General features: G+C 42.4%; 1 protein-coding gene across 5 annotated transcripts; it reads left to right on the top strand.

Annotated features, from left to right (window-relative positions):
- The first annotated feature begins 32584 nt into the window (after positions 1–32584).
- LOC147635897 (15-cis-phytoene desaturase, chloroplastic/chromoplastic-like) lies at positions 32585–70958 on the top strand. Of its 5 annotated transcripts, XR_015266454.1 has the most exons (15): positions 32587–33007; positions 33822–33954; positions 34178–34266; positions 43320–43377; positions 43515–43670; positions 43846–43994; positions 68751–68870; positions 68996–69209; positions 69294–69396; positions 69556–69603; positions 69729–69774; positions 69876–70063; positions 70190–70352; positions 70521–70793; positions 70897–70958. XR_015266454.1 is itself a non-coding variant. In XM_086801302.1 (14 exons), the coding sequence occupies exons 1-14, from the start codon at positions 32828–32830 to the stop codon at positions 70452–70454; spliced, it is 1653 nt and encodes a 550-aa protein (XP_086657428.1). In that variant the 5' UTR covers positions 32585–32827; the 3' UTR covers positions 70455–70917. The 5 variants fall into 5 exon arrangements, 4 of the variants coding, with proteins under 4 accessions (XP_086657428.1, XP_086657427.1, XP_086657429.1 ...); XM_086801302.1 differs by having other exon boundaries at positions 32585–33007; positions 70449–70917; XM_086801301.1 differs by having other exon boundaries at positions 70521–70917.
- Positions 70959–72089: the final 1131 nt, after the last annotated feature.

The raw sequence follows: 72089 nt of genomic DNA, 5'->3' as shown, positions 1-72089 counted from the left end.
CTTAGGCTAAGGTCCTTTTTACCTATTTTCAATTTATTCTAATTGCACATTGGAAAGTTCTTTTTAAATTTCTATTTCAGGGGAAATCATTTTAATAAGAAGGGATATTTTTCCATTCAAAGATATCTAGAAACTGAATTATCTCTCTCTAGAACATTTTCTCTCTCTAGGCCAAAACAGAGAAAACAAGATCTGTTATTATTCTGAAAAGGGGATTGATTACAAGGAGAGAAACTAGACATCTTGAGGGGCTGGGGGAGGAATCTTACATCCTACCCCACTTAAAAAATGCGAGATGTCCTCATCTCGCAGGTGGAGTATGATCTCTTTCATCTTCTTCAATCACTTCCAGCGTTACTGCCTTGGAAGTAATGCATTGGAAGTGGACGGCCGATTTGAGAACAACTCTCTTTGACTGCCTTGGAAGTGGGCGGCCAATTTGGGAACAACTCTCTTTGACTGCCATGGAAGTGGATGGACGATTTGGGAACAACTCTCTTTGACTTCATCTATTCTGAGGCAGAGGTCTTGCATTACTTTGAAACTGTAGGTTGGTTAGAGGATCTATCTCTGGGATTTCCTTGATTTTGGTGGATAGAAACCTGATTACTCTGGAAGGAAGGAGCTGGAGTTTCGAATCTTGATCCCTGATTTCTCTGCCTTGAAAACCTTGATCCAAAAGGAGTTGGACAATCCATACTACGATGTTCAAATCCTTGATAGTTATAGCATTTCACTCCCTTGTTCAAGAGTAGAACTTTTGAAGTTGAATTCTAGGGGATTGAGTTTTGGAAAAAGGACATTTCTTCCATTTTGAAACTTCGCATATCGTGGGCTTGACCCTGATATCTCTTAGGTGGTGGAAGGTTGGAATCACCTTCAGGAACTAAAAGCCTTTTGAAAGGTGATGGTGCTGGCTTTGGTGGGACCTTAACATCAAAGGCCTTGGAGAAATTCTTTGCCATCCGCACTGCTTCGGCCATGGAAACTGGCTTGGCGTTCTTCACCAAAATATTCAAAGTTTCATTTAGTCCCCGAATGAACCTGGTCATCAGTTGTTCTTCATTCAACGGTGGCGAGTATTTGAGGAGGAGAGCAAACGCTTGGTGATATACTTCAATAGTTCTGCTCCCCTGGGTTAACTCTAAGAATTCGTTCATTTTTGTTTCTAAAAAGCCGGGAGGACAAAACCTCGTCCTTAGGTAAATTTTGAGATCATTCCATATCTGGATATTCCGATCCAGACGGTTTGTCTCGCAGTGGTTTCTCCATGCCACTCTGGCTGTTTCTACTATCTTCAGCCTTGCAAGAGCCATTTTGCTCTTTTCATTGTACCCGATGATATCAAAGTACTCTTCCATTGCTTTGATCCACTCTCCACAGCCTTGCCCAAGTTTTTCCCTTCACCCTTGAAAGGCCCAGGCTGCGAACTATGAAGAGTTTTACGAACATCCAAGTCAAGCTCTTCCTCATCGAGTTGGGGGTTATCATTTCTACTACGACAACCTCGATCCATGTTCCTATCAATACGAAAAATCTTGTTAAGTCCCTTTATTTATGATTCAAATCCAATTTTTGATTCATCTGATTCTGGGGTTCTTTAGATAGGTTGGCTCCCCACAGAATCGTGGGATAAAGATACTCGCATTATCAAATAACAATTCATTCAGAACATATCAATTCATATCTTTAACACAATAATGGTCTATTAGACCAAAATTTCCATCTGAACAATACTCCATGGGGGATTTCAATTTTATAGATTTTTAATTTGTCATGCCTGAACTTGATCCACTCGATCAAGAGTTAGTAGTAGTAATCTATCAGCTAATCTCATAGTGATTTGCTGAAGTCATTATCGTCATTCTAGTTATGAACATCAACACAGGGACTCGTCCCATTCATCCTCATTGTGGTTTTGCTCAGTTTATCGCTTTTCAACCAAAAATTCAGGAATCATCATTTTTCGATCAGAATCCAATTCAACTCATCAGTTCTCAATCAGAATTTTAAAATCATATCAACCACATTCGAATTCATCATCTGGATAGCATTTTAGCTTATAATTTCAAGATCTTAGATTTACTCGTATATACTTCTAGTAAAGAGCTGGAGTTATACCCTCGGTATATACGGGTAGTCACGGTCCTTGGAAAGGTAAATACCATCATGTCTAGGTCTCAAGCAAGTCATAGATCCCATATAATTGCAGTTTTTCCATCTGAAGACCCAATTATCAATTTATGAATTTCAGTCTGAATAACAATTTGTATGAATTTTATCACACAATTACAACCTTTTACTACTTCTTCATAAATTTGTGACATTTTTGGCTTCTTGGTTGATCCACATTAGCCAAATTTGCTCTAATACCAACTGTGAGGTCTTGTTCCCACTGCGCAACGAATTCAGGGGTGCTAGCAGAAGTAGCACTTCTTGCATGGGGCAGGGTCCCACACTCGAGGCCTCACGGATATTCGAATAGAGTCTAATCCATCGGTTCTTCCAAAACCGAACCCGAAAAAACTTTCCTTGCTCAAAAAGCACGGGCGATTCATCCAGGATAACTTTTCTCTACTAACGTAGTCAAAAGCCTTAACGAACAGAACTAATCTGACCAAACCCATAAGTCCCATAGTCAAATCAAGGAAAAGATTGCACTTGGATCATAGAGACCAACGCTTTTTTCCTCACTACTAAGAGGCACAGTCGATTCTTTTCCTCCATAGAACAATTTTTGTTGGGGATTTACTTCATCTATGGTACCATAACAGAATTGAGTCTCAAGTTAGGGATCCATCAGTCCAGCCTAGCCCCATGGCAACCACTGTAGTGATGGGATACAATTAGGAATTTGGTTAGGTTTTGTCCCAGGTACCAGCGAAAAGATTTCCCAGGCCCCCTAACTGGATATTCATGCAAACTTAAAACTAGTCTAGTCACACCACTTACACACCCAATATGAAATTGCCTTTTTCACAGAATCAGCTATCCTTAAAAACAGTCATTTAATGAAACCATTAAGTCACTGATCGTAATCCTCAAAATCTTCGGTTAAATCCTTATTTCCAATCATTCCTTCATCGGTGTACCTATGGCATCATTGGCAAAACCAGAACGCTCACCACCTGTCCACTCAGGGGCCTTTTCGATAGTTCCTAGCTCATAGTAATAACCGGCAATATATTCACATATCAAAATGAAAACTCCGTTGAAGATCAACAAGATCAACCAACAGATCCATATAAAAGGGCCATGGACTCATCCGTTGAGGACCAGCAAGGTCAATCAACCAGATCCATACCCGAAATCATAAAACAACTCTTACTCCTTGTTCCAATATCTTCCACGACGCACGTGTGGGTATCATCGACAACCCCCGAGAGCCCGAGCACCGTATGGTCATCACCCTCTAGGATCCTTCACAGGTGACCTAGCGCTTCACTCATAGGCCGCTTCCTTGGTCCCTCATCCACTGTACTAGAAGCTCACCATTTTAATTGCACCAAGGCTGGTCAAGTCGGCCGACCTTGCTATGCGAGACGTCCTCCATTGACTTGTTGTTGTTGCAACTTAATTGATTAGGTCGACCTCATTCACAAGACGGTCAAAATGCTTCCCCAACATTCTTGACATAAAACATTCATTTAAAAACAGGTCATAAATACAGTTTCTATAACGAACTCTCATCTTTCCACATTGTTCCACATCAACCACATTATTTAATTCCACAACCATTTCACAAGTATTCCTATTCTCATCCAATCACATCATTTTCATCTCATCACATCTTTCCTCAATTTATCCTCATCAAATCTGCAATAACCGGAATCTTATTCTAAGAATTGATTGTGGAAGAGTAGAGAATTCACAAGAATTGATTCAACCATAAAAACCATTGCTTTGCAAGCTTCAACTAAATCAAATCAATTGAAATTTAAACACTTAACAAAATTAAAATACTTAGCTCAATAGACCATATTGGGTGCAATCTTCCCCCCTCTTATGCGTGGCCTCTCCCCACACAAGAGTATTTCTTTATTAGCTTTCTTTTCCACCAAAATTAGGCCATAGCTCCCAAAATATACAAGATGTGCTTTTTAGAGAGCACGGCACTCTTCTTTAACAAAAATAGAGTGTCAAATATTGGGACTAGGGTAAAGCCATAGGCTTTAATAAATTCCACATAATAAATGTATCGTTCCTAAAGTTCAAAATGGAAAAATCATTTGCTAAGGTTGCAAGCTACTATGCTTGCCAAAAAATGAAATGTGATGAACCAAGACATTTCTTTCGAAGTAAACTCTTCAATTCCCATAGTCTTCATCACCTGAAAATATAAGCCCAATTAATTATTAAATTAATCCCACAAATATTAAACAGGCACAAATCATCAGGCACAAATCATCACCAACTCATGACTACCAGGCGTAAGTACCCCAGGAATCACCCTGCCATACAAACCTAACTGAAATAATCATAGGTGGCCTCAAACATACGTCATATACCACACGTATTAATATTTATAGTGGTATCACCCACGATATTAACCTAGCCGGCATGACGCAAGAGTAACCTAGGCGTCCCCAAATTACTCAAGAGTGGATAAATAATATTTTTCTAGAGGACTTAAAATATATTCTCATGACATCCCTCTTGCTTGAGTTTGCAATTGTCCTCAATTGCAAATTTGCTGGGTTTGAAAAGAATGAAGAATTTCAGGGTAAACTCAAAAAAATTTCTCAGGCATCCATTTAGCATCTTCTTGAGGATGATTCTTGAAAGTCAAAAGATACTTGAAGTATTGATTACCTGTTCTTGTTGTTGTTATCTCTTGGTCAATGATAGCATCAGGAACTAGTACTTCTTCCTCTCCTTCAATAAGAGGTGGTTCCTCATATGTTGTGTGAGTAGGAAGTGTTCCTCGAAAAGGTTTCAAGAGATGGATATGAAAAGAATTGTGGATATTCCAATTAGATGGAAGCTCTAGTCTATAGGCCACATCATTAATCTTTTGAAGGATTTTAAATGGCCCATAATATCTAGGCGCTAGCTTCACTGCAGGGAATTTTTCCACACTCTTTAATCGACGTTTTTCAATTCTCAAAAGTACATAATCACCTTCTTGAAATGAAAAATCTTTGCGCTTCCTATTTGCTTGAGATGTATACTTCTCTTGAGCTCTTGCAATACAATCACGCACTTCAGATAAAATGCGATCAAAGTCTCTAACATATTGGTCGGCAGCTTCAATCTTATGAGAGAGTCTAGTAGCCGGAATAGGCAAAGCTCTACCATAGATGATCTCAAATGGTGCTCGACCAGTAGCAGTATGAGGAGTATTATTATAAGCAAATTGGAGTAGGTGTATGTACTTATCCCATGCACTAGGTTGCTGGGGAAACATAGGCTCTAAGCATATCTAAGATAGTGCTATTTGTAACTTCGGTTTGTCCATTCGATTCCGGATGGAAAGCCATGGAAAAATCTAACTTAGTGCCTAAGTTTGAGAAAAGAGCAACCCAAAAGTGACTACAAAATTTAGAATCTCTATCAGAAACTATCACTTTGGGTAGTCCATGTGATGAACAAAAATTTGCTTAACAAATATGTTCGCGGCTTGCTAAGAAGTTAGTGTCTTTTTACGTGGAATGAAATAGGCTTGCTTACTAAATCTGTCACTATTGTCCAAATCATGTCATGGTGACTGGAAGTAGTAGGAAAGCCAGTAATGAAGTCCATAGACACTTGTTCCCATGGTCTATCAGGAATAGGTAGAGGAATAAGCAATCCTAAAGCTTTGCCTTTGTAGCTTTTAATTGCTTGGCAAATGTTACATTCAGCTACAAATTTAGCTACATCATTCTTCAAATGAGGCCAATAGAATTCTCGAGAAACTACTTGAAGTGTTGTGGAAACTCCTCTATGTCCCACAAATGGTGGTTGGTGCATCTCTTCCAAGACAAGTTATCTATAAGGTTGAGTAACACACAATCTTTTCTCGAAGAAAAGATAGCCATCATTATGAGAATAACTTCCTTGAGGTGTCCAATTGTTTTCACGCAATTTGATCCATATTTCAGAAAAATCTGGATAAACTTCGTAAGTTTCTTTCATAAGTACAAATGGTTCACTTTCAATAATGGAAATGTTGTTGATTAAATTCAATTTTTATGGGAATAACACTTTTGAAATAAAAATAAATTTCTTTATGTATCTTTCTATGCATAAAATCAAAATTAATGAGAATAACTCTTTTGAAATAAAAATAAATTCCTTTATTCATCTTTCTATGCATAAAATCCAAATTAATGAGAATAACTCTTTTGAAATAAAAATAAATTCCTTTATGCATCTTTCTATGCATAAAATCAAAATTTATGAGAATAAGTCTTTTGAAATAAAAGAAATAAATCTTTTATGCATCTTTCTATGCATAAATTCATTTTTAATGGGAATAACATCTTTGAAATAAAAATAAATCTTTTAGAATGCACAAATGGAAGGAATTACTCTTTTAGAATAACCTAATGATAAACTTTAGTTCCACAAAAGTTAAGAATTTTTTGCCATAACCTCCTTTGTATGGCTGACCATTTCTCAATTTTAACATTCAATTTATGACTTGAATTAATCCAATTTGAATTCTAATATCTCTAATCTACTCCATTTTCTAAAAATTAAGAGAGTAAACAATGAAAAGAGTTTAATCAATCATTTAATTAAACTTTCTAGGATTAAGAAGGACTGAATTGTAAAGAAGAGAAGGGGGTGGCCTTTCCATCAAGGCATAGCATCAGATTATAATTCAAACATTTTCAAAGCATAAAATTTAAGAAAATCGTAGATTTAAAATTCACAATAAGTAAGAATTAAGCTTACATGGAGTTTGTAAGCTTTCCTTTGGCTTGAGGAATTGAGGGTTCTACTCTTGTTTGCACAACAAGAGTGGCCACCAGTTCTTTTGGAGAGAATTTAGCCAAAAATAATTGAATTATCAAGTGAATTCAATGTATTTGACTCTTAGGAGGAGTAGAGTAACAGTGCATAAACAATTGAATTATCGAGTGAATTCAATGTATTTGACTCTCGCGAGAAGTAGAGTAACAGTGCATAAACACTATTAACCTTTTACAAGGGGGGAGGCTTCTATTTATAGGAGAAAGTGAGCCTCTAACCAAGCAAACTAATTCTAGAATTTTCCAGATCAGTTTGGTCACTTTTTGACCATTTTTAGGTCAGTTTAGCTTCTTTTTTGGAGCTAGTTGAAAGAGAAGAGAGGAGAGATAAAAATATCTCATTATTTGTGAGTTTAAAACTCATCTACACATGTGACAAAGGTGCCTCCTTCATGAGGGAAATTCCCCACACTCAAGTGTCAAAAATGCATCATTTCCTCTAAATATCTCTTTTTTTAAAACTAATAAACCTTGTCCTTAGTCAACTCTTCATCTTATGTGAGTATTTACTCATTTTGGTGAATTTTTCTTTTATTCTTCAATTTATCTCCTCCCTACATTTGGATTAATCTTATTGGTCCATAGGAACCTTAATCCAAAATTTTCAGAAAATCTAGACCCTCAGGTGTCTAAGGTCCTTTTTACCTATTTTTAACTTATTCCAATTGCACATTGGAAAGTTATTTTTGAATTTGTGTTTCAGGGGAAATCATTTTAATAAGAAGGGATATTTTTCCATCTAAAGATATCTAGAAACTAAATTATCTCTCTCTAGAATATTTTCTCTCTCTAAGCCAAAACAGAGAAAACAAGATCTGTTATTATTCTGAAAAGGGGATTGATTACAGGGAGAGAAACTAGATATCTTGAGAGAGACTCAATTCTATTATGGTATAATAGATGAAGTAAATCCCAGATAAAAATTGTTCTATGGAGGAAAAAAATCAACGGGTGTGTCTCTTAATGAGAAAAAAAGTGTTGGTCTCTACGATCCAAGTGTAATCTTTTCCTTGATCTGACTATGGGACTTACGGGTTTGGTCAGATCAGTTCTGTTAGTTAAGGCTTTTGACTACGTTAGAGAAAAGTTATCCTCGAGTAATCGCCCGTGCTTTCCGGGCAAGGGAAGTTTTTTCGGGTTCGATTTTGGAAGAACCGATGGATTAGTCTCTGTCCAGATACCCCGTGCAAGAAGTGTGACTTTCGCTGCTAGCACCCCTGAATTCGTTGCGCGGTGGAAACATAGACCTCACAGTTGGTATCAGAGAAAATTTGGCTAATGTGGATCAACCAAGAAACCAAAAATGTTAGAAATTTATGAAGAAGCAGTAAAAGGTTGTAATTGTGTGATAAAATTCATACAAATTGTTATTCAGACTGAATTCATAAATTGATAAAATTGGGTCTTGAGATGCAAGTACTGCAGTTATATGGAATCCTTGACTTGCTTGAGGCCTAGGCATGATAGTATTTACCTTATAGTTCCAAGGACCGTGACTACCTGTATATACCGAGGGTATAACTGTAGCTCTTTACTGGCAGTATATACGAGTAAATCTAAGATCTTGAAATATAAGCTAAAATGCTATCCAGATGATGAATTCAAATGTGGTTGATATGATTTTAAAATTTTGATTTGAAAACTGATGAGTTGAATTGGATTTTGATTGAAAAATGATGATTCCTGAATTTTTGGTTAAAAAGCGATAAGCTGAGCAAAACCACAATGAGGATGAATGGGACGAGTCCATGTGTTGATGTTCGTAACTAGAATGATGATAATGACCTCAGCAAATCACTACGAGATTAGTGGATTGTGCTGTGATGACAGATTGCTATTGCTAACTCTTGACCCAGTGGATCAAGTTAAAGGATGACAAATTAAAAATCTATAAAATTGAAATCCCCCATGGAGTATTGTTCAGATGGAAATTTTGGTCTAATAGACCATTATTGTATTAAAGATATGAATGATATGTTCTAAATGAATTGTTATCTGATAATGCGAGTATCTTTATCCCACGATTCTATGGGGAGCCAACCTATCTAAAGAACCCCAGAATCAGATGAATCAAAAATCAGTTTTGAATCATAAATAAAGGGACTTAACAAGATTTTTCGTATTGATAGGAACATGGATCGAGGTCGTCGTAGTAGAAATGATAACCCCCAACTCGACAAGGAAGAGCTTGACTTGGATGTCCATAAAACTCTTCTTAGTTCTTAGCCTGGGCCTTTCAAGGGTAAAGGGGAAAACTTGGGAGAGGCTGTGGAGAAGTGGATCGAAGCAATGGAAGAGTACTTTGATGTCATCGGGTACAAGGAGAAGAGCAAAATGGCTCTTGCAACGCTGAAGATAGTAGAAACAGCTAGAGTGGCATGGAGAAACCACTCGGAATACCCAAACATGGAATGATCTCAAAATTTACCTAAGGACGAGGTTCTGTCCTCCCGGCTTTTTGGAAACAAAGATGAACAAATTCTTAGAGCTAACCCAGGGAAGCAGAACTATTGAAGTATATCACAAAGCGTTCGCTCCCCTCCTCAAATACTCGCCACCGCTGAATGAAGAACAGTTGATGGCCAGGTTCATTCGGAGACTGAACGAACCTTTGAATATTTTGGTGAAGAACGCCAAGCCAGTTTCCATGGCCAAAGCAGTGCGGATGGTGAAGGATTTCTCCAAGGCCTTTGTTGATGTCAAGGTCCCACCAAAGCCATCACCATCACCTTTCAAAAGGTTTTTAGTTCCTGAAGGTGATTCCAACCTTCCACTGCCTAAGAGATATCAAGGTCAAGCCCAGGATATGCGAAGTTTCAAAATGGAAGAAATGTCTTTTTCTCGAAACTCAATCCCTTGGAATTCAACTTCAGAAGTTCCACCCTTGAACAAGGGAGTAAAATGCTATAACTATATCAAGGATTTGGACATCGCAGTATGGATTGTCCAACTCCTTTTCGATCAAGTTTTTCAAGGCAAAAAAATCAGGGATCAAGATTACAGACTCCAGCTCCTTCCTTCCATAGTAATCAGGTTTCTATTCGCCAAAATCAGGGAGATCCCAGAGATAGACCCTCTAACCAACCCACAGTTTCAAACCAAAGTAATGCAAGACCTCTGCTTCAGAATAGGGGAAGTCAAAGAGAGTTGTTCCCAAATCGGCCGTCCACTTCTAAGGCAGTAACACTGGAAGTGATCGAAGAAGAAGAAGATGATGAAAGAGATCATACTCCACCTGCGAGATGAAAGAGATCATACTCCACCTGTGAGATGAAAGAGATCATACTCCACCTGCTGCGAGATGAGGACATCTCGTGTTTTTTAAGTGGGGTAGGATGTAAGATTCCTCCCCTAGCCCCTCAAGATGTCCATTTTCTCTCCCTGTATAATCAATCCCCTTTTTAGAATAATAACAGATCTTGTTTTCTCTGTTTTGGCCTAGAGAGAGAGAGAAAATGTTCTAGAGAGAGATAATTCAGTGTCTAGATATCTTTGGATGGAAAAATATCCCTTCTTATTAAAATTATTTTCCCTGAAATAGAAATTTAAAAAGAACTTTCCAATGTGCAATTGGAATAAATTGAAAATAGGTAAAAAGAACCTTAGCCTGAGGGTCCAGATTTTCTGAAAATTTTGGATTAAGGTTCCTATGGACCAATAAGATTAATCCAAATGTAGGGAGAAGAAAGGAAAGCTTACAAACTCCATGTAAGCTTAATTCTTACTTATTGTGAATTTTATATCTATGGTTTTCTTAAATTTTTTACTTTGAAAATATTTGAATTATAATCTGATGCTATACCTTGATGGAAAGGCCACCCCCTTCTCTTCTTTATAATTTAGCCCTTTTTAATCCTAGAAAGTTTAATTAAATGATTGATTAAACTCTTTTCATTGTTTACTCTCTTAATTTTTAGAAAATGGAGTAGATTAGAGATATTAGAAATTAAATTGGATTAATTCAAGTCATAAATTGAATGTTAAAATTGAAAAATGGTCAACCATACAAAGGAGGTTATGGTAAAATTTTAAATTTTGTGGAACTAAAGTTTATCATTAGGTTATTCTAAAAGAGTAATTCCTTCCGTTTGTGTATTCTAAAAGATTTATTTTTATTTTAAAAGTGTTATTCCCATTAAAATTGAATTTATGCATAGAAAAATACATAAAAGATTTATTTTTCTTATTTCAAAAGATTTATTCTCATTAATTTTGATTTTATGCATAGAAAGATGCATAAAGGAAATTATTTTTATTTCAAAAGAGTTAATCTCATTAATTTTGATTTTATGCATAGAAAGATGCATAAAGGAATTTATTTTTATTTCAAAAGCGTTATTCTCATTAAATTCGATTTTATGCACAGAAAGATGCATAAAGGAATTTATTTTTATTTCAAAAGTGTTATTCTCATTAATTTTGATTTTATGCATAGAAAGATGCATAAAGAAATTTATTTTTATTTCAAAAGTGTTATTGCCATGAAAATCGAATTTATGCATAAGAAGATGCATAAAGGAATTTATTTTTATTCCAAAAGTGTTAATTTCATTAAAATTGGTTTTATGCATAGAAAGATGCATAAAGGATTTATTTTTATTTTAAAAGTGTTATTTTTCTTAAAAATTAAATTTATGCATAAATAGATGCATAAAAGGATTTTGTTAAAAGTGTTATTCCCACTGAAGTTGATTTTTATGCATAAATGGATGCGTAAAGATCTTTATATCAAAAATTAGAATTCTCTTAAATTCTATGTTTAAACGAATGTGATGAGAATAGATGTGATGAGAATCCGATAGATGGGAATGGATGGATGGATGGATGTGATATGAATAGAGTGAATGAGTATGTGAAAGAATGGATGTGGATGTATGTGAAAGAATGGATGTGGATGTATGTGAAAGAACGGATATAGATGTGTATGTGAAAGAATGTGATGTGACATGACATAAATATCTGTGGATGTGAAGTGATAGATATGAATGTATGGATAGATATGAGTAGTCGTACATGTGAACGATTGGATTGATCTGGATGAATGAGATGAGATGTGTATGAATGAGATATGATGTGGATAGAAGTGATGTCATATAATGGTGATGAGAATGAATGTGATGGATATGAATGAACGTGATTGTGATGATTATAAATGAAAGTCATGTGATGATTATAAATGAAAGTCATGTGATGTGATGTGAATCGGGATAGATGTGAATGAATGAGAAGTGAGCTAAAATGAATGGATGAGTTGTAAGCAAATGTGATGTGGTCTGAATAGATGAGATGTGAATGAATGTTATGTGATGAGATGTGGATATGTGTAGATGCGAGTGGATGACATGTGGATGAATGAATGTGATGTGATGAGATGTGGATATGAATGAATGTGATGTGATGAGATGTGGATATGGGTAGATGTGAGTGGATAAGATGTGGATATGGGTAGATGCGAGTGGATGAGATTTGATGAGGAATTGAGGAAAGATGTGATGAGATAAAAATGATGTGATTTGATGAGGATAAATTGAGGAAAGATGTGATGAGATGAAAATGATGTGATTGGATGAGAATAGGAATACTTGTGAAATGGTTGTGGAATTAAAAAATGTGGTTGATGTGGAACAATGTGGAAAGACGAGAGTTTGTTATAGAAACTGTATTTATGACCTGTTTTTAAATGAATGTTTTATGTTAAGAATGTTAGGGAAGCATTTTTACCGTCTTGTGAATGAGGTCATGGAGACCTAATCAATTAAGTTGCAACAATTGACAGAGAGTCAATGAAGGACATCTTTCATAGCAAGGTCGGCCATGGTCTTGATAACCAGCCTCGGTGAAAATGGTGAGCTTTCGGTACGGTGGATGAGGGACCAAGGAAGCGGCCTATGAGTGAAGCGCTAGGTCACATGCGAAGGATCCTAGAGGGTACTGACCATACAGTGCTTGGGCTCTGGGGGGTCACTGACGATACCCACACATGCGTCATGGAAGATATTGGAACAAGGAGTAAGAGTTGTTTTCTGAATTATTCGGGTATGGATCTGGTTGATTGACCTTGCTGGTCCTCAACGGCGGATGAGTCCATGGCCCTTTTATATGGATCCGTTGGTTGATCTTGCTAATCTTCAACGAAGTTTCCATTTTGATATGTGAATATATTGTCGGTTACTTCTATGAGCTAGGAACTATTAAAAAGGCCCCTAAGTGGACAGGTGGTGAGCTTCTGGTTTTGCCAATGATGCCATAGGTACACCGATGAAGGAATGATTGGTAATAAGGATTTAACCGGAGATTTTGAGGATTATGATCAGTGACTCAATGGTTTCATTAAATGATTATTTTTAAAGATAGCTAATTTTGTGAAAAAGGCAATTTCATATTGGGTGTGTAAGTGGTGTGACTAGTTTTAAGTTTGCATGAATATCCGGTTAGGGGACCTGGGAACTTATTTCCCTGGTATCCGAGACAAAACCTAACCAAATTCCTAATTGGATTCCATCACTATAGTGGTTGGGTGGTTGGCTAACCCATGGGACTAGATGGGGTTAGGCTGGACTGATGGATCCCTAACTTGAGACTCAATTCTATTATGGTACGATAGATAAAGTAAATCCCAGACAAAAATTGTTCTATGGAGGGAAAGAATCAACGGCTATGCCTCTTAATGAGAAGAAAAGCGTTGGTCTCTATGATCCAAGTGCAATCTTTTCCCTGATCTGACTATGGGACTTATAGGTTCGGTCAGTTTGGCTAATGTGGATCAACCAAGAAGCCAAAAATGTCAGACATTTATGAACAAGCAGTAAAAGGTTGTAATTGTGTGATAAAATTCATACAAACTATTATTCAGACTGAAATTCATAAATTTATAATTGGGTTTTCAGATGGAGGTACTGCAATTATATGGAATCCGTGACTTGCTTGAGGCCTAGACATGATAGTATTTACGTTATAGTTCCAAGGATAGTTTGACTACCCGTATATACCGAGGGTATAATTGCAGCTCTTTATTGGTAGTGTATACGAGTAAATCTAAGATCTTGAAATTATAAGCTAAAATGCTATCCAAATGATGAATTCAAATGATTTTAAATTTTTGATTGAATCTGATTGAAAACTGATGAGTTGAATTGTATTTTGATTAAAAAACGATGATTCTTGAATTTTTGGTTGAAAAGCGATAAACTAAGCAAAACCACAATGAGGATTAATGGGACGAGTCCCTATGTGTTGATATTTGTAACTAGAATGACGATAATGACTTCAGCAAATCACTATGAGATTAGTGGATTGTGCTGACAGATTACTACTATCAACTCTTGACCCAGTGGATCAAGTTCAGGGATGACAAATTAAAAATCTATAAAATTGAAATCCCCCATGGAGTATTGTTCAGATGGAAATTTTGGTCTAATAGACCATTATTATGTTAAAGCTATGAATGATATATTTTGAATGAATTGTTATCTGATAATGCGAGTATCTTTATCCCATGATTCTATGGAGAGCCAACTTATCTAAAGAACCCCAGAATCAGATGAATCAAAAATTGGATTTGAATCATAAATAAAGGGACTTAATAAGATTTTTCGTATTGATAGGAACATGGATCGAGGTCGTCGTGGTAGAAATGATAACCCCCAACTCGATGAGGAAGAGCTTGACATGGATGTTGGTAAAACTCTTCATAGTTCACAGCCTGGGCCTTTCAAGGGTGAAGGGGAAAACTTGGGCGAGGCTATGGAGAAGTGGATCGAAGCAATGAAAGAGTACTTTGATGTCACCGGGTACAATGAGAAGAGCAAGATGGCTCTTGCAAGGTTCAAGATAGTAAAAACAGCCAGTGGCATGGAGAGACAAACCGTCTGGATCGGAATACCCAGACATAGAATGATCTCAAAATTTACCTAAGGACGAGGTTCTATCCTCCCGGATTTTTGGTTGGAAACAAAGATGAACAAATTCTTAGAGCTAACCTAGGGGAGCACAACTATTGAAGTATATCACCAAGCATTTGCTCTCCTCCTCAAATACTCTCCACTGCTTAACAAAGAACAGCTGATGGCCAGGTTCATTCGGGGACTGAACCTTTGGTGAAGAACGTTAAGCCAGTTTCCATGGCCGAAGTAATGCGGATGGCGAAGGATTTCTCCAAGGCCTTTAATATCAAGGTCCCACCAAAGCCAGCACCATCATCTTTCAAAAGGTTTTTAGTTCCAAAAGGTGATTCCAACCTTCCACCACCTAAGAGATATCAGGGTCAAGCCCAGGATATGGGAAGTTTTAAAATAGAAGAAATGTCCTTTTTTCGAAACTCAATCCCCTAGAATTTAACTTCAGAAGTTCCACCCTTGAACAAGGGAGTGAAATGCTATAACTATCAAGGATTTGGACATCGCAGTATGGATTGTCCAACTCCTTTTGGATCAAGGTTTTTAGGGCGGCAGAGAAATCAGGGATCAAGATTCCAGACTCCAACTCCTTCCTTCCAGAGTAATCAGGTTTCTATCTGCCAAAATCAGGGAAATCCCAGAGATAGACCCTCTAACCAACCCGCAGTTTCAAACCAACTCTAATTCATTCTAAATTAGAAATGGATTATCCTAATAATTTGGGAAAAGAGAAATGTTGAAATTAGTTTAATCTAGTGGGATAATCATAGTTATGTTTAATTTTATTATGGTTAAAATTATGATTTAAATTCATAGTTTGATTTTCAGCATAAAAGAGGAACTACTATCATATTTTCATTACAAGCTTTTATTATTTTAGGAAAAAAATTGAGAATTATCAGTAATTGCAACGAAGCTATGGTAAAATTTTTAAAAAATAATACATATCTTATTTTTATGCATAATGCTAAAAGAGGACTTCCTACCATATTCTAGGATTGGACATCCTATGCAAAAAGAATTATTTTCATCATATTCATGAGAAGTAATTTTTTTGTAATTATGCATAATTAATTGATGAGAAAAGAGTCAATTTTGGTAAATTTATATTTATACAAAAAGAGGAATTCCCATGATATTTGAGATCCAAGTAATTAAATGGTAAAAGAGGAATTTTGGGTAAATTTATTTTTATACAAAAAGAGGATTTTCCATGATATTTGAGATCCAAGTAATTAAATGGTAAAAGATGAATTTTTGGTAAATTTATTTTTATACAAAAAGAGGAATTTTCATGATATTTGAGATCCAAGTAATTAAATGGTAAAAGAGGAATTTTTTGCATAATTCAAATTATGAGTATTTATCAAAAGTGAAATTTTGAGTATTATTAACTTTATTAGAAAATATGGGTAGAATTGATTTTTGTAAATCCCATGAATCTTTTACTCGAAAAGAAGAATATTGAATATATTTTAATTGAGAATTTTGAGAAAGAATATGAAAATATCCATCAAGAAAACTTGGATAATTCTTATTCAGAAAAGGGAATCTGGAATCCTTGGGAGGATCGAGGATCCAATGAGTAAAGGAAAGTTTAGAATTACTTCTCATTAATGAAGCTTGGATAATTCTTATTCAGAAAAGGGAATCTGGAATCCCTGGGAGGATCGAGGATCCAATGAGAAAACTTGGATAATTCTTATTCAGAAAAAGAGAATCTAGAATCCCTGGGAGGATCGAGGATCCAATGAGTAAACGAAAGTTTAGAATTAGTTCTCATTAATGAAGCTTAAGGAATGAAAATACAATATGTAAATGAATGTGATGGGATGTAAATGGATGCGTTGTGATTAGATGAGATGTGAATGTGATAAGAGGAGATGTGAATGTGATGTGATAAGATGTGAATGTGATGTGAGGAGATATGAGTGGATGTGATTAGATGTGGATGAGATGTGATGTGATTTAAATGGATGTGGATGTGAATGTGATGAGATGTGAATGAGATGTGATGATATGTGAATGGGTGTGATGTGATGTAAATGGATGAGATGTGAAGTGATAGATGCGAATGTGAATGAATGAATGGATGTGGATAGATGTGAATGTGAATGAATGAATAGATGTGAATAAATGAATGGATGTGGATAGATGTGAATGAATGAATGGATGTGGATAGATGTGAATGTGAATGAATGGATGGATGTGGATAGATATGAATGTGAATGAATGGATGGATGTGGATGAATGTGATGAGATGTGAATGGATGTGATGAGATGTGGATGTGATGTAATGTGGATGGAATGAATGTGATGTGATATGGATGGAATGAATGTGATGTGATAAGGATAGATGTGGATGGAATGTATGTGATGTGATATGGATGAAATGAATGTGATTTGATAAGGATAGATGTGGATGGAATGTATGTGATGTGATGTGGATGCAATGAATGTGATGGATGTGAATGGGAATGATGGGATGTGAATGGGATGTGAATGGGTGTTATGAGATGTGAATAGGTGTGATGGATGTGAATGGATGCGATGAGATGTGAATGGATGTGAATGTGATGTGATGATATCTTAATGGATGTGGTGAGATGCGGTGAGATGTGAATGTGACGTAATGAGATGGGAATGGATGTGATGTGGATCTGGATAGATGTGAATGGATGTGATGTGGATCTGGGTAGATGTGAATGGATGCGATGTGATGTGAATAGGATATGATGAGATGTAAATGGATGTGAATGTGATATGATGAGATGTAAATGGATGTGAATGTGATGTGATGAGATGTGATGTGGATGGATGTGATGTGATGAGATGTGATGTGATGTGGATGGATGTGATGTGGATGAATGTGATGTGATAAGATGTGGATTTGAATGAATATAAATGAATATAAATGAATATAAATGGATGTGATGTAATGTGAATGGATGGATGAGATGTAAGATGGATGAATGTGATGTGATGTGGATCTAGGTAGATGTGAATGGATGAGATGTGATGTGATGTGGATTGGGGTAGATGTGAATGGATGAGATGTGATGTGATGTGAATGGATGTGATGTGATGTGATGTGGATATGGGTAGATGTGAATGGATGAGATGTGATGAGGATAGATGTGGATAGATGTGACGAGATGTAATATGATGTGATTGGATGAGAATGGATGAAGATGATGGGAATACATATGACTGGATGTGGAATAAGTAATGTGAATTGATGTAGAAGAATGTGGAATAATGAGAAATGATGTGGAACAATGTGGAAAGATGAGAAATTGTTAGAAAACTGTATTTATGAAACCTATTTTTAAATGATTGTTTTATGTCAAGAATGCTGGGGAAGCATTTTGACCATCTTGTGAGTGAATGAGGTCGTGGAGACGTAAGTGATAAAGTTGCAACAGCTAACGGAGAGTCAATGAAGCACATCTCGCATAGCAAGGTCGGTCGAAGTCTTGTTGACCAGCCTCGGTTCGATTTAAATGGTGAGCACTGAGGGATTAGTCTCTTGTTCAGATATCCATGGGTGAGGCCCCGAGTGAGAGGCTCTGCCCTGTGCAAGAAGTGCTACTTCTGCTGCTAGTATCCCAGAATTCGTTACGCGGAGGGGGCAGGGATCTTTCATTGGGGACAAGTTTTAGACTAGTTAGGCCCACTTTTTTGATCTAGTTTGGAAGATGAGAGAGGAGAGATGAAATATCTCATTTTTTTGAATTAAAAAATGGGGAAATGATGAGGATTCTAGGTGCCTCCTTCATGAGCTCCACTCACCGTCCTGAGGTGTCAAAATTCCCATTTTTATGCTATTAAGTACCAGTACTAGTCAACTCTTCATCTTATATGAGAATTTACTAATTTTGGTAATTTTTCTTTTATTCTTGTATTTTTCTTATTCAAACACTTGGATTAACCCCATTCGCCCATTAGAACACTCTTTGGACCTTAATCCATAATTTTCTAAAAACAAGTACCCCTAGGCTAAGGTGTCCAGTGCACATATTCAATTAATTTCTAATACATATTGGAAAACTCTTTTTAAACTTCTGTTTCAAGGGAATTCATCTTAAATTTAAAGGATAGCTTTGTATCCAAAATAATCTCAAAACTCTATTACCTCTCTCTAGAATATTTTCTCTCTCTAAGCCAAAAACAAGAAAAAACAATGCCTTCTTGCATTCTGAAAAAGGGGATGATCACAGGGGACTGAAAGGAGAACTTATATATCTTTAGGAGCTGAGGAGGAATCTTACAACGTGGGCTGGTCTAGTAGCAGTGCCAGCTGCATTTGTTCCTCCGGTTCAGGCTCCTTGAGAGGTCTTTTGAGAACCTGTGTGAGAAGGTATGGGTTAGATATCTTCGATTGGTGGGCCTTCAAATGGTTCACCAATAGATAGAATGCCCAATCTTCTTCTTTCTCTTCATGTACTTTTGCTATTCTATTGAGACCCACGTTGTTATCTCTGTCTACTGGCTTTATCTGCATTATTAAAGACATGGCCTTGTAGGCCTTCTCTGTAGCCTCATCTTGGATATTCTCGTACTCTACTCCATTCCAATTATAGGAAGGATTCTTCAGCAAAGGCATCTTGTCAATGTTGTGTTGGTGGGTCCTGATTGCGGCCAAAAGTTACAAAGCTTCTCTTATAGGTCCTCTGTGATGATGAGTTCTTCTGTACTGTCGTCTACCTTGGTGATTCTCCCTCTTTTGGTCCCCTTATCATAGGTCTTTAGGTACTCCGCGTAGAGTTCTGTGTCGATAGTGCAGGGGAGTATCTGTGCCATCCTTTCGAGACCGACTTTGTCTAATTTTGCCTTAACTTCAGCCTCTTCTAGTATCTGTAAGACACTCTGGGTTGTGGTACTAGAGGGCTACCTTTCCATGGGCTATGTGAGCTTTCTTCTGGATGATGGTCCCATGGAAAGGTTGGGCATAAGGACCCAAGTAGTTCAGCTTTGGTCGCTGTGTTCCCTGTCTTTTTTGGCTAGCTGGGCATCCAATGGCACTGCTTGCTTGAGTTGTAGATGGGTTCTCGTGGGCTTTGGACACCGAGGCCCACATCTCGAAGGACTAGTCAAGAATCATTGAAGAGATGGCAAGCTCGGAAGATGCACACAGAAGCGAATGCAAACGATCACTCCATGCACATGATGCGAAAGGATGAAAAAAGGAAAAAAAATCGATTTTATAACACAGCCCATTGATGAACAGGGCAGCTATCTTAATGAAGAATGCCATGTGGCACTGCACGATTGGTTGCTAAAAAACACAGCCCATTGATGAACAGGGCAGCTATCTTAATGAAGAATGCCATGTGGCACTGCACGATTGGTTGCTAAAAAACACAGCCCATTGATGAACAGGGCAGCTATCTTAATGAAGAATGCCATGTGGCACTGCACGATTGGTTGCTAAAAAATTACCATTTCATGGCGTGAACTGTGAGGTCCCCCGCCCGCTCCGAGGCTCCTGCCGCCGCCGGCGGCGGCGGAAGCGGCGTCAGCCTCCTGCACACGGGGTGGGTCCACACACTCGGGGCCTCACCCGCGGATGTTTGGGATGAGAGGCATAGCCGATGATTCCCTCCCACATAGAATAAGATCTTCTCAGGATTTAAAACTAAATAAATCGTATCTAGTTGTTTCTCAGGAATCCTCCGATCCAGCCTACCCCTCCGGCCCATGGGTTAGCCAACCACCCGACCACTGAATTGGTGGGATTCCTTTATAAAGATTTGGTTGGGTTTTTGCTCGGGTACCAAGGAAAAGAGTTCCCAGGTCCCCTAGCCAGCGATTCATGCAAAAATCAAGGTAGGCATACCATGTACACACCCAATATGAACTTGCCATTTATAACAGATTTGACTGGCTTTAAAAACAATCCTTCAATAGAAGTCATAATATTTCTAATCATCATTTTCCAAAATTTCAAGTCCACTGTATTACAAAAATGTATCCTCTGAACTCTTCGTTTTGTTGAAGACCAGCTCTGGCCAACCAACGAGATCCAGTATCAAAATTTGGTTCCCAAAAATCTTTCCTTTTCGTCCATCTGAAATATTCCTCGACGTACGCATGGGTGTCCTAGCAACCGCGAGCTCGTGCATCGCGCCTGGTCAGAACCCTCTAGGATCCTCCTTAGGTGTCCTAGCACTTCACTCAGGGACCGCTTCATTGGTCCTCACCCATCGTACCAGAAGCGTACTATTTTAACCGTACCGAGGCTGGTCAAGACCTTGGTAGGCTTTGCCGCCGCCCGCGAGCAACGTCCCTTGACGACTAAAAACAGAGGTTCCAATGCAAGTAAAATTCCAGTTTGAGATCGGTTCCGAAAATCCTTTTTCCATAATTCCTATTTTCAATAATGAGGATCCTTGACGAGGGACAAGGAGGCAACACGCATGGAGACAGTTTGCTCCGAGATGCCATATGTTGATGGCGATGTTCATAAAGCTCTAGCATCTTTGTCAAGACACCATGATTGGTATCTTGGCTCCCGTGGATGTTGCATCATCATGTTGCAGTGTTCTCTCTTTTCCTTGTTATGCTTTGTTATCTTATGTCATTGGAGCTCTGGGATCCTGTGTGGATAAAAGGAGTGGTAGTCGATGTTGAGGATCCATAGGTATTGAGTCGAAGAAGAAGTTTGGGTAGGATTGATTAGACATGAAGCACAGTTATTCGGGTGCAGTAGGGGTGATTAAGAAGATCTAGGCGATGGGTTGTACCATGGACCAAGCTTGCACCCACCATGTCCCCCCATCCAGAGAGATAGACCTGGATGGTTGTCATCCAATGATGAAGCTTTATGTGGTGTGTGCGCATAGGACAGAGTTAAGTGAGATTTGAGGGTGTTGTGCATGGGCGAGGAAAAAAGGTGTGCCTGTGGTCCTAATCACCTAGATCCTAATCTCCTAAAGACTCCTTTTTTTTAAATACGTGTTTATTGGTCAGCACCCCTAAAAAGGGTTTTGTACTGAGTGGCCCATGTGGCTAGAGTTGTTAGCTTACCTTTGAGTTTATCTTTAAGTGGTTGGATAAGGTCAGCCATGTGTAGCACTGCCCCTTGGTTTGGTGATGAAGTCGAGGGGGCGGGGTGGACCTTCATGGATGAGGCTTTGTGGGTTGAAAGGTTTGGGCAAAATGAGCTTTAGAGTGCCCCATGGGTTGGGTGTGGGAAAGTCTAGAGGATTTTGTCTAGGAGGAGGAGAGTTGCCTGCCCATTAATCGCCAAACCATCTTTGTCGATTGGATCGGTGGGCGAACTACTGAGGGGTATGCCTTGGGAGCCAAATGATGGAATTGCCATCATGGAAGCCTTGGGCTTCTAAGAGACATTTAGGCACCCAACGCTGCCGAGTGATGAAGTTATGTGGTTGTTTGTCGACAACGCTTTGCGCTATGAGGTGGTTTTGTCGACGCGCAGAGGAGAGGCTTTTGATTGTGGCTTGGGAAGCCACGGCGGGTGTGTGTTGCCTTCATGGAAGCCTTGTGCTTGGAGCACACTGGTAGCCACCTGGCGTTGTTGGCTTCACTATGCTTGGGGTTGCCAAACTCATGGTTGTGGGATCTTTTATCGCGGCTTTTGGGGGAGTTGCAGTGGGGAATGAGCATAGGCAGCATGCTTGGGTAGCCATAGGTGAGTGGTGCCTTCATAGTAACAGGTGGTCATGGACTAGCCAGCGTTGAAGCTTTGTCTTCGGGTTGGTGGTTGTTGGCTTAGTTAGCTTTTTGTGCTTGGGTTTTAGAGATGGCCATCTGGGGATCCATAGTTTTGTGTAGTCATCGTAGAATCCCTGAGCGACTAGAAGATTCTTGGGAACCCACCATTGATTGTCAAGATATGAGATCGGGGATCTTGCAATGTGGGTGGTCAAGGATGTAGAGTTGTCATTGGTGGGTGGTGTTGAGAGTGGCCGATTGATTGGTTTTGGTGAGGCATATGTGGTGGGGGAATAGGGGAGACTGTTGGTGATGAGGAGGGGGCATGAGGTGGAAGGGCAGTTAAGGGTGCGGGTGTGTGGATGATTTCCTCTTGGGGACACAAGAGGACAGTGGCCTTTTTGCCATTGATTTCCATGGTGGCTGTTTCATCATGCCAATTGATTTGGCACTGAGTGGTATCAATCCACTCTTTTCCAATGATAATCCAGCCTTGGAGTGCACCTACATCTATGACATGAAATCTGCATTCCAACTGGTTATTTCCAATAGAAATTTTAAGAATGAAAGACCCAACACTTATTAAATGGATTTCATGTGAAATTTGAAAATAAGTGTTTTCTTTTGTTAGTGTGGGTTTTCCAAGAGCTTTCCACGCCTCCAAGAATATGAGACCAAAGGAGATATGTGGGCTTGCCACCATTGTAGACCATTCTTGGTCAGAAGTCCAATCCGTATTCGTGGTGGGTTGAGTTTTGGTGGTAGTTCAGGGGTAGTGGAAGCAGTTGGTGGGGGTAGAGGATCACAATCGATGCACTCCCCATCCCAGAGGATTATTGTTACCTTGCCTTGGGGAAGCTTGAGGGTAGCTATGTTGTCAACGGAGTTGATTATACTTGTAGCGTTTTGGACTGCTTCTTTTGTCTCACCTGTGTGGTGGGAACCACATAGAACTTACAAGCCAATGAGTTAGAGACAGTATGTACAATTTATGTAAAGGACCCAAGACTTTGTAATTATGTGTTGTCCACTAGGTGATTGAACTTTGGCATGTGCAGTTTTAAGAGAGGGTTTTCCCAGAGAGACCCATGTTTCCCATGGCAAAAGATTATGGCTAGCTATGTCACAAGGCATGTTTTTTGTGCATGTTTCTACCAAAGGGGAAATATATCCAAACCCAAAGGGTGGTTGTTTTATGTTGTGAAGCTACACTTACACTCAATTTGTTAAGTGAGGCAATGGCTTTGTAGGGTTCATGAAGGGTCTGGCCATTTGGGAGCACAAATTGTGTGTCGAGTTTGCAACCTGGGAGGGTGTCAAGTGTAGCAAGGATTTTAAGCCAATCGTGGTTTCCTTCATCACTATTGCAAAGTGAACGTCCATGGCACCCGCACGTCATCAAGGGCTTGATGACAAGCATCGCAAATCAAGAGATCATTACTCATGGTGGTGGTCACAGAGTCTTCAGCAAAGGGAGAGTTGGCCATGGGATGTGAGTGCTAGGTATATAAATACCTTAAGCGTTTGAGACTGTTTGCGGAGGTAGACATGATGCACGTCCCAATCATGGAGTAGTCGGGTTTGTCTCATGAAGGGTCGACCTAAGATGGCATCGTAGGCAGCATTACGAAAGTCCATGACCACAAATGTGAGGTGGAATGTCATGTCACAGACTTTGACCATGAGGTCATTTACTAGGCCCAGGGGTTTTTTAGAGTTCCTGTCCCCGCACAAGCTTGATCACCAATTTGGTGGGATCAAGGTGTGGTTGGCTTTAGTTTTCCCAACATGTTTGTGTGAGGATGCTTATACCAGCACCTCCATCCAGGATGCCTTTGACCACATGTCCGTATAAGAAATGGGCAATGCTGTGTTTGTGTCATCACCTTCACAGTATTGTTCCAGTGCATTGACATGAATTGTTGGTGCACCTTTGGGTTATGGGTGGTGGTGATGGAGTAAGTTTGGATGATGGGGCTTAGATTCATTTAAGGAATCTGAGGGAGCTTCCTTCTCCACATAAGCTTGTAGTTTGTGTTCTATCCAATCCCAAAGGTCATTCCATAAATTTGGACTACCTTTTAACAAGGTTCCTATGGGCATGTGGGTTTGGGAGGAAAGGAAGGTAGAGAGGCCGGGCCAGGTCATGTTGATGAGTAGGGGCTTCTTGAGGGGCGGGGCCTTGATCATAGGGTAGACCAGCAATAGTATATGGAAGTTCAATTTGGTCCTTATTTGGCAGGTATGGAGGTCGAGAGGTGGTTGCAGTGGGATGATAAAATACCTCAGCAAAGTTGGTGTGTGGACCTTGTGAGTCTCGGTCAGACTCTGTGTCAGTGTTCGCATCGAGTTGTTCTATATGTGAATAGGGGATTTGGGCTTGGCCATTTGTGGAGTAGGCATTGGAGGATGAGGAGGCACAGGAGAGGCACAGGAGAGGCACAGGAGAGGGACAAAATCGGTGTTTGTTAACATCATGTTGGCGAATGAATCGTCCTCGGCCTTGAGCATTTGTTGGGGCTCCTGTCTACCTGGTGTGAAAGTTCAGGTTCAATGGGGGATGGTGTGCACTCAGGTACGAGGTCAAACGTTACGAAAACGGGTGGCGGTTCAAGTTGAGCATGGTATTGCTTTACCAGTGCTTGGGCCTCCTGAAGACGTTTCTTCTCAAGGATGGCATTGGGATATGTGGCCAGCCGTTTTTCCTGTTTGGTGAGTTTTTGGTGGGCTGAATGGGGGAGTGGTAGTCTGGCACGATCATCGCTCCTCCCGGAGGAGGATGATGTGGTCTTTCTTGAGCCCGTGCGGATGCTAACCCAATCATCACCATGGCCAACGTGCTTAGAGCGTTGTTTCTTTTGGGATGTGGCCTTCTTTAGCTTGGCATGTAACTGTGTGACGACAAACAATGGGACAGTGGGTATCTTCCCATGTTGAATGCTCAACATGTTGAGGGATGACATGCCTTCGACTGTGGAATGAGAAACTGATTGGAAAGGGCAATACCTATAGTAATGGTAAATTCCACAGTCCAGACATTGTGGTTGCATTGGAAGACGTTCCTTTTGAGGGCAGTCCACTACTCTATGGGGTTCATGGTAGAGGAAACACAGAAGAGGTGGTTCCCTGCAGGGGCACCTATAGTGTGTGCACAAGTGGTTTAGGGTCCATGTGAGGCATCCACAAAGGGAGATGAGGTGTTAGGTGCCTTAGGGGGGGAGGAGGGCCAAGCGCATGGGCTCCATAGGTTTAGCAATGGACCTAGTTGGAATCTTTCCATGAGCAATAGGGTGTGCCTTGATGAGAGGCAACAGTTGGGATGGAAAGATTGGTATTGGAGAAGGTCGTGATGGCGTGTTGTGTGAGTAGTTAGTTTGGGGTGGTGCCACTAGTAAGGCTTGGGGCCTAGGAGGAGAGGAAGGTAACGTTACAAATGAGCTTTGGGTTGTTATTGGCGTGGTGGCCAATTGCACGGAATTGCTTTCTCGTATGTTATCATCAAGAAAGATCGTACGACCCTTGGATCGCATGGAGTTTGAGTAGGCCATCAACATACAGCTCGGTTGACAACTCCAACAAGCCCCCATCAGTAGGGTTATAGATTGAATGGACATCCATGTCCTTCGGCCTTATCTGCACGCCAATTACAACACATGGAAGCACCACCATCCCCATCAATAAACGAGGCAGTTACGAGAAACCTCCCTCCACTGCTCGCCCCATCACCTTCGAAATCATGGGTGAGTAGCCTACTTGGTGCACTGGCCTTTTCTTCTCAAGCCATACATCTGGGAGCAATATTGCAAGGCACCATGCCACTTGATGATCAACCTTGCCTACTTGCCCATCAACCACGACGCTGGGCTTGGGACCTCTTCTAGAAGGAGAAAACCACGAACCTCAAGCTTCAATACAACTTTCCGTGGTTCACCCCACCAACGTCCTAAAGCCCCATACACAGAGGCCCACTATGCTGTCAAAGATACATGCCTTCATTGGACAGATATGAGTAGGTTCTTGATCCAACAATTGTGGCCACGATCCGCTTCTTCCACTTAATTATCACCCTTATGGACGCCTTCTTGGATTGGAACCAGGGTAGCCAAGGTCCTCACCTTCGACCTCAACAAAGGCCCAATCTTGAAGGAGTTGTTCGGCTACTACGAGTGCATCTAATGGATGCCTGCCTGGCAGTCGAAGATATGATGGAAACCACCTTTTGGACCAGCTACAAGGTCTTCCATTGATCCCCCCCACATCCCAAGTCATGGTACGACTGCATCCGCACCTAGCATCTGCACCTACTCCATCTACTACCCGCTAAGTACCCTTGCTAGCTCCGAGGATGGATCTGAATTAGGGAGGGGATTATGTTAACCACACTTGTTAACATCATTTTTCAAGCATGGTTACGCTTCTTGTAATTCATTATTATGTAGCCACGCTAAGCGCTTCATGAAAAAGATATATGGGATGATCGAGCTTACGACTTGTGTAATGCCGGCAGGAAAAAGCCTAGATGTACATAGAGTTAGGAAATAAGTTTTGGGCCCCCAATTGTTAAATGGGTGGTCGACCATTGTAAAAAGTAAGCTCATGTATATAAGTGACTTATGAAATATGAAAAGGGACAATCCCATTATCACAATTGAGTTTTTTCCTCTCTCTCTCTCTCTCTCTCTCTCTCTCTCTCTCTCTCTCTCTCTCTCTCTCGGCTATGGTGGTAACCTTGTGTTTGTGGACTGCATGCTTGCTTGATTGTGGTGTGTGCATCTAGGTGATGATTCTTGTTCGTCTTCTTCTTGAGATCACTCTTACACACACAAAGGCATTGAGTAGAGTAAGATCTTTCCATAGCTCCCTTCCTCTTTGCTCTCTACCTAGCTTGTGGAAGCTCCATTTCAGTGACACAAGTGAAGGTGGAGTGAGCCCCTAGCGAGGAGTTAACCCTCATTAAGGTTGGCTAAGTGCTAGTCTCTCCGAACTGACCCTTGCATGGTCTTCCTTCTTTTCTTCTCTCCCTCTCTCATGCAAGGTAGCATGTTGATTTGGTTAACATCTAGTCATCCTTGCCAAAGCTAGTTGCACTTATTTCTCATTTTACAGACCTAACCTCTTCATAGAAATAGACATTAGCATCCTACCTAAACTCTACTGAGTGTATAACGAACATGATGCAGAAGGTGGTGGCAGTCTAGAAGTTTGTTGAGTTGGTATGTAGAGAGTTAGAGAAGTTGCTAACATTGGGAGGGAAATATCTAGGAGCAGGCTTACTCTTAACAAGGATTATCTACTCAAGGTTAACAAGGATTAACAAGGATTATCTACTCTAGGAGCAGGCCTACTCTTAACAAGGATTATCTACTCTTAACAAGGATTAGAGAAGTTGCTAACATTGGGAGGGAAATATCTAGGAGCAGGCCTACTCTTAACAAGGATTATCTACGCAAGGTTAGAGGCACTACAACAATAGCCCACTCCAATGGAAAGACCCTATGAGATGAAAACCTCAACATAGGCAACACAAGGGAGAAGAGAAGCGGCTCCCCCCATGAGCAAAGAAGGCCTGAGAAGAAGGAGAAGAGCAAGGAATAGCCGAAAATACTCCAAGGTCAAGGGGCAAGAGGAAGAAGCTCATCCTCCAAGGTGTGAACTTGAGCATGATATTTGAATCAGAGATAGACACAGAGAGAATCCCATCTCCGTGACCGCAACCACACAAGATAAGGGCAAGGGAAAGGAGATAAAAGGCCTTACTAATAGTGCCACACATGCAAAACTCCTATACAAGGGTAGCCCACAAGCATAACATAAGGGTAGGGAGCAAAAAGAGTGCAAGAAAGGCCACAACCCATGTGACTATCCCCCCCCCAATGCTAAAATGCTTGTGGATTTTATTATCAGGGGAATGCTGGGGCCAGCAGGTGTGGTAGCTCTGTAAGAGCCAGGCTTTGCGGCCTAGTTATCCTAGCTCCACCATGCCCAGGCAAAAAAGATGGCAGATGTAAAAAGGCAAATCTTAGTTTTGGAAGAGCAAGTTAAAGCACATATTGTAGAAGCTGTAAACTCTAAAGATGCTCTCATGGCCATAATCAAGGACAAGGACATGGAAAGAATGCACTCAGAGGAAAGATTACATTTTGCTATTAATATATATAGGGTGATGACCCAACTTATGGCCAACCAAGCCACATTGATAAAAAAAGATAAGGCACTTGGCACTCTAGGTAGAGAGGGATAAGGCCTTGTAGAATGTCCAAAAGTAATAAGCCAAAGTCAGTTGCCTAAAGGCCAACATGCACCCAACCAATACCTTGTATGTAGTTGAGCTCACAAAAAAAGATGATGCCATCATAAGCTTGCAACAAGGACTAGCCAAGGAAGCTGTACTAATAACCGCAAGACCAAACTCCATAGGATTGGCCGGCAGGTAGATAAGGAATAGTTGATCCAAAAGGTGGCTATTCATTTTCCAAATCTAGTGTTGTAAGCACCACCACAACCCTCCATAATACCTCCACTTGACTTTACAAGTTGTGTCCCTAATGTTTATTTATCAAGGATATTCCCTCAACCAATCCTTAGATCTAGTGATGTTCACATAACTTTATGGGAAAGTGCCGATAGACTGCATGAATTTTGTAAATATGATGATATTCCAAGGGAATATTTGCCTTGAATACCCTGCAGACATTTACAATTAGCACATCCATCCCATGGTATCAAATTATTGTGCATGGTGTTTCATCCTGAAGAACCCTTATATAGAGGCTGGTGCAAAATAACCATTTTTGAATACTGGTCAATTTGTAGAGCTAGTTGTCATAAATGATGCGATGCTCGACCATGTAGAGACATGGATCCAAGATGAGGGTTTGGCTAACATGAAAGCTAACCCATTGGTGGCCCGCCACCTATGACACAATTAGCATGGTGATTCTCTACCACTGTGTTGTGGCTTAGATAAGCAGCCAACATAATGTTTTTTTACCACTTTATAGGTGGCTTTTCCCATCGACCTTCAAAAAGCTTCCAACAATAGAGGAATGGATGTGTAGGCTAACCATCTAATTCATAGCTTCTTATTAGGACACCAAGGATGTGGCCATCCAAGCTTTAATAAAGTTCCTCTACACGATCAAAATTTTCTTGTAAGATTTCGAGGAAGAGAAGGGAGTCATGTAGTGGCACAAGTATGATGACTCTCATGTGCACGGCCTTGCCTTTGACCTTAATCTCGGGCCTACACTATATTGAATATATGGCCTTTTTTCAAGGATCCAATTTTTGGAGGCTATTGTATGCAAGCCTTTGAGTAGTTGTTTTCTTCCAAATTCATCCTCTTAGGCTACAATTTTGTCTTCACCCGTAAAGGTAAGCCTCTCCAACAACTAAAAGGAATGCAACACTTCCATGAGATGTGGTCGGTGGAGATGAAATAAAGATCCTCACATCAATATACCCATCTTTCTCAGCTTTTGAGGACATAAGCAAGTCTAGGCATGGGGGTTGTTAATACACCTAAAATCTTCACCTCTAGCCTCAATTATATTCACATTATGTATAGGTTGTGGGCCATTGATGTTGTATTGAAGCCAACCAAAGCACAAACCTTGTATATATAGGTAGAGATAGGAATGGGGCACCCACTTAAGTTAGGTAGCTAGGCAAAGCCTTCTTGTATATATACAACTCGTGATAATGTGAAAGGGAGAATTCTATCATTTTTCAAGTAGAAAGCTTTCTTCTTCTCTTGAGCTCTTGCCTTCTTTCTTGCTTGATTGTAGTGTGCATGATTGTGTGTGTTGATGGTGTGTATGGAGTGTGTATACTTGCTTGCTTGAGTGAGAGAGTGATTGAGCATGATTGTAGAAGAGGGTGGTTTAAGCTTCCTAGCTTAACCATTGCCTTTGGGAAGCATTGCTTAGTTGATTAGAGAGAAGAGGAAGGGCTTAAACAAGAGGGATTGACACTCGACTTGGCTTCTTTAGCCTCTTCAAAGGAACTTGAGTAATCCAGGATAAGTGGTCTAACCACCATTAGCACCATGATTAGAGAGTAGAGGAAAGGCTTAAATAAGAGAGATTGACACCCCTATTGGCTTCTTTAGCCTCTTCAAAGGGACTTCCATGATCCAATTTAAGTGGTATAACCATTAACACTATGATTCCTTGCTTGAGAGTAACAAGGTTCTTAACATGAACATGACTCCATAAGGTCTTAACACTATGATTCCTTGCTTGAGAGTAACAAGGTTCTTAACACTATGTTTCACTTCAATTATGTTGAGAATGGAAAGGGAAATAGGGAGGGGGGTTGCCATAGGTATCATCATAGTAGCACCAAACCCTAGGACACCAAAAGCCTAAAGGACATGGACAATTTACATATGAGGACGATTAATAACGACGAGAGATCCAATTTCACTCCTCCAGATGCTCAATCAGTTTTGTAAGGCTTTTGGAAATGTAGAGGATCAAGTCGGTGAGTGTGCTTTTGGCTTAACCTTGGATGGAAAAGCTAGTTGTGGGCAGTGATTTCAACCTTTGTAACCTAATGATAAGGCCACATTTTGTCTAGGTCGCATTCATAGTTGGTTTGCGCCCAGTGGAACTAGGGAGTCCCACCAATCAATTATATATTGTCAAACAACATAATGGAAGATCCATCATAGACTATATTATAAGGGTTAGGTACCTTTATTTATAAGAGGCTAATATGACACTTCCTCAAAGGGAAGAATCTTCATGGCTTTCTTTATGCCCAAAAGCATACCTCATTTGTGAGGGAGCATTATGTCCAAAAACGTACCCCATTCAATAAAAAATTAATGGACGTCATGTTAGAAGAATAGTATGAATGGATGTCACCCGTCAGGTCCTCATCGTGTGGTTGAGTGTCCCATTAAGAATAGACTTATTGACACTCAACCAAGTCCAACCCCTTTAAACCCATTGTGCAATGGTTGCGAAATTGACCACACGCACAAAGACATCCCACCATGAGAGATAGTACATCCAACTAGGTGCAAGATTTGAACACAATGATGAGCCTTAACTTTCAAAGTGTGCGATGCAAACCATTCCCTTAACACAATCACTGGGATGTAGGCAAGGAGAAGGGTACACCGAGTGGCAAAAGCATCTACTTAAAAAAAAACCCCAACCTCTAAACCATTCCCTTAATGTAGCCACGAGGCTGTAGGCAAGGATAAGGGTAATCGAGTAGCAAAAGCATCTACTTTAAGGAATCCCCAAGGTCTAGAGAAAGTAAGGTCCAGTAGAAATTCACTCAAACAAAAGCCCTTCATAAAAAAGCTGAAGATGTAAGGCCAATGTTAAAAACAAGTGATGAAGGGTGCAACCATTTGGGCATTAAGGGGGAGCATGTAACCTTAGGAAATTATATAAAGGGTGTTAAATCAAATGTCACATGAGTAGATGGGTTAAATGGGTCATAAGCCATGATATATGTGGGTAAGAAGATAGCATCAAAAGAAGATAGCATCAAAAGAAGGCACCTAGAACAAGTGGTTTAGTAGGTGCATAAAAGTCACAATGAGTATCAAATAAGCCTTGAATCAAGGGAAGTGGAAGCTACAATAATGGAAACCATATTAAGTCTAGATTAGGCAATGTATTAAGCGAAGCAAGGTGCTAACGATGATGCACTCCAACCTATTTTAAAGGTGCCTAATCTAATGAAAAAATGTGTGCATTGGATCCAATATCTTGCGTTGTTATTATCTTGTCATTAGCTCGAACCCTCAAAGTAAACCTTTGGAGGTGGAAAGTACATCCAACGAGTGGAAGAATATTGGTAGAAGATGACATGAAAGAGTATTTCTCTTAGAAGGCTCGGAGAGAACTCCATGAATATTTTGGCCGCAATGGAATATGGATGTCCTTCCCAAGTGGCCAGCAGGCCCTGACTTAAGTACGATAACTTGGAAGTACCACAATAGTATTCGCGTGTGAGTGGATAAGTCGTGGGGTACTAGGGAGCAAACATGCTTGTCTGCATCACATTAGAGATGCACTCAGGGACGCCGAGTGTGGGGGCATATCATGGTGTAGATAACGTTTCCTTGTTTATGGTCAAAAGAGTGGGAGAGCATAACATATCATGGTATAGATAATGATACATAGACATAGGTGGGTTTAAACTTTGGAAGGTTGCGGAGGAGGAGATTCCAACCAAACACTTCCCCACTTCTGCATAACGAATAGACAACCACCTTTTCGCCCCCGTTAGTAGTCTGTGTGAGCACCTTTTTGCCCCGATCACCACAAAATGCTCTGCCCTAGCAACATTCTGGCATTCCATGGCGATGGCAAGCTTCATGGCTCTGTAATTAGAGTTGCTGTTGTGGGATACCAGGCCTCTCACTTTCTAGCTGGGTCTACAACCCCTTCTGTGGCCCATTTTCCATCAGCAAGCCCAGGCTATGTCAAGCGTTTCAGGCCTCTGCAGGTGAGTCTGTCAAATCCTGCCCTTCTCATCGTCTTTCTTTTCTCTTTTGATCCTGCCAAGGGTCATCTCCTTGTAAAATTAAAGGAAAAATGGCTTTGTTGCCTCTTAGAAGGTTCTCTCCTTGCCAAACCACTAAGCGGTGGATAGCTTTGTTGACATCTCCTTGTCAAAAACGAAGGGAAAAACACCTTTGTGCTCTCCTTGTTAGAACAGTTAATTTCATTGCTTGGAAAAAGGCCCTCACAAGGAAAACTGGTTTTGCTGCTTGGAAAAAAGGTCCTTTTCTTATGAAAACAGCAAGGAAAAAGTGGTTTTGTTGCTTGGCAAAAAGGTCCCAAAACACTAAGGGATAAAAATGACTTTGCTGCCCCCTGGTAGGATTTGCACTGCACACTAATCGTTCATTTCTCCATAGCTCCTCCATCTGTCCCCCTTGTCTCATATGGCCATCTTCTCCTGGTAGCCGATTGTGCCACAAAACCGAAGCACAAACTGCACAACAATCCAGTGCTGGTGTTTGCCTTTCTAGAAACCCCTCTTTAGCCTCGATCAAAGCCATTTCAATGGCTTACTATTGCTCCAACGAGCTTTCCTCTGTTGACATTCTAGTGCATGCTACCTTATCTTCTTTGTGTGCTTTCTCCTGTTGAACATACACTTCATTACCTTAAACTTACTACAGTACAGGAGCTTCAAGTCTCTATCCTTGCATCGACCGATCAACTGTGGGTGGAACTTTTGCCATTCCATGTGGGTGGAACTTTTGCCATTCCATGTACTTCAATTATTCTGCATGAAGTAATTAGCCCCACAGATTTCTTGCAGGGACTATCCAAGGCCAAATATCGAAGAAAGCTCGAGCTATTCAGAGGCAGCAGCATTATCTGCTTCCTTCAAAAATGCTCCCAGGCCTAACCAGCCCTTGCATATCGTCATAGCCGGCGCAGGTATTTTCAGATAATTTCTTCCTTGATTTTAGTCCCATGTCTAAGTCATGCATTTGAAGGAAACCACTTAATATGCATCCATGGAAAGTATGCAATCGTCATGGACAAGGGAGTGAATGGCATTTTTAGTAAACCATCATTTATTATTTTTTCATTTTTCTCAAGTCAACTCTAGGTTTACCATGTCCATACTTTTACATGATTCTAACTTCTTTCTTTTCAGGTCTAGCTGGTCTCTCTACAGCCAAATATGTAGCTGATGCAGGGCACATTCCCATACTATTAGAAGCACGGGATGTGCTGGGTGGCAAGGTACTACTGCATGAGAGCTATTCTTTTTCTTGCACTTTGGTAGTCCACAGTGGGGGTGTGCCACCTGGTGATGGCATAGGCCCTGCCCTAGGTATCTAGCTGTGCAGATTCTGGAAAAAGCTATGGTACCATCTCATCGTAAACAAGTTACTTAGAAAGATAGTGATCCCTCTATCTATACCTTGCTGATTTCACAAGCTCATGTAGATGTTGGGGACGGCTTTTGGTTGTTGGTTTCCATATTGTCCTGCCTCCTCTTTCAGACGGTGTGAGTGGTGTATGGCATCCTCAAAGCAGGAGACATGGCTAGTGAATACAGGTATCAGCAGTGCAAGAAATGGGCTTTGTAGAATTGCGTCACAGTCGAACGATATGCTGGATTATTCCAGGTACAAGACTTGTTCACTGAGCAATAATCTGGTGAATCCAATGTTTATAAAGGGAAAGAGTACAGGCATAGAATATGTACCAGAAAGGGGGATAATCCTTCTATCCATATACTAAAGGGATGAGAGCCATCTTGTGGGTCCTACTATGCCATCCTCTCCAGGCCTTGGTTGCGTGACAGAGAATCTGCAGCAAGGGATCCATTGTGAGATGCATTTACGGCAAGAAAGCTAACCAGTCATTTAAGACAGCTTTGTAGAGCTTTCTTTACAGATATGATCAAAGGTTACTATTGCTGGCTGTTCCTGAATTTCTCATCAGTGTACGCTCAATTGGAGCTAGAGACTGCAGCATATCTTCCGGCTTTGTTGAAGGCTATTTACATGCTGGAACTGTTGATGGGCTGCTTTGATCGGGTGTCAGTCAAGCTTGAGTTGTAAGAGCGAGAAGAGCTCTCCTTTTGCTAGATGGAACTGATTTGAACTGCTGGTTGGATTTTTTCCTCTGGTCTTTCTCTCTTTGAAAGCCCCCTTTAGACTTTACAGCCCTATTTCTTTGCCCATCCGAATTGTGAGAAGTATCTTATGTGGTACCAAGGGCTTGCTTCTAATTCAGCATAATTTACTGTAGCCCGATCCTTCTGGCATACATGGAGTTGCGCAGGAGTCTGAAAACACACTTGCTTCAACCAGGCAAGAGAACCGTACCCTTTGCTAAGCCCAACCTTGGTAATATGCCTCATGGTAAAGCTTGGACAGGTGTTTGCCACCTCCATAGCATGTCACTTTAAGCATGGAGGAAAACAGATTACAAGCTCTTTTTTACTGGTGTTAAATTCTAAATCTTTCTGATTACAGAAAGCATCAAATGTATTCAATAGCTTCTCAAGCCCCTCTGCACTGAGCCAGTCAGAAAGTATTTTTAAGCATCGAGTGGAGTGGATTTAGCGATTTGAGGCAGTGGAAAATGGCAGGTCATGCCCTACCTGATTAATTTATAGCCCAAAAAGAGTCCATGATAAGGGACACCCTTGCCTCATTCCGGTAGTGCTCATAACCTTCTCGGCCATCCCCATAGAGGCTGAGCCCTGCAAATTGTTGATGCAATGCATGGCTGGCCCGTGGTGTAGCTACACATGAAGAGTGTCTATGTAGGGTTAATCATGATAGACTCAGGTGCTGATTTAGGTCATGATCCTTGTGTCTGTCAGCTACTCTGGTGAAAGCATTCACTCTCAATTAAGATTTATGTACTGAACTGTTTTGACAATGATGTTCTTCCATGCAAGCAACACATAATCACCCCATGATGAACCCCCCACTCCCACTCCCCCTCCCCCTCCCCCCCCCCCCTTCCCTATCTCCTCTTCTTTTTCCCCTTCCCCCCTTTTTCATGGAGTTTTTTACTGGTATGAGAATACAAAGCAAAGTTCAAAGACTGAAACTGAAGGCCAGATACCTGTATGCGCTCTCTGCTCAATTTAGGCCAGGAACAGATCAATTCACTGATCCCGCACACCCCACCCCTCCACAACAAAGAAAAGAAAAAAAACTGTGTTCTCTCCTTTGTATGGATGCAATTCCGAAGGCCCTGAAGAGTTGCTTCTGTTCAGTTGAGTTTTGAGGTTTATCTGGATGCTTCTAGCTGCAGAATTCTGCCCAAGAGAGGCAGATAGCTGAAATAAGGGACAAAATGCTCAAATGAGGGGTCCAAGCTCTCTCCTACTCTAGGGACCCAAAAATTGGGCAATTTCTCCGCTTTGGCCCTCTTTTGGCCTTTTCACAAGCTGAGCCTCTTGTGGGACCTCAGGTGCCTGGCCAGGTACAATTAAGGGCTGCAAAATGTGCCCACAACCTATGCACTCTTGTCCACTCTGAACTCTGCCCCTTTTCAGCTATTGCTCCTTTTGTTCCCAGCTTGTCATTCTCATAGACCAGGCAAGAGTTATGAGGAATAGCCTTCATACTTATGGTGATTTGGGCTCACTGGCACCACATGATGCAAAAGATCACAATGGCCATACTTGGCGTGATACAATAGATCACAACCAAGCTTGCAAATGGAGCTTGACCACACATAAGATTCTTGAGCCTCTAGAACTTACCCCCCTTGACTCAAAACAGGGTTACCGAGGAAATTATGTTAGAAGTCATCTCCTGTCCAGTTTTATACACCAGGGCCTCTGTTGTGGGTGTGCCCGCCCGTATATCATTTTTCCACACTCCCCGTATTTTTTCCCTATTTTTCCCATTTTTTTCTAGTGGCTGGAGGGCTGCCAGTTGATGCCAGGAGCACTCTGAAGCTGGCCGACTGCATCTGTATCAGTCGTGGGCTGTAGGAGTGCTGGCCGACTTGTTCTGTCCAGGCGTGGGGCATCAGATGCTGGCCGACTGCTATATTCAGCAGTCGTGGGATTTTGTCCAGTCGTGGGCCTCTTCTAGAGCTGGCCGACTGCCCTCATGGGCTTGTATATATTGCCCCCCATCCTCCTCCACTTTCTCATTCAGTATCTTCGGGATCTTGTGTATAGAGAAGAGTTTACACACATCTCTCTGTGTTTCTTGTGCTGATTATTTTCTGCAGTCTACTTGCTCTTGTCTACCCAAGTTTGGATATCATTTCCGTTGCATATTCTGACATGGTATCAGAGCCCTAGGCTCTAGGAGATCTTGGGCGTTTTTCTGAGCAAGAGGGGGAGCAACAGGTTGCTGATCGGTGGACTGTTTCGGGCTGAACGGGAAGTGAAGGTGCAAGAGGAAGGCGGGCAGAGGGGCTGGACAGCCACTTGCATATTTTCTGATTTTCAGATTTTTCCCACCCACCCACCCTTTCAGGTTACTCTCCGAGATGGCGGATTTACTCGAGATGGCTGAGAAGCACGTGAAGATTCCGACTCTCCCCACGTTCCCAGTGGATCGGCAGTTCGACGGGTCCAATTATGGCATCTGGAAGGTCATGATGGAGTCAGTTCTGGAGTCATATGATCTTGCTGTTGGGGTAAAGGCGTTATGCCCACCCTTATAGTGTGTACAAGCCCATAAGTTATAGTACATAGTACACTTAGTACTTTTAATGTACTAAGTGCACTATGTGTACTAGTGCAATATACATGTGTGATAGGGGAGTCACACACTCACGCTTTTCATGAGTTGACTTATCCCCACATCTCTCTCTCTCTCTCTCCCTTGCTTCTCTGTGTATGTCTCCCATGAATGAACTCTAACCCTAATTTCAGGTTTCTCCCCATCACTTGCTGATTTTATTATCAAAGGGGTGCCAAGGCCGGAAGCTGAGGAAGGGGAGTTATTATCGACGAGGAAGGACCGAGAGGCACAGGCACAAATGTGGGACCGTGTCAACGCCAGGGTCCGGTCGTTTATATTCCTCAATTGCACACCACAGGTGATCAACCATGTGAAGCACATGACGCTGGCGAGAGGCATATGGGAGCACTTGGCTTCTTTGTACAACAGGGTGTCGCCCATGAAGCGGATATCCTTGGAAGTGCAGATGCGGGTTATGAACCCTGCAAAGTCTTCGACGATGCGGGAACACATTAACAAGCTGCAGGCCCTTCAGCAGGAAGTCCTTCAAGCAGGGAAAGAGATATCGTCCGAAGATATGGCTATCACGTTACTTTCCCACTTGCCTGGTCAGTATTCCGCTTTCTATTCCTTGTTGATCACGAGTGGCAGGCTCAGCACCATTACTTGGGAGGAGCTTGTGCCAATGGTCTTGGACCAGGAGGAACGTTTCACGAACCCTCCTCAGGGTGGAGGTTCGGAGGCCTTTACTGGCCAACGGTCGAAAGGCCGTAACTCGGGCAAGGGGAAGGCTTCATCGGAGAAGTCTTTTGAGAAGATGTCCGACGCTGACCGCGAGAAACTAAAGGCAGAGAGGACCTGTAATGATTGTGGCGAGAAAGGCCACTATTGGAGGCAGTGTCCCAAGCGGAAGACCGAGAAGGGTGAAGACTCCTCAGCAATCATGAAGACTCCGGCTTTTGTGCACCTGGAGGTGATGGACACCGATGCTTCATTTTCTTCAGGCAGGGAGGAGATTGGAGGACTCTCCGCAACGGATACTCGGGAGTGGATTCTCGATAGTGGTGCTTCCAAGCACATGACTCCTTCCCGTTCCGGTTTACAGGATCTCTGCAGGTGTTCTGGTCATATTCTTACTGGGGATACGTCCACTATCCCAGTTCACAGTGAGGGCAGGATGGAGATAGTCCCCGATGGCAGAGGGGGGAAGCATTCCTCCCAGGTGTTGTATGTTCCGGCACTCGGTTTTCATCTGTTGTCAGTGCATCAGGTTTGCAAGACTGGCGTACGGGTGGAGTTTGATGAGCATTTTGTTGCTCTTCGGGACAAAGCAACAGGCCAAGTGGTTTGGGAAGGCGGGAGTGGAGAATGGAGTCTACAGGCTTTCAGCACTCTCTCTCCCAGGTCCTCAAGATTGTGATGAGTGGCAGTGTGGTATTAGCTACTCAGGTGTGGACATGCTGCAAGAGCGGGCTTTCCGAGACCAGGTGGTGGATAGCTTGCCAGTAGATGGCAGCAGTTGGCAGGAACTTTCCAGTACTGATGTTGGTAGTTCTTGTGTTCGTGAGTCAGAAGAAGCTGAACAGGTCACTTATGCTCTGATGTCTCGTAGTGTTCAGGACATAGAACTTCCAGTAGTTGAGGATGTTCCTTCCACGGAGACCTTTCGGAAAGCCAGGCAGGTGACAGGTGATTACTTGCAGAAGGAGGTGGTTTCTCCAGGCTTTGTGGTTCCGGATTCAGAGGGGGTGGTTGACAGGTTTCAGAAGACCTTGCGTGGTCTTCAGAAGGTTTCCAGGACTTGCTTGTGCACCGTAACAGGTGTTGATCCTTGTGAGCAGTGTGATGTCTCTATGACTCAGAAGCTGTATGGTTCATTGATCTGGTTGATGGACACCGGATTGGACGGGAGCTTCCTGATGAGGCAGTTGAGCTCTTGGTTGCAGATGTCTCTTTGGGAGGCAGGATCGCGTTTCCTGTGGTTTCTGCGGCATGCGAAGGATCATGGACTCTTGTACACAGGAGGGGGATTGTTGGATGGAGTCAGACTCCGCGGTTGGAGTGACTCGGTTTGGGGAGGAGATCCGGACACGAGGGGATCTACTTCAGGCCCAGGAGCAGTTCTACGGAGCCGTAGGAGGAGGTTGCATGGCAGGTTTGGGCTTCCATTGGAGGAACCCATGGTCATCCAGAGGCACTTTGTTCGTGAACAGATCGTTGCTGATGACATCTTGCTGGAGTTCTGTTCGACAGAGGACAGTACAGTAGACCTCTTCACGAAGTCGCTCTCAGGATTTGCTCAGGCGGCACCCCAGCTCCCAGTGGTTGGTTACACAGCCAGGAGCTGAGAGGGGGTGTTAGAAGTCATCTCCTGTCCAGTTTTATACACCAGGGCCTCTGTTGTGGGTGTGCCCGCCCGTATATCATTTTTCCACACTCCCCGTATTTTTTCCCTATTTTTCCCATTTTTTTCTAGTGGCTGGAGGGCTGCCAGTTGATGCCAGGAGCACTCTGAAGCTGGCCGACTGCATCTGTATCAGTCGTGGGCTGTAGGAGTGCTGGCCGACTTGTTCTGTCCAGGCGTGGGGCATCAGATGCTGGCCGACTGCTATATTCAGCAGTCGTGGGATTTTGTCCAGTCGTGGGCCTCTTCTAGAGCTGGCCGACTGCCCTCATGGGCTTGTATATATTGCCCCCCATCCTCCTCCACTTTCTCATTCAGTATCTTCGGGATCTTGTGTATAGAGAAGAGTTTACACACATCTCTCTGTGTTTCTTGTGCTGATTATTTTCTGCAGTCTACTTGTTCTTGTCTACCCAAGTTTGGATATCATTTCCGCTGCATATTCTGACAAATTATAGTGCATTTTATAACACAAGGTGGTACAAACAAACGCATGGGAAAACGTAACACACACACAAGATTATTTTTCAGATTTTGGGGCGCAAAGAACCCTGACTCACACCCATAACAAGGAAATTACAAATTCCAGGAAATCAGGGTGAAATCCCCCCTCGATGCTGGTGGTGTCGCCTTTTCCGGTGTCTTTTCCAAGCAATGGAAACTTGAGCCATCATTTTAGGCTCAGGAGCTAGGGCAGAGGACTCGTTATGGCACAAGTTTGAAGCAAAAGAGAGAAATTCCCAGATTTTCGTCGATGCATAGACTTCAATTTGATGTAGGAGGGCCAATTTTGAGAAAGTCCCAAAATTGGGTGGCTGTTGAATCTCCAATTTGAGGATTTTCTCCATGATTGAGAAAAGCCTCAAATTTCTAATACTGTGGGTTCCCCAGATTTGATGCTAAGTGCTTATTTTTTAAAAAACCCCAAAATTTTATGCATATGCGGGCGGGGCTTTGATTTGAAGATTTTACCAAAAAATCAAGAAAGCCCCAATTTCAATAGATGCAGGAGCTTCAATTTTGGTCAATTTCTTTGTCCCCCAATTTCTTGTGAAGTGGAGGGCTTCAATTGATTGATTTGCACTGATGTTTTGAAAAGCCCTAATTTACTGTGGGTTCCCCAGATTTGATGCTAAGTGCTGATTTTTAAAAAAACCCCAAAATTTTATGCATATGCGGGGCTTTGATTTGAAGATTTTACCAAAAAATCAAGAAAGCCCCAATTTCAATAGATGTAGGAGCTTCAATTTTGGTCAATTTCTTTGTCCCCAATTTCTTGTGAAGTGGAGGGCTTCAATTGATTGATTTGCACTGATTTTTTGAAAAGCCCTAATTTACTGTGGGTTCCCCAGATTTGATGCTAAGTGCTGATTTTTAAAAAACCCCCAAAATTTCATGCATAGGCGGGGCTTTGATTTGAAGATTTTACCAAAAAATCAAGAAAGCCCCAATTTCAATAGATGCAGGAGCTTCAATTTTGGTCAATTTCTTTGTCCCCAATTTCTTGTGAAGTGCAGGGCTTCAATTGATTGATTTGCAATGATTTTTTGAAAAGCCCTAATTTTTTGTGGCTTACAGAAGTTTTGATTTTTGCAAGAACAATAGGTTTGGTATAGCCAGTGAAGATGCAGGATGTACTTGACAGGCCAGGCATAGGCAACAGTGATGGTACTGCAGAAACAACGGCAGGAGGAGGTTGGCGTGGAGTTTAACTTGGTTGGCAATTGCGTGTCAGTGTTGGGTTGCCGAGCCGGGTGCTGAGCAGGGTGGGTGCCTTTTGCCTGAGTTGGAGCTCAGGTGCAGCTGCGTGGAGATTGGCGGGCAGCAACAAGCATCAACAGGCTTAGCTGAAGGCGGTTAGTTGCCTGCTTTAGGTGACTACACTGTGGGCACCGTCGAAGGCAGACAACAGCGCATCAGCAGTAGTGTCGAGCAGCTTCAGGTGTAGCAAGACACTACCATGCCAGTGATGGAGCGTAGACGCACAAGCAGCGAAGAAGTTGGATATAGAAGCTGATGGGCAGAAGGGAAGCGTGTAGCTGTGTGAGCAGTAAGGTGGCGTTGTCAGCTTTGATTTCCAAACGCACAGAAGCACACAGCCAGAGATGATTAGGCTATGACAGACAACAACGCATCAGGCTCTGATACCGTGTTTAATCATGGTGTAGCTGTAGACATAAAGCTGAAAGCTATGGTGGATCAAAGGTATCCATAGGTGTGAGCTTAGAGATAGAAACTCAATACTTTAGAGAGAGATGATTACACGACTCAATATTGATTGGATTGATTAGATATTTTTTGAAGTACACCAAGTACACGCTTTTATAGGTTGCAAACCTTATCTTTTGACTCACACAAATCACACTCACATATGAGGACATGACACATGGCACAAACTTATCCAAATAAGAGGGTGTTCACACATGTAGGCACACTTACACTTATATGAGGTGTTCACACCTATACAAACTCATATAGATGGATACACACATACTGACAGGTACAACGGGTGGACATACAGCCTTACAGGACACAAGAGACTCCGAAATACCCAACATACATCTCATGTACTTGAGACTTTTGTGCATTCCTAGTTGTCACTTGTCACTGTGGGCCTCTGTTTCCCAGCAAGTGCTTGGCTTCGTAGGGTTCACTCCCTTGCGAGTAGGAACGAGGTAATGCTTTTCCATTTCTACATCTTCAAAGTTCAGCTCCGCCATTATGGAGCCTCTTGATGGCTCACAGAAGTGGCAGTGATTAAGAAAAATGTGGAAGAGATCTGGTGCTAGCTCGTTGGGACATCCAAAGAAGCTGTAAGTGTGTGCGCATGTGAATGGTGTGTTTTGTCAGTCCATGTGTTTGTATTGAATCCAAACCTGAAGATCATGGGTATCAAAGGCAGTTTTTGGATAAGATTATTGAGCTTCACTCAACTTAGTACTGAACCTTCGAAGGCTCAACCACCAAATGCAAGGCACTTGCAAGAAAAAGTGGAAGAGTAGACTACATTAATGCCTTAAACCTCTCTCTCTATATAGGACATGCACATTGGAGAAAGATACTACTTTTTGGCAACTATAGTTGGTCTCTTGAATGTTTCAAACATGTCTTGGTGGGGGTTGAGGTTCATGTTTTGCTTTATAACTTGCCTTTAGATGTTCTATAGCTACATGAAGTTACCAACTTAGGTTGCCTCTGAACTACTTGAATTTCCACAGGTGGCAGCCTGGAAAGACAAGGATGGGGATTGGTATGAGACAGGACTGCACATTTTTTGTAAGCCTTAGGAGATTTTTACTATCAGTTTGAGTGTAACTATGCAAATACTTTGAATGTCTGTCTTGATTATATCCTTGCATATGGAAGGAAAGCTCTTGGTCATAATCTTAGAGGAAACTTCTTATCTTTTCCAGTTGGAGCATATCCCAATATACAAAATCTCTTTGGAGAGCTTGGGATCAATGAAAGATTGCAATGGAAAGAGCACAGTATGATCTTTGCAATGCCTAACAAGCCTGGGGAGTTTAGTCGTTTTGACTTCCCAGAAGTGCTTCCTGCACCCCTCAACGGTAAGGTTGTGTAAACAATTTTCCAAGTGGACTGTCATATGTACCGATCAGTAGTCATTTGCGCTTTGCTTTATGCATGCTTAATTACTGTCAAAATTAGGGATTCTTTTTACTCTTCAGTTTTTCCTATATATTTCTCGTTTAAAGTGGCAAAGGTGTTTGCGATCATCCTCAGGAGTCTGGGCGATCCTGAGAAACAATGAGATGCTGACTTGGCCAGAAAAAATAAAGTTTGCGGTTGGTCTGTTGCCTGCTATATTGGGTGGGCAGTCTTATGTGGAAGGGCAGGATGGCTTGACGGTTAAAGAATGGATGCTTAAACAGGTATGATCCTGCACTCTCTATGGAGGGCTATCGATTCTAGACATTAATACCATTCAAAATGTTCTTTTTTCTTTGGATTCTTTGGTACGATAGTGTAAGAGGACTAAAAATGACATGTGTGCGCTTCTCTCCTCCCAGCCAATATAGCCCATGAGTTTCTATAAATGGAAGTCCCCTAGAGCATGTTCTTACCTCCTTATCAAGCAAAAGGTAGAAGTGCTCTCTTAGCTCCCATTCCCGCACTCCTTGGCTAACCCCCGAGCTACGGACCTTGGCCCACTAGGCCCTTGCCCGTGCACACACTAATAATGTCCGGTCTAGGCCTAATTGCCTCGGACTAAATTAATATATATGTCTAACATTCTCTCCCCCTTCTAAGATCATTGTCCTCGATGATCAGCTATGGGAAATGTTTACGAATCAGAGCTTCTGATTCCCAAGTAGCATCGGTTAAAGGAAGACCTTTCCAGGCAACTAGAAACTCTCGGAGAACGCGATTACGTAACCGCTTCTCTCTGCGATCTAGTATCTTGTCTGGACCATGGTCTACAGAGTCATTTTCCTGCAAAGAAATAAGACCATCAATTAGATTATCATCCTTAGATATATATCTCTTGAGTTTACTAACATGAAACACCGGATGGACACGACAGCGTGGTGGAAGTTCCAACCGGTAAGCTACGTCACTAAGCTTCTCCATAATGGTCCAAAGCTTCTCCATAATGGTCCAAGGTCCACAAAATCTAGGCGAAAGCTTAGGACACTTTCCAGTAAATAAAGATGTAGAGTTTAATGGTACTTGAAGAAAAACTTTTTCTCCCTTTTCAAAAGATCGAGGAGATCTTTTCTTATCAGCATAAAACTTAGCTCTTTCAGCTGCTTGCTGAAGTTTAGTTTTAGTCAATGCTAGAGTATCTTGCATTCTTGCCAAAAATTCTGCCGCACTAGGACATTTCTGTGGTGTGCCTATAGTACCAGGAGTTAAGGGAGACATACCATAATTCATCTCAAAAGGAGACATACCGGTCACCTTATGAGGTCTATTATTATATGCAAACTCTAGCAAGGGTAAGTATGAATCCCAATCTGTCTGACTATCAGATACATAAGCACGTAACATGTCCTCGAGTACTTGGTTGACCCTTTCCGTCTGACCATCTGTCTCGGGGTGGTCACCACTACTCATATTGAGAGTAACATTCAACTTTGCAAAAATATGTCTCCAGAAATGTCCACAAAAACGCACATCTCTGTTTGAAACAATAGACAAAGGTAATCCATGTAATCTAAATATATTCTGGATAAACAAATCTGCAACCTGTGGAGCTTCCACGGTGTCCTTGGTTGCTATAAAATGAGCCATCTTGCTCAAGCGGTCAACTACCACCAAAATGGTATTTTTTTGTCTTTGAGTTCGTGGCAATCCCGTGATAAAATCCATGGATATGCTTTGCCAGTTAGATTCCGGAATTTGTAAGGGATGGAGTAACCCGGGGCTCTTTACTCTTTCTGCCTTTATTGCTTGGCATTGAAAGCATTGTTGGACATACTTGTGGACATCTCTAAATAGATGTGGCCACCAAAATGCCCGTCTAACAAGCTGAACTGTTTTATCTTGACCAGGATGCCCAGCACAGGGATTATCATGGTTCTCTTGCAAAACTTTTGTTCTTAGTTCCCGTGCACAAGGAACATATATCTTTCCTTTCCGCTTTAGCCATCCGTTCTCAACTGAGAAATTGGCATACGGACTTGATGAAGGTCTTAGTGAAGAAGTAGACGAAGCTAACTCCTCACTAGTATGCATACTAGACTCGAGTCTGGACCTTACTGTATGTGCATAAAGGTCCTCCAACTGTGCTTCCTTGATTTCTTGAAGCAATGAGTTTTCTAAAACTGTAAAACTCATATTATACATAATTCTAGATAATGCGTCAGCGACTACATTATCTCGACCTTTACGATACAAAATTTCCATATGAAATTCTTGCATCAACTCAGCCCATCTACCTTGTCTTCCTCGTAGATCAGGTTGACTGCAAAAATACTTAAGTGTATGATGATCTGTATACACTTTAAACTCAGCACCATAAAGATAGTGCCGCCAAATTCTGAGAGCATGTATAATAGCATACAATTCTTGCTCATGGACTGGCCAATTCTGTTGAGTTGGCGAAAGCTTCTTGCTTTCAAAGGCCACTGGCCTACCATCTTGGCTTAACACTGCGCCAACAGCCACACCGCTGGCGTCAGTTTCTAAGACAAAAGGCTTTTCTAGGTCGACCACTTTCAAAACTGGAGCTGTTGAAACTGCTTGTTTCATTGTATCAAAACTTTCTTGTTGCATAGATGTCCACACATAGGGCACCTGTTCTTGCAACAAATCTGTCATAGGAGCTGCTATTAGAGAATAGAGCTCTATAAATCTACGATAAAAACCACTTAATCCCAAAAAGGATCTAAGTGCAGTGATATTTTCTGGCACTGGCCATGCCAATATCACGGAAACTTTCTTGGGATCCATTCTAATCCCATCTGCAGAAACTATATGACCTAGATATTCAATCTCAGTCATACACAAAAAAGTCTTTTCCTTGTTGGCAAACAAACTTGTTTCACGCAACGCTTGAAAAACAGAAATTAAATGTGATTCATGTTCTATGATGTTCTTGCTATAAACTAGCACATCATCAATGAAATCTACCACAAATTTACCCATGAATGGTCTTAAAATATCATTCATTAACATCATAAAAGTAGCTGGAGCATTAGTCAAACCAAATGGCATTACTAAATACTCATACTGACCAAACCTGGTTCTAAAAGCTGTTTTATATACATCTTCTTCTCTTACTCTTATCTGGTGGTAACCACTTTTTAAATCTATTTTACTAAAAATAGTAGCACCACCAAGAGCATCTAAGAGATCATCGATCCTAGGCATAGGATAACGATGCTTGACAGTAATTTTATTGAGTGCTCTGTAATCTACGCACATCCTAAAAGAACCATCCTTTTTCTTTACAAGTAAAACAGGCGAGGCAAAAGGTGAAAAACTCGAACGAATCAGGCCTTTACTAAGGTATTCGTCCACCACCTTCCTAACCTCGTTCTCCTCCTTGAGACTCATGCGATATGGTGGTCTAGCAACTGGATTAGCTCCTGGAATGAGCTCAATCCTATGCTCCACATTCCTGCGAGGAGGTAAACCAATAGGTAACTCAGTTTTAAATACATCTTCGAATTCAGCTTTTATCTTATTAGAAAGATTTAAAGCTGAGGTGATAAAACTGCCACCAACTGTCGAATCCATCCTTGGATTTGATTTAGAAATATTTACAATATAACAAAAGTAAATATACTTACAATCTAACTTGAGCATCTTGGTAGCCTTTAACAGTTTCGCTTCTGGGAAATCGGGTTCCCCGCGTATCAAAAGGCGTCTGCCACTATGCTCGAACTGGATGACGTGGGAAGAAAAGTCTATCGTTGGCTTCTTCCATGCATGCCATTGCTTGCCGAGAACTAGATCGAATCTCGCAAGCCGTGTAATTTCAAAGTCCAATTTGTCCTCGTAGGACTGGATCTCGAATGGGAGTCCTCTGACTTGACGATCCCACACTTCTGTGCCCTTGCCGTCAGCTAGCTCCACTATGTAGCTGTACTCTGAAGGCTGCGTTTGGAGCTTTAGCTTCTTGACAAGCCTTGAGCTAATTACATTATGAGTAGAGCCAGTATCAAAGAGGATCTTGACTGGCGTTGCTTGCACAGTCCCCTTCAATACTATAAGCTCGGTGTCTGGAAACTGGTAACCCTGCTGTGCCCCAGGAGACAAGACTACATCTGGAGCTGTAGGCACCTTCTTGGTTACCGAAATAGCTAAAATTCTTTTAGGATAATCTTGTGGAGTGTCATCCAACAAGTCATCCTCACTGTCCTCCGACACTTGCATTGGATTAACCATCATACTAGCCGTGATCTTTGACTTCTTTGGGCAATCTTTAAATTTATGCTGGCCCATACATCCATAACACAGCCCTTCCTTCATTGCTTTATCCCTTTGCTGCGGAGTAAGCATAGATCTATTAAAAGCCCTTTCCGCCATAGCAGAAACTTTTCTTTTGGTCCCCTTTGCAGTTTTGATCATATGAATCTCTTTAATCTCTTTACCCCTACCCTCACCAGTGGATGGTAAAGTAGAGGAAGCTGGGGCCAAAAATCTAGGGGCGCGAGTCCAAGAGGATTTCTGGCCTCCACCTCCCGAAGGAAATTTCTTGCCATCCTCAAGCACAATTGCTAATTCAATGGCGTCATTCAACGTAGAGCATTTCTCTTTGCGCACTAGAGGCCGAAGAGTTTCTTTAAGTCCCAACACAAATTTATGAACTTGCAGGAAATCAGGAATATGCTCTGGCACTTTTAGCAAGACTTCCCGATACCTATCCGCATATTCTTGAACAGAATAGTTCTTCTGCGACATGAAGAACCAAGAATCAAGCGCTCGACTGCGCTCGTCAGGTGGCACAAAGTTATTATAAAATATAACTTTAAAGGCATTCCAGGTAACAGGCTCTGCTTTGTCCTTTTCTATCTTCCTCCACCATCGATGAGCCACATCGAGGAGGTTATACGTGGCTTGCTGAATCTTAGCCACATCATCATTTATATGGCACAGCCTAAAACATTGCTCCCACTTGGAAAGCCATTGTTCCACTGCATCTGCTGTGCGAGCTGCTGTATTGCCATTATATTTAGGCGGTTTGAGATCTTTAAGTTGCCACTTGGCTCGCCCCAAAGTAGGCACTCTAGCCGAGGTTCCTGGCTCTCCAAGACCGCCTTGATTGATTTCCTCATCAAGAGGGATGGATATAGACTTTTCTAATTCTTTTCCCCGCATTTCAGTCAATTCTTTCATTTGATTAAGAACTAATTGCATAGTGTTTTCCATAGAGTCAATACGAGCAACCATAGTAGTCACATCAAGTGTTTCATCCTCGTCATGCATGGTCGAATCAGGCACCTGTTGCTGTGAGGATTCTCCTTCCATGTTTTCTCTCTCTTTTTTTTTTTAATGGCTTGATGAAAAGAGTATAGGAAAAGCACCCAAATATTTACAGCTAGCAAACTGTCACACAAACACTAATTGCACTTGTAAGTTCTGCACTTTATTGTCTTTGAATGAAATTTACCAGCATAACAGCATAAAATGCATGATAACCCCAAAAACTATGCATCAATTGCCCCAATTTTGCTCAAAACATGTATTTTATGAAGATTTTGATGCGAAACAAGTCCAAATTTGCCTTTTTGATGCAAAAGACCAGAAATTGCAGAGTCACAAATTGATGTGCAATTCACTCTATGCATGCATATCCACACATAAACACTGCCTGTGCACTTTATACATGTACTAGAACATCCTTTTGAAGCATTAAAGAGTCAAAAACGCATATCTGGCACCAATTTTGAGCCTTCACGACGGATTGCAGGTTTTGCCAGACGTCTGCACCATCCTTAACTTTCCAGAGGCGCTGAGAGAGCTTGAAATGTTTGAACAAAATCCCACATAGGAAAACACAAGCAGAAGGCGAAGGGTTTAAGATGTAAAGCGTGGCCCTTTTTCTTTCAAAGCAAAAGAGAGAGAGAGCTCTCTAGCGTGTGGGCTTGGTTGACGTGCGCACGCCGCTGGCGGATTCCCTACCGTCCCCTCTTGTGTAATCAGCTGTTTGCAGCGTTCGCTATGGCGCAGCGCAGCCCATCTTTTTTTTTTTTTTTGTTAACAGAAAAAGCCTACTGCACCGCTTGTTCCAGAGCGCTCGTAACCCGCTCGGATACCAAATGTAAGAGGACTAAAAATGACATGTGTGCGCTTCTCTCCTCCCAGCCAATATAGCCCATGAGTTTCTATAAATGGAAGTCCCCTAGAGCATGTTCTTACCTCCTTATCAAGCAAAAGGTAGAAGTGCTCTCTTAGCTCCCATTCCCGCACTCCTTGGCTAACCCCCGAGCTACGGACCTTGGCCCACTAGGCCCTTGCCCGTGCACACACTAATAATGTCCGGTCTAGGCCTAATTGCCTCGGGGACTAAATTAATATATATGTCTAACAGATAGACATGCACCGTAATCGAAAATAACAGAAGATTATTATTATAAAAAAAGGGTGGATAATATATTGGGTCAATCTCTCTCTCTCTCTCTCTCTCTCTCTCTCTCTCTCTCTCTCTTTATATATATATATATATCAACCATATTGGAATGCTCTTGACCCAATATATTATCCACCCTTTTTTTAAAGGAATTAATAAATCTATATATATATATATATATTGGAATGATCTTGACCCAATATATTACCTTTTTTTAAAAGGACTTAATACATCCATATATCCATATATATAGATGTATTAATTCCTTTAAAAAAAGGGTGGATAATATATTGGGTCAAGAGCATTCCATCTACATCCATATATATAGATGTATTAATTCCTTTAAAAAAAGGGTGGATAATATATTGGGTCAAGAGCATTCCAATATGGTTGTCTAGCACCCTTTTTTAAAAGGAAAATATATAATAATCTTCCAATCAGAGTGCATAAGCATGAGACGTCTATTGTAACATATATATATATATATGTGTGTGTGTGTGTGTATATATATGTGTATATATATGTATATATATATGTATATATATATATATGTGTGTGTGTGTGTGTGTGTGTGTGTACATATATATATACATACATATATATATATACATATATATATATACATATACATATATATATACATACATATATATATATATATATATATATATACATACATATATACATACATATATATATACATATATATATATATATATGTGTGTGTGTGTGTGTGTGTGTGTGTGTGTGTGTGTGTGTGTGTATATATTTATATATATATATATATGTGTGTGTGTGTGTGTGTGTGTATATATATATATATATATATATATGTATATGTGTGTGTGTGTGTGTGTGTGTGTGTGTGTGTGTGTGTGTGTGTATATATATATATATATATATATACATATATATATACACATATATATATATATATATAATACCGATTTTTTGAACCTATGGTTTTTTTAGTACCTTTCGAAAACATCAAAATTTCAAAACCTCCAAACGTTTTGTGTGACTATGATTAAGACTACCTGAATTAAACCCACAATTAGCATCAAATGACATGGTATCTAGAACACATCGAAACACTTCATAATTATAATTCTTGACTATATTATGGAGCTCAATTGAGTTTACAAAAGTAATGGATGGGAAAATCACCCTATAGACAAAACTAGACACCATCCATGACGAAACATAAACTATGACTCTTCCAATCTATCTGTTCATCGTGGTTATGAAAGCACTCTTTACCTGTAATAACATCTACTCTATCCAGATTCATAATCATGAAAACTAATGAAAGCACTCTTTACCTATAATAACATCTACTCTATCCAGATTCATAATCATGAAATCTAATGAAAGCACTCTTTACCTATAATAACATCTACTCTATCCAGATTCATAATCATGAAATCTAATGAAAGCACTCTTTACCTATAATAACATCTACTCTATCCAGATTCATAATCATAAGCTCTGTATAGTTATAGGCATCGGAGACAGTGACTGATCCCAAAACTGTGCGCCCGACGGCATGTCGATACGATATTGGTGATCACTTTGGTGTGTCTCCACTCCTTACGCCTACACAAGCTTGGCATTCATGAAGTTGTTGTTGGAGGTGGCAATTCGCGTAGCTACTCTTGGGTTGTCGCATGATTGGAAGTGGTGGATTATCCCATATGCAAGAGCATGGGAAGCACTCTTTACCTATAATAACATCTACTCTATCCATATTCATAATCATGAAATCTAATGAAAGCACTCTTTACCTATAATAACATCTACTCTATCCAGATTCATAATCATGAAAGCACTCTTTACCTATAATAACATCTACTCTATCCGGATTCATAATCATAAGCTTTGTATAGTTATAGGCATCGGAGACAGTGAGACTGATCCCAAAATTGTGTGCCCGATGGCATGTCGATACGATATTGGTGATCACTTTGGTGTGTCTCCACTCCTTATGAGATTCCCCCGGTCGGGGTTGAGCACAATCTTGGCAAACACTTAAGCTATTAACATAATTAAACAATTTTAAATGGCGCAACACAATAGAGTAAGAAGCTGAATTTTATTTTGCACACTGCACTAGGGCCGGAAAGGGCCGACCCCCCTTGTAATAGATTTTATTATCAAGGAAAACTGTTACAAGCCTCACGGGCATTCACATGCCAAACTGTTCAAGTGCATCCATGATCATGAAAACAGCATTGCAAACAAATTTGTCGTAGACGATGGAATCCATAGCTTCACTTGAGAGTAGCTTCGTTCCTTGATTCCTTGAAGCTTGTCAAACGCAGCTATGCTCCACTGGCATCCATACACATACACATGTGTGTGCCAGGACCGAGACATAGGAGACCATATTGACAAAGCATTCGAATCTCAAATTGAAAATTGCTTGCAAAATGCTCTTACCAAGTATTGGACGATCAATGTCGAGCTCCACCTCCGTGCGGACGAACTACAGCTTGAATGTGACCGTTTTCCACTTCCGGCTGAAATTAGGGTTTCTGATTTTTAGGGTTTTAAGCAGGTTATATGAGTCCAAAATTGGGCATTTTGGGCTCTTTAGATGCCTATGAGTAAGGGGCACAGCTTGGTATGGTTTCCTCCAAAATTAGGGTTTCTGAAATTAGGGTTTTTGCAGAATTAGGGTTTCTGAAAATTAGGGTTTCAGCAGAATTTGGGGGCGGTAGAATGGTTAGGAGACTCCATATTCATTTAGAAAAGAGAGATAGAGTGAAAAGGTGAGCAACTGGAGGCTTAACTGTGAAAGGAAGAATCTTCAAGCTTTCCATTGGAGCTGGGAGCAAGAGGGAATGAAAATCAGCACTCTCACCAAGCAAAAAGTTAGAGAGAATAACAAAAATAGGCTCTCTTGAAGGGGGGCGCCTATTTCTAGAGAGAGAGTGTAGAGAGAGGTAATTTTCACGAGATTCCCCCGGTCGGGGTTGAGCACAATCTTGGCAAACACTTAAGCAAGTATTGGACGATCAATGTCGAGCTCCACCTCCGTGCGGACGAACTACAGCTTGAATGTGACCGTTTTCCACTTCCGGCTGAAATTAGGGTTTCTGATTTTTAGGGTTTTAAGCAGGTTATATGAGTCCAAAATTGGGCATTTTGGGCTCTTTAGATGCCTATGAGTAAGGGGCACAGCTTGGTATGGTTTCCTCCAAAATTAGGGTTTCTGAAATTAGGGTTTCTGCAGAATTAGGGTTTCTGAAAATTAGGGTTTCAGCAGAATTTGGGGGCGGTAGAATGGTTAGGAGACTCCATATTCATTTAGAAAAGAGAGATAGAGTGAAAAGGTGAGCAACTGGAGGCTTAACTGTGAAAGGAAGAATCTTCAAGCTTTCCATTGGAGCTGGGAGCAAGAGGGAATGAAAATCAGCACTCTCACCAAGCAAAAAGTTAGAGAGAATAACAAAAATAGGCTCTCTTGAAGGGGGGCGCCTATTTCTAGAGAGAGAGTGTAGAGAGAGGTAATTTTCAAAATGAGTAATAGCATGGTGGCAGGTCCTCATACTGCCACCCAGTCCATAACCATCCCTTTTCCACACAAATTTAATGGGAAGGGTGCCTGGACACTCGCCTAGCCGACCGGAAGGGAATTCTAGTCTATTCTTACTTATAGTTTGTCCGCCCGAGCTTTAATGAAGTGTGGACGCCCAATCTCACTTATGACTTGGGCGGACACACTTATTAAAGTGTGGACCTGCAAAACAAAGAATACATTGCTTTAACTCATAAAAGAGTAAAGTGGTGTACTTACCACCTGTCTACAGCCCACAAACGAGGTCAGAATACAGTTTCACTCGCACGGTTCACAAGAGGGCGTCCCCTACATGTGAACTACACAAACAAATCTTGCATGCAATCAAATAGTTCATGCAAAGACAGGATTTTTAACTTGCAAACATGTTATGCAAGGATGCATTGAACAGTCTCCCTATTCATTTAGCTTGTAGTCCGTGGTACCATACTCTGGATTTGGGCGCAGATACACAATCCCAACCCATATATCCAGCCTACTGGCTCTCGGTGTAGACATAAGTCCCCAACCATAAGATGCCAGTCCATCCTACAGAACTCGTCCATAGGCCTGAAGCGCAGAGAATGCCCAAATAGTGACATCCTCCCCTGCTTCTAAACAGTTGACCGCAACTGAAATGCTTCCGAATATGCTAAAATTGGAAAAAGCTAGACTCAGGAAGAGGTCTGGCAAGGAGAGAGCATGCCCAAAACTCTCTACCAGGTATTATGGACCCTTCAAGGTGATCAAGAAGATCAATGATGTGGCTTTTCGACTTGCTTTACCGGATCATTGGAAGATTCATAATGCATTCCATGTGAGCCTCTTGCGCAAATATGTGGGACCGGAACCTTTCGAACCGGTTATGGAAGATCCACCAGAGGTGGAAGAGCTGGAAGAGGTATTGCAGCCAGAGCAAATTGTGTTTCATAAGGAGCGAAAGTTTGCAGGTGGCAAACTCCAGAGGCGCTACCTTGTGAAATTCAAGAACTATTCTCCTATGGATGCAAAATGGATGGATGAAACATACTTCCAGGAGTATCCGCAGCTCCTCCAAGCATATTTGGAAGCATTTCAGTTGCGGTCAACTGTTTAGAAGCAGGAGAGGATGTCACTATTTGGGCATTCTCTGCGCTTCAGGCCTATGGACGAGTTCTGTAGGATGGACTGGCATCTTATGGTTGGGGACTTATGTCTACACCGAGAGCCAGTAGGCTGGATATATGGGTTGGGATTGTGTATCTGCGCCCAAATCCAGAGTATGGTACCACGGACTACAAGCTAAATGAATAGGGAGACTGTTCAATGCATCCTTGCATAACATGTTTGCAAGTTAAAAATCCTGTCTTTGCATGAACTATTTGATTGCATGCAAGATTTGTTTGTGTAGTTCACATGTAGGGGACGCCCTCTTGTGAACCGTGCGAGTGAAACTGTATTCTGACCTCGTTTGTGGGCTGTAGACAGGTGGTAAGTACACCACTTTACTCTTTTATGAGTTAAAGCAATGTATTCTTTGTTTTGCAGGTCCACACTTTAATAAGTGTGTCCGCCCAAGTTATAAGTGAGATTGGGCGTCCACACTTCATTAAAGCTCGGGCGGACAAACTATAAGTAAGAATAGACTAGAATTCCCTTCCGGTCGGCTAGGCGAGTGTCCAGGCACCCTTCCCATTAAATTTGTGTGGAAAAGGGATGGTTATGGACTGGGTGGCAGTATGAGGACCTGCCACCATGCTATTACTCATAAAAGAGTAAAGTGGTGTACTTACCACCTGTCTACAGCCCACAAACGAGGTCAGAATACAGTTTCACTCGCACGGTTCACAAGAGGGCGTCCCCTACATGTGAACTACACAAACAAATCTTGCATGCAATCAAATAGTTCATGCAAAGACAGGATTTTTAACTTGCAAACATGTTATGCAAGGATGCATTGAACAGTCTCCCTATTCATTTAGCTTGTAGTCCGTGGTACCATACTCTGGATTTGGGCGCGGATACACAATCCCAACCCATATATCCAGCCTACTGGCTCTCGGTGTAGACATAAGTCCCCAACCATAAGATGCCAGTCCATCCTACAGAACTCGTCCATAGGCCTGAAGCGCAGAGAATGCCCAAATAGTGACACCTTAAGCCTACACAAGCTTGGCATTCACGAAGTTGTTGTTGGAGGTGGCAATTCACGTAGCTACTCTTGGGTTGTCGCATGATTGGAAGTGGTGGATTATCCCATATGCAAGAGCATGGGAAGTCGAAGAGCCATATATAGGGTGTGGTGGCACCTTGTCATAGATATCTCTTCCTTTTGGGGGGAGCAACGGTTGGGAGATGGGAGCCCAGCCATTGACATTGTTCAGTGCCCTAGGGTGGTGTGCGTGTTGTTGCTGTTGCGTGACTTTGACATGGTATTAGATTTCGGCATGTGTGGTCCTAACCTCTGTTTGATTGAGGTGCTCAAATTGAAGGAGGGTGTTGGAGGTGTCAATTTGCATAGCTACTCTGGGGTTGTCGCATGATTGGAAGTGGTGGATTATTCCATATGCAAGAGCATGGGAAGTCAAAGAGCCATATATAGGGTGTGATGGCACCTTGTCATAGATATCTCCTCCGGCCGGGTTTTGGGGGGAGCAACGGCTGGGAGATGGGAGCCTAGCCATTGACGTTACTTAGTGCCCTAGGATAGTGTGCGTGTTGCTGCGTGACTTTGACAGTGAGTACTCCGAGGGTCAAAAAAAATGTGTACAATTTTCCCCATGAGTATTAGGCTCGTGGGACCGAAAACTTAGCTACAACCCTTTCAAGAACTATGATCTAAAATAATAGTGTATATGGAAATAATTTTACCTTTAGCCTTGGTCGTATGGGCTCCCTTGGACTTTGACTTGCCTTTCGAGTGCAATTCATTCTCATGTGCCCTTGTGCTGACCACAAGTGAAGAACCGACCCTCCTTAATGTACTAAAGTGTCTTTTACCTTTAGCCTCGGTCATATGGGCCTCCTTCGACTTTGACTTGCCTTTCGACTACAATTTGTTCTCGTGTGCCCTTGTGTTGACCACAAGTGAAGCACCGACCCTCCTTGATGTACTTAAATGTCTGCTCCACTTTCTTAGATTTCTTTGAATTGGGGTCCCCCATAACATGTGATTCGCCAGGGATTGCGCCCATTCACGGTTGGTGTAGGCAGCCATTGCTCGGTGGCGGGCCTTGGCTGTTGCTGGCCTGGCTAGACCATGCCACACAACTGGCTTGCCTAGGATAGCCATGCTTAGCTACCCTAACTGGTCGCCATAGGCCTCAGGTTGCCCAGCAAATCTCCACCTTGAGCCAAGCCTTTCCATAGGGTTTCCGCCTCTCAGGCCCCTCTGTTGGGCACTTGCCCTAAAGCCCAAACACATACATACAAATAGTGTTTTTTTCCCATCTCTCTAACACACAACAACATGCAACCTCAATGCCAGCAAATCCTTGTAAATATAAATTTCAACAGAGCAATCGTTCTAATGAAAGAGAAGCGATGAGAGAAATACCTGGAAATCCTGACATCTACGCCTAGACACGCATACGTCTTCAGCCTCTACGTTGGGGGGTGCTTTGATACCAACTGTAAAGTCCTCAAAATCTGTCCTAAACAGAGTAAGTACTAAACAGAGTAAGTACTAAACCAAATCATGAGGGAGCAAGCAAGCTCACCTCTCAACCACGATCAGCATCCACACCCATCTCCCCCGAGCCAAGGCTAGGCTCTTGCTCAATCTCATAGGCCCATGTCTAACTCCGGTGTCCCATACCATCGAAGCTTGCTCGAAGGCCTTCGACACGCCAGCCTATGTACTCAGGAATGAGCATGTTTGCTCTCCTGGTCCAAGCCAGATTGGCCCATGATACTCTACAAGGTTGCTTGAATGAAACACCGGACACATCCTCCAATGGCTTGGTAACTCCAGCTTGAAGACTCATCAACAACATTGAGCTTCTTGATAATCTTGAACGGGCCTTTCTTCTTCGGAGCTAGTTGGACGCAACTTCCCCGAACTGTTTGAGCCTTTGCTTCATGATCTTCAAATAAACCCAATCTCCTTCTTTGAAGGCACTAACCCGACAATGTTTGTCAGCCTCACGTACTTGCTTTGTCTGTGCTTGCCGTATTTTTTCGTGAACTTGTCGCAATAGTTGGCCCTAATCCTGAACCACCTTGTCTGCACCTGATGCTTTGATACCAATGTATCACGCGGAAGCTCTGAGAGTCTTCTTTCAGCCCTAAACACCACTTAGAACATGCTGATGCAAAAACGCAGACAGAAGGGAGAGTAGAGAGAGAGAGAGAGCTGGAAATTCAGTATATTCATATGGTACAAAAAGGTACCCCTAAATCTACAGCCATGGGCTGCCTTCATGAAAAGGTGGAAACACCCAAAATAATCCTAGTGCTAGACCCACTCCCTAGTGGAATGAATGAATAACTCAATGAGCACTATGCCTATTTATAGGCCCTTGGACCATTGGAGTGCTGGCCGACTGGTCATATTTCTCCACAAACGCAGCTACGACCTGTCCTCTTGCAGCCGACAGTCCATTGGTGCACCCGACAGTTCCCTTGTGCATCCGACAGGTCAACCATGTTCTTCTCCAAGTCCACACTAGTCAAAACAGCATAACATGCTCCTAAATTCTGGTTCTAACTGATCTTTTTCTGGCTGCCCCTTCTGGACTAGCTTCAGGATATGTCCATGGGCAATCATGCACATGACACTAGGCTTCATTATGGCTGAGTCTGCCGTGTATCTTCGGAGCTCTGACAGAAACTCAGTACATAGACATTTGTATAAATGTATGCTCTTATGTGTGTGTGTGTGGGAGCATATATTGATACTAAGTTTTACACCCACTATTGGGCACTGATGACATTAGTGAGGACATCGTAGTATCTAGTCCATACTATGCATGATGGAGTTGATGGTTTATTGTCTTGTGGATGAATACCATGAGGTTATAAATTGCACTTTCTTATAAGGTGAATTTGGGCATCTAGGTATATATATATATATATATATACCATGTATAGTTGTTAGGGGAACCATGAGTCAAGCAAGAGTCACTAATCTTTCATATCCATGAGTTGCAATGTCCCTGTGCTAGAGTGAACAAAGTTTTGAGTAGCCAGACTGCATGCTGTTGTCATTGCACTTGCACCACATACGAAGGTGGAGAGTTTCCGGCAGGTTGTCGATGACTTCTGTTGTGTGGGTATGGTGATGTCCTTGTCAGAATATGCAGCGGAGATAAAGACAAGATCTGAAAACACTAGAGCAAGTGCACAACAGAAAAACACAGAAATGAAGAGAGAGAGAGAGAGGGAGAGAAGCGTATAACTCTGCTATATACACGAGAAAATCCAGGATACAAGATTGAGATGTGTGGGGGGAAAGGGGCCATTTTATATGGCTCCTAGCAACCAGTCGGCTCGCTGAAAACAGCCGACAGGAGCAACAAATGTCCACGACCTGCTTTGGTACAGTCGGCCAGCATAGAAGCAGTCGGCCAGGTTAGAGCACTCAGTCGTGACAGAATCCAGTAGAGTCGGCCAGCACACAGAGGTAGCCGACAACCCTCCCACACCCAGAATAAAATGGGAAAAAATAGAGAAAAATATGGAGGGTGGGGAAAAATGAGGAAACACCTAAATCGGGTGGGCACACCCAACAGAGGCCCTGGTGTAAATATACAGACAGGAGATGACTGCTAACACCCCCTCTCAGCTCCTGGATGTGGAACCAACCCCAATGAGCTGGAGTGCCGCCGGAGCATAGCCTGAGGTAGAGACTTCGTGAAGAGGTCCGCCGCATTGTCCTCTGTCGAACAATAAAGAAGCAAGATGTCACTAGCCAAGATCTGTTAGAAGTCATCTCCTGTCTATACCTATACACCAGGGCCTTTGTTGTGGGTGTGCCCGCCCTTATTAGGTGTTTTCTCATTTTTCCCCACTCTCCGTATTTTTCCCCCATTTTTCCCTATTTTTCTTGGCTTGGGTGGTTGCCTTGTGTTGGCAGGAGGGCCTATGAGCTGGCCGACTGTCCCTTCAGGTCCACAATGGCACAACTACACACAGATGCTGGCCGACTGGTGCTTTATGTTGGTCGTGGAGATATAGGCCCTGTCGGCTGCCTTTCTACAGGTCGACTGCATGCTTGGGGCCATATAAAATGGCCCCATTGCCCCATGCCTTTTGTATCTTCATTTTCAGGATTCTTGTGTATATATAGAGTTCATACAGAGCCACTCTCTTGTCTGCATTTTTTCTCCTTCAGCTCCCAGTTCAGTTTGTTATACAGGTTGGCGTTTGTCTTCTACGTGGACCTCTGTTCAGCGTGGAGTCCTGCACGTGTTTGCCCTAACTTCTGTGTCTCATATTCCGTTGCATATTCCGACAAGATCTTCTCACGAACAAAGTGATATTGTATCTCTATGTGCTTGGTCCGGGCATGGAAGACCGGGTTCCGAGCAATAGCTATACAGCTCTGGTTATTGCACTGGATGACTGTTGGCTCCTTTTGTGGAAACCCAATCTTGCCAAGCAACCTCCGCAACAGCCACACAACCTCCCAAGCAGCACCACAAGGAGCTCGGTACTTTGCCTCTGTCGATGACAAGGCAATAGTTGGCTGCCTCTTATTGCTCCTTGAAAGCGCTCCTGAGCCAAGGGAAAAACTGTAGCCTGATGTCAAGGTCCTCGTGTCTGGCTCTCCTCCCTAAACTGAGTCACTCCAACTTCGGAGTCGGACTCCGTCCATCAATCCCCCTCCTGTGTAAAAGAGTCCAAGATCCTTCGCATGTTGCAGAAACCACAAGATACGCAAACCTGCCTCCCAAAGAGTCCTCTGCAAACATGAGCTCAACAGCCTCATCAGGAAGCTCATGTCCAATCTGGTATGCATCAACCAAGACAATGAACCATTCTGCTTCTGAGTCAAGGAGGCATCATACTGCTCACAAGGATCAACAATTGTTACGGTGGGATGCCAAGTCCTGAGAAGACTACCCAAGGCCTTCGAAAACCTGTAAACCACCCCCTCTAAATCCGGAACCACAAAGCTTGGAGAATGTGCAACATCCACCTCCTCTTGCAAGTAATCAACTGCCACCTGCCTGGCCTTCCAATAGGTCCCCATGGAAAGAGCTTCCTCAACTACAAGAGTTTCTTTGTCCCGAATGCTACGAGACATCAGAGCATAGGTTACCTGTAAAGTTTCCTCTGACTTACGAACACGAACTACCAACATTTGTAATGGAAAGTTCCTGCCAACTGCTGCCATCATCTATCCACCAACTGGTCCGGGAAAGCTTGCACTTGTAGCGTATCCACACTTAAAGTGGCCATTACGAGACTTCCACTCTTCATAAAACTGATGACTTGGGGGAGAGAGTGCTGAAAGTTTGTAAACTCCATTCTCCACTCCGCCTTCCCAAACTACCTGGCCTGTTGCTTTGTCCCAGAGCGCAACAAAATGCTCATCAAGCTCCAACCGTATGCCAGCCTTGCAAACCTGATGCACTTACAACAGATGAAAACCAAGTGATGGAACATGCAACACTTGGGAGGAATGCTTCTCTCCTTTGCCATCGGGAACTATCTCCAACCTGCCCTCACTATGAATTGGGATAGTGGATGTATCCCCAATAAGGATGTGACGAGGATACTTGCAAAGATCCTGTAAAGCCGTGCGGGAAGGAGTCATGTGCTTGGAAGCACCACTGTTTAGTATCCACTCTCGAGTATCCATGGCGGAGAGTCCTCCAACCTCCTCCTTGCACGAAGAAGATGAAACACCGGTGTCCATAACCTCCAGGTGCACAAAAGCTGGAGTCTTCATGGTTGCTGCTGAGGATTTTGCACCCTTCTCAGTGCTCCACTTAGGACATTGCCTCCAATAGTGGCCTTTCTCGCCACAATCATTTCAGGTCCTCTCTGTCTTCAGTTTCTCTTGGTCTGAGTCGGGCTTCTTCTCAGAAGACTTCTTCGATGAAGCCTTCCCTTTGCCCTTGTTGTTATTATTACGGCCTTTCGACCGTTGGCCAGTTAAAGCCTCAGAACCTCCGCCCTGTGGAGGGTTCGTGAATCTTTCCTCCTGGTCCAATGCCATGGGCACAAGCTCCTCCCATGTGATGGTGCTGAGCCTGCCACCCCACTGATAATCAACGAAGAGTAAGAAACTGAGTACTGAGAGGGCAAATGTGACAGCAACGTTATGGCCATATCCTCCGGCCGATGATATCTCTTTCCCAGCCTAGAGAACTTCGTGCTGAAGAGCTTGCAGCTTGTTGATATGCTCCCGCATCGTCGACGACTTTGCAGGATTCATCACCCGCATCTGAACTTCCAAGGAGATCCTCTTCATGGGCGATACCCTTTTGTAGAGAGAAGCCAAATGCTGCCAAATACCTCTGGCCAGCGTCATATGCTTGATGTGATTGATTACCTGTGGTGTGCAATTGAGGGAGATGAAAGAACGGACTCTGGCATTGACACGATCCTATAACTGTGCCTGTGCCTCTCGTTCCTTCCGAATAGAGGGTAACTCCCCTTCCTCTAACTCCGGCCGTGGAACCCCAACAACAATGAAATCAGCAAGGTCGTAAGACTCCCAAAAAGATTCCATCATTACTTTACATATGCTGTAGTTGTTCCCGTCCAACTGACGGTCCACTGAGAACGTGGGGAGTGTTGGGATCTTCACGTGCTTCTCACCCATCTCAAGTAAATCTGCCATTGCGGGGGTGTAACTGAAAAGGGAGGGTGGGTGGGAAAAATGAAGAACTAAACCTGCAAGTGGCTGTCCAGCAAATAAGCCCGCCTTCCGCTTGCTTCTCCTCTTCCCGTACGGCCCAAAATAGTCCTCCAATCAGCAACATAGACAGCCCCCCTCTTGCTCACACAGTTCCCAAGATCTTCCAAGAGCCTAGAGCTCTGATACCATGCCAGAATATGCAGCGGAGATGAAGACAAGATCTGAAAACACTAGAGCAAGTGCACAGCAGAAAAACAAAGAAATGAAGAGAGAGAGAGAGAGAGAGAAGCCTCTTTTGTTGCCTTTGGCCACAAGCATAGAACCCTTGTGCATCTTCCAAATGCCACTGCCAAATGTGGTAGAGAAACCACATGCATCCAGGTGACCCACTGAAAGCAAACTCTTCTTGATGCCAGGAACATATCTGACATCATGGTGCTGCAGCTCCTGCCCATTCTCAAGGACCAACTGTATAGTCCCTTTGCCCTCTATATTGCATGCATGATTGTCCCCAAGGAACACCTTTCCGCATGGGCCTGGAGTATACGAGGCAAACGCATCCACATTGGGAGTTACATGGAACGAAGCCCCTGAGTCAACAATCCATGACTGAGGCATCTCGTCTCATGGGTGGTCAGCAAAGCATCTATAACATCCTTTCTGTCAATGTGCAAGTCACATTTGACGTCACCAGCACGTGACTCAACAGAATCTGATGCAACAAGGATGTCCTCTGTGTCTGACAACTCAGTGATCACAACACTAGAGGCAACATTGGCTTTTTCAGCCTGAGAGGATGATTTTTCTTTGTCATCCTTCTTCTCATCTTTCTTTTTCTTGCCCTGCCACTCCTTCTTTCTCTCTTTTTCCTTCTTAAAGAACCTGCAATCGGGCTTTTTATGCCCTTTTCTGCCACATTGGTAACAAGTAATATCTGAGTCTTTCTTTTCCTTCCCCCTGCTTTTACTCCTTGCTCTGTTAGAGGAACCGTCAGCATTCTTGCTTCTACCTCTAACTTGGTAGGCACCACCTGACTCCCCACTTGTTTTCCTCCTTATGTCCTCATTGAGGATAGAGCCCCTGACTCCATCATAGCTCAATGAAGAGGAGTTACTCAACGAGACGCCTAGTGTCTCCCATGAATCAGGTAGTGTCATCAACAAGAAGATAGCTTTAAGTTTATCATCAAATGGAGGAAGACCTGTGTCCTCAAGTTGACTGAGGATACCTGTAAACACACTCAGATGTTCGGACGCTGACTTAGATTCATCTAGCTGCAAATTTACCAACTTCCTCATCAGGTGAACCTGATTAACTGGAGTGGCATTCTCATAAGTAGCCTTGAGCTTCTTCCAAATGTCAGAAGCTTTATCAAGACCCTTAAGTTCTGTCAAAATATCATATGACACAGCCATCTTTTAATATGTGACAGCTTTCTTATTCAGCCTATCCCATTTTGCATCTGACATAGTGTCCGGTTTTGTACCCTCAACAGGCGTATCGCACTCTTTTAGAAAAAGTACGCCCAATATGCGCTCCTTCCACAAGTCCAAACCTTGCCCATCAAATTTCCGAATCTCAAAGAGATTCTTGAGCTCGGATGATGAAGCCATGTTGCTGAAATTTTCTGTTTTTCAACTTATAAACTCCTGTTACCTGTCATCTGCTTTTCCCTATGAAACCCTTTTCAAATGCTTGCTGAAATTTCTGTTTTTCAGCTTGAAAACACTTGAAACAGCGTGTAGAATGCGTCCCTGAAGGTCAACAATCAACTACAAGAGGAATGCCCAAATCTGAAATTTCTCGCCAGGGAAAATTTTCTCAAAAAATTTCACCGAAACCTCCTACACGGTAGCGGAAGAGTTGCTTACACTGATTGTAAGCTCCAAAGTTGATTCGGGCCAAGATTTGGCAAAGCACAGAGAAAAAACAGCAAAGTCGCCTTTTCCTGTTGCTCTTCCCAGCGCTCACGCGCTCACGACGGGCACAGAAGGCTCTGATACCAGTTTGTAGAAGCCCAGGGGTGTAGAGGAGAGTGTGTCGGTGGAGAAGTGTGAGAGTTGGAGCAGGTTTGTGAACCACACAGAGAGATAGCAGAAGTCGACACCTTGTAGGTTTCTTACGTGAGTGCTATACTTACACTCACACTACTTGAGTTTTATTAAAAAACTTAGGGTACACATGTGTCCGGGCGTCCGTCCGGACACGGGCCAATTTGGCCATGTAAAATAATGTATGTGTGTGTGTGTGTTTATATGTACACACTTTACGTATGTGACAAGGGGCTCAGCAAGAGCTTTACCCCCAACACGGATAGAGCTGGTGCAGAGACTTGTCGGCTGCATGCTGTGGGCTGATAGAGGCTTCTGGAAGGACTGCTGGTCACAGGTTGCTTCTTGGAAGGGCTACAGTTGGGCTGTGCTGCAGAGTGCAGAGGCGCAGCCTAGTACTTATTTACACATGCTTTTAGGAGATTAAAGTCGGCTGCTGTGCTGCGCTATAGGGCAGAGACACAGGCCTACTTCTCTCTCTCTCTCTCGTTGGCTCTTGGAGGATTGGTTGGCTGCTGTGTGGCTGAGTATACAGGCGCCTACAGGACTGTTTATGGGCTATTTTTGGTTGGCTGCAAATTCAGCTATGTGCTTGGGTTTCCAGCTACAAGTACAGGTCACTTGAATGTGTTCCTTGGCATGGGAGTGATGCAAGCTCGCATGGCTACATGCTCATGGAGCAGATTGTTTTCTTCCTGCTGGAAAGGAACAGAGGGACCTACAGTTATGGCCATCTCTAAGTTTCCAGATGTTTCATGAGGGAACATGTAACTGATATATGCCGTTGTTGGCACTGTTGTTGAATGGTGCTGTGAATGAATCTGTATGGAAATAGGACAAAGGTTTCAAAGGGAAACAGGCCTAAGGGTTTCACGTGGAAACAGGTCATAGGTTTCTCGAGGAAACATGTTTATGGTTCTCCAAGAGATAGGTCACATGGAGGCAGAAGGTACAGGAATGGACACATGTTTGGTACAACCTTGCTACTGATTGGATAGGGGACAGGGAATCCATGACAGAGATGGATAGTAGTACCCTTGGAAGGTAGAGAGGGTTGGTATAGGTGTGTTGACTGTGTGGTATGCTGTGCTGTGATGCGAGTTCTCGTTTGGGAGACAATTTGGGAGTCTGTGTTGTGATGCAGAAGCACTGGATGTGTCAGGGTGTGATGCTATTTATAGGGTGAGAGGCTATGGATGGTTGTGGCAACCGTGATCATGGGAGAAAGCTTTTGTATGCAGGACTCAATGTGAGAGAGTCTTTCGATGTGAACAATGGCTGGACTTGTTTGTGGATGCCGAGTGGACAAGAAGCCATGGCGGCTTCAGGGGTTCTACTGTGACGGTTGAGTTTCCAGCCTTGTTATAATCAAAGCTCTCTTATAATTAATTAAAGAAATACCGCAAGGGGCGCCACTGTGTTTTGGGGCCAATCGGTGTCCGTGTACTGTTTGCAGGAGCACTCTGGCTCCCCCTATTTGTTTTCCTTTTCTAGATCCTCGAAGGTGTTGAAGTGCTTTGTGTGCGAGTGTTTGTTTGACACCGCCCTAGACAAATCTCCCTTAGAAGCTGTGAGCAAAGATAGCCCATTGTCTTCCTCAAAAACATTATCAGAGATATCATCCTGGCAAGGAGAAGTATGCACAGAAACTGAAGAAGGCAATAGGAGAAACAAACTCCTCAGATGCAGTGAGCAAAAATAGTCCACTATCCTTCACTGCAGGAACATCTCCAAAAGAAGTATCCATAAGATCACTGGCTGCATAGCACCCAGAAGCAGAAACCATGTGCCGATCACTGGCATCACCGTACAGGTCACAAAGCAACTGCCACACAGAGAAAGTAGAAGCATCATCAGGAGCATAGATGAAGTGTCGAAGAACCGAATCCTGACAATTCAGGAGGAGAAAGCCATATATCTGTGCGTCAGTCTTCCTCCACCGACACACATCCTCCGCAGAGGCAAGGTCCGGCAAGCACCGATTCTTGTACGAGAGAGAAACTCCATCAAACCATACTCCCTGAGAATAGAAGTAACTTGCAACTTCCATGATTGAAAGTTACCACCATCCAACTTGTCTGCCTCATCTAGGAAATAACAAGAAAGTGGTACGGGAGCCAAATCTGAAGCTGTCGTCATTGATCCAACCAGTAGGACCAAACCTCATAAAAAAACTGTTCAAATCAGAAAACGCTGATGTAGGTCCCTTCCTCCCACGAAAACGCAGCCCTAAGAGGCTGGACAGCACCCGAAAATCCTCTTGTAGCAAAAAACGCAGAAGCTTCTGTCGACTGTACCTCCAACCTTGAGGCCACCAGAAGAGGGAAGCAAAAAATGCAGATTTGATATAGAGAGAAAAAGCAACCACACAGGGCCTGGGAATATGCTGTAAGAGGGTGCAAGAGGGAAAGGCATCAACTAGGATTGTAGCTTGGGCTCTCCTCAAGAAAAAAAACGCACAATCTCAAAAGTAGTAGTGTCCACCACAGGTACCAAGGTTGCCACCAAAGCCCGAACCACCACAAAACCCCTCTACAAAAGGGAATGTCCACCAGAGAGGAAAACGCAGCCAAAGACGGGCTGCTGTCCTGAAAAAACAGGCCGCCTAGATTCAAACTCCAAGTAGAAGTGAAACGCTGATGAGAAAGTTACCGTCTGGCTGCACGCGATGAAGCCAAACTGAAGGAAAACAACCAGCAGAAGCTGTCCAGAAAACGCAGCAAGCAGAAGGCTGCAAATCTGAGAAAAACGCAGAGGTTAAGGGGCTGTAAATAGGGCTAAATCTGGGGCAGCAAATGGAATCGCTGAACCAGGAGCGATGATACCATGAAAGAGTGCACAGAGCGGAAGCAACAGAGCACTAGAGTGTGCTGAATAGAGAGTGCAAGAGAGAGAGAGATATGAACAACTATGCTGAATACACTGAAGCAATACAGTCCCAAGCAAGAGACACAAGTAGTCTCATAAGTGAGGGAGCAAAAGATATACAAGACAAGATGAAAAAGTGAGAGGCCAGCCCACCTATTTATAGGTGGGGAGAGCTGGCGGATTGGAGCTACATATAGTAGCTGGCCGACAGGGAAAAAACCATAGAGGTTGGGAAAAATCCCAGAAAAATATGTAAAATAAGGGTGGCCAGCCCACAATCAAGGGCCATGCAAAAGGGACCAAAAGGACACTAGAAATGGGCAGAAACTGGGGATGAATGTGCTAACATGCCCCAAGTGGCATCCGACTCACATGGCTGCCATTCCTCGTGGGTCTTGTGGAACACCACCAACCAACCTCCTAGGAACTTCTTCCGTGTCTTGTGTTATGCTTCTTGGACTCTGTACACCTTCATCTAGGACACCACTAGTGTTTAGCATTGCTGAACTTGATGCTGATACAATGTTGCTTGGTCACCACACCACCAAAAGATCCAAGACAGGGCTGATGGTTTCATCCATGCGTGATGCAGTAAGGGTGGGTGGGACATGCGCATCAGTAACGGTTGGTGGCAACAATATCTCAGGATCAGCTTGAAGCTCTGATATCAATGTAACATGCGCGGAAGCTCTATGTCTTCTTTCAGCCCTAAACACCTTTGTATAGGAACATCTTGATGAAAAACACAAAGAAGAGATGGAGAGAAGGGAGAGAGAGAGCTGTATTTTCAGCATATTCATATAGTAAAAAAAGGTACATAGTTCTGGCAGCCATAGGCATGCCCTGAAAAGGTGGAAAACCCATCCTGCCTAAGCTACTGTGTGACCTAACACCCAAGGTTTCAGATGACCAAAACAATTCTTTGCAAAGCCTTAAATAGCTCCTATGAGAGATTCCAACTGGCGTGCCCTGCTCATGCCCTAAGTCTTCTGTTTATCTGCGGCCTTTCAGAGATTAGCCCTGGGATTAGCATGTCCATGTGCATGCACATGACAGATGGTGTTCAATTTTATACCTTGGGCAGTCCCTTTGGTCAGATGCTAGTCAGCCTGATACAAGTCAATTTATGGCTTGCCTGCCACCCGTTCTTTAGCTATTCATTGCCCAACTCTGGGTCTGCTAAAGCTAGCTCGGGTAGCAATCTCAGGTCATGTCTGTTGTGTAAAGCTCATGTAATTGTATCTGTTTTGGACACTGCTCTATTTCAGAAACTCCATGATTTATTCAATACTGCATAACATCAATCATGCGGTGTGGTCAATTTTTGTCCATGATCAGGGAGTGCCAGAGCGGGTTAATGATGAAGTCTTTATTGCCATGTCAAAAGCATTGAATTTCATTGATCCAGATGAGCTCTCCATGCAAGTGGTTCTTATTGCCCTGAACCGTTTTCTTCAGGTATGTTTAAATGACCCAAGTTATCATACCATGTAAGGATTATAATTCATTTCCCCACTCAGTTTCTAATTGCTTGATAGCTTGGCTCTGCTTACACAACCTTCTTCCTGATGCAATATTTTCAGGAGAAGCATGGATCAAAAATGGCCTTTCTTGATGGGAATCCACCGGAGAGGTTGTGCCAGCCAATTGTAGACTATTTTTTGGCAAGAGGAGGACAGCTTCAGATGAACTCACGATTGCAGAAAATTGAATTGAATGAGGATGGCACTGTGAAGCACTTAGTGCTAACTGATGGCAGGACGGTTGAGGGTGATGTATATGTGTCGGCAATGCCAGGTAAGGTTAGGAAAGGATATCTAAGAGTCAATATAATTTGGAGCTATTGTGACATTGAACATTGCCTTCACATTAATGATGCAGTTGATACTCTTAAGTTGCTGCTACCTCACGAATGGAAGAAAATCCCTTACTTTGAAAAGTTGAAGAAGCTTGAGGGTGTGCCGGTAATTAACGTGCACATATGGTAACCAATTGCCATACTCTTGCCATACTAGTATTCCAAATTCTTTCCAAGAATTTTCTTTAACATTCTCTTGATCAGTTTAAGGAGCTTGGGAGGAGTTTGCTTTATGCCCAGCTCTACCTTGGGATCTCATCTGATAACGTTGGTTGGATTTTCCAGGTTTGACAAGAAGCTGAAGAACACATATGACCATCTTCTCTTCAGCAGGTACGAGTTCTACGGCCTGATTCTTACTTAGATTTGTATGAACACCTACTCTGGGGTCTCCGTAAGGACAGTTTATCGTATCAGTTTCAGCTGAAGGCTTTTTCTTTTTTTATTGGGGTACGCAGGAGTCCTCTGCTCAGTGTCTATGCTGACATGTCTGTCACTTGCAAGGTAGATTTCAGGGCTAATTTTTGCACTCACTTCCTATTATTTGGATGCAGTAGTTTCATTTGGTCCAGACGGTGATATGTTGCCTGTGGATTCACTTGCAGGAGTATAATGATCCAAATAGATCAATGCTGGAGCTGGTCTTTGCACCTGCTGATAAATGGATATCATGCAGTGAGGAAGAGATCATAGAAGCCACCATGCAAGAACTCGCAAAGCTCTTTCCAGATGAGATAGCTGCAGATGGTAGCAAGGCCAAAATCTTGAAATATCATGTTGTTAAGACCCCAAGGTGGGTTCTATGACGACATGCAATCTTTGTCTTGGGCAAGCTTCTGAACTACGAAGAACGGACAGTAGTTTTGGGCCTCTTTTGTTGCTTGATGCCCTTTCTGATGAGTGGGTGACCCAAATGCAGGTCTGTTTATAAGACAGTTCCAAATTGTGAACCGTGCCGCCCCCGCCAAAGATCGCCTATCAAAGGGTTTTACCTTGCTGGGGACTTCACAAAGCAAAAGTATTTGGCATCAATGGAAGGTGCAGTACTCTCGGGAAAGCTTTGTGCACAAGCCATTGTACAGGTAACTGCTCTACTTGCGTCCTCGCATTCTAGTCATAACGACAGAACTTTTCTGGAGAAAGTCTTCCTGTGATTACTCTGCTTTTGTCAATTACAGGCATGACACTGGGATCTCCATTCCTTGGGCATGCTTGACTCACACCCTCAAAACATGTGCACACCCTGGCAGGATCAAGAGGAGCTACTAATTTCAGCTTCTTCAAGAGTTATCAAGGGGGCAGAGACGACCTTGGTGTGAAGATGCCATGTCTCTTGAGACCGGCCAAGGGTTGATGTTTTCTCAATCTACCTGCTTCCAGCAACTTGTGTGATGTCAATATCCATATGTATATCAAAATGAGCACCTCTAGTTCTGAGAAATTATTTTTTGTGGGGAAGGGGCTCCAAACCAGAAGCCTCTTCTATCAATTGGAAGCTTATGACACCTCACCTCATGGATAAGGTCAAATATTTTTTTTTGTTGTGGGGGCGGATTTTAAAAAATGGCAGCACCCTATCTTCCAGAGTTTCTGCATTCTAACTGCCCTTTATTTTATTTTTTTCAGTAAAGCTGTGGAGTTTTAAAAGTTTGGCGAAGCTTTAAAGGGGTTCATACGTATTGGACTGTTACCGACTGTTTAGTTGCCATGTTAGCCCTTGCAAAAGCTTCTAAATAAAAACTTACACTCCCCCCCCCCCCCCCCCCCCCCCCCCTCTTCTCTTCCTCTACATGCTCTAGATGGAGACTCTTTTATGTATAGTCACATAAATTAAAGCACACACTAGATCATTAAAACATTACTCTTTTCGTAAGACTACATAGCTCGAAGTCTACTGTTTGTATATTGAATGCGTTGAAGTGCTGTCTGAGAAGTTGGAAGTGTGTCATGTGAGGTGTAATAGGTAGCATCTATCTTAGTTGGGTGGAATAAATAAGGCAGAATCCAGCTTTTGGCTGACAACCGGCAAAGTGCATTGAGGTTGGTAGCAAATCTCTTTTGAACACTACACGGTGGATGTAACTGTTTGACATATGAGAAGTAAAAGGGACAGTACGATATGTGCAAGGTGGAGACTCCAAATTAGTGGAGTTGATTTATTTTGAAGGCTTGTACCCAGATATGTGAGTCTGGTTAGTCCAATTCAATGCTGTCAGAACAAAAAGCTGGATGGTATGTAAAAGTTGCAAATAAACTTTCAATTGGGTGTTTGGTAGCTGATGCAAATGAGCAGAGGGCAGCTTGGCAGAGCAGAAAGAGGGAGGAAAGGCACAGGTGATTGTTACAGCCAATAGTGAGATGCTCTACAAATTATGTACTTGGAAGTTGATCACCAAGGCAGAAGCTCTAAGAAGACAAACCTCAGCTGAACAAGGAGCCTGTGGCGAGTTAAGGAAACTTTGTGGGGCTCTTAGGAAGGTTGAACTCTCTTGCAACCAAACATCATGAGACTTACACCTTATTGATTTACTGGCATGGTCAACACTTCTTTTGTGTAATTACCAGAATTCCATTTGTTGAAGTATGAGCTGCCAACGGTCCTCCGAGCTCTAGATTCACCAAGTAGCGCAAAAAACGTCGTCATAAATTTTGTGAAGAGGGCATTAAACCACCTTTGGGTGACGTTCCAATGAAGGAGTAGGAGCAAGAGATCAAGAACCTCATGGCTTGTTCCCTCAGGGGCAAACCATGTCGGATGCCAAAATATTTCAAACATTTGGTGTCGATCTTGAGTTGGGTTTATCGCAAGGTAGCCACAA

Source organism: Cibotium barometz, chromosome 8 (genome assembly GCF_041138505.1).
Source record: "Cibotium barometz isolate CiBa-2024 chromosome 8, ASM4113850v1, whole genome shotgun sequence".
Taxonomy (NCBI): domain Eukaryota; kingdom Viridiplantae; phylum Streptophyta; class Polypodiopsida; order Cyatheales; family Cibotiaceae; genus Cibotium; species Cibotium barometz.
The sequence above is the reverse complement of the archived record's forward strand: the minus strand, read 5'-3'. Positions and strand labels throughout refer to the sequence as shown.

Bases quoted from the DNA above. Each gene is read 5' to 3' on its own strand.
- LOC147635897 (XM_086801301.1), top strand. From the start codon at position 32,828: ATGCTCTGCCCTAGCAACATTCTGGCATTCCATGGCGATGGCAAGCTT. The intron at 33,008-33,821 runs GTGAGTCTGTCA...TTAGCCCCACAG, and splicing joins AGCGTTTCAGGCCTCTGCAG to ATTTCTTGCAGGGACTATCC. The intron at 69,604-69,728 runs GTACGAGTTCTA...TGGGGTACGCAG, and splicing joins GACCATCTTCTCTTCAGCAG to GAGTCCTCTGCTCAGTGTCT.